The sequence below is a fragment of the Notamacropus eugenii genome, chromosome 5 (assembly GCF_028372415.1).
Source record: "Notamacropus eugenii isolate mMacEug1 chromosome 5, mMacEug1.pri_v2, whole genome shotgun sequence".
Taxonomy (NCBI): Eukaryota; Metazoa; Chordata; class Mammalia; order Diprotodontia; family Macropodidae; genus Notamacropus; species Notamacropus eugenii.
The window spans coordinates 377,608,529-377,680,617 of record NC_092876.1 but is presented as its reverse complement, the minus strand read 5'-3'; the positions used below and the strand labels follow the sequence as shown (position 1 = coordinate 377,680,617).

Below are 72,089 nucleotides of genomic sequence, written 5' to 3'. Positions count from 1 at the left end.
ATCAAACCAGAACAGCTAAAGCAGGAGGATAACTTGAAGCAGATAGAAGAGGTAGATCAAACCATCACCATTACCTCAACTGCCATCTCCCCTCAGGCCTCAGTGGAGATGGCTTAGAATCTTGAAACCAAGAGTTTTTGGAATAGCAGTGCCCCTCACCCCCAGACCATGAGCCTTGCTTCCCATTCAGGTATCAGTGACAAGGGCAATCATTGTGAAATAAGAAAGCCACCTTCCTCACCACCACCACCAACTGCTGATCAGCTGCCACCGAAAGAAGGTAGGCTCAAGAACCCTGGAAATGGCAGCACCCTTTTCAAGAACCCCCCAGATGTCTGGTCCTTTCAACCCAGGTGCCATCATACTTGGAAGTAACTCTTGTGGAGATGGACCCTGGCAACTGATTCTAAAGCTATTTCAGCCGCAGCTATTGAAGACCCAGAAAAGAATGTACTTGGCCCTGTTAAGTGGTTTAACAAAAGAGATGAATATGATTTTTATCAGTGGAAATATTAAAGAATGAGACAACATATAAAAGGTTTCAACTGCAAATCAGATGGGAAGTCCTATAGTACCCTGGCAAAACACACATGTTGTCTCATTTGAATGTGAGCCTGGTTTTGATCATAATGCTTTGCACACACATACACATATGTATATGCATATATATACATGTATGTATGTACCTATTTTAACTTCACCTTGGAGAATATTCATTTTTTCATGAATTCCTAAGAAACTATTTTGTGGAAAATAAAGTAAACTATTATGTGGAAAATAAAGTAAAGTTTTTATCAGGAAAATAAAGTAAACAATTAGTGCTATAAAAGGTAGATAGTGATGTTTCTTGACTTGAGATTCAGACATGCCCATGGAGAGCTGAAACTCATGTTCTTAAGCTCTATATATTCTCAGATCTTGGCTCTCAGTCAACTCATGTGGAAATCATCAACAAACTTCTTCTAATTGGCAATCAGGCTTGTGATATCATCAACATCATTCCTAATAGACCAGTAAAACAATTTTCCCAAGAGTAAAGACTCTGCTTTGAACATTCTGTATAGAATAAGGTAGAACTTGGCAAGCTCTCCAGCGTAGCATGCCAAGTTGGTGACCTCAGTTCATATGACATACTCAGGGGCATGTGTATAGGAGAGATAGAGGAGAGAGTGGAGATGCGGAAATGGCAGGGGTGAGTGACCACATTGATAATCTTGACAAGAGGAGTGGCAATGAACCATGATCCTTGTGAACATCAGGGCAGCCAAAGACAATTCTTGCAATTGGCAGGATGGGACCACGGTCTAGCTGGCAAGTTGCCCAGTCTACTGAAAATCAGCATTCCAGACATCTTTTGCACACATGCAAAGGTTGCTAATTCCTAGAACAGACCTGATTTAAAGAAGTGAATCAGTTGCAAGCAAAACAGGAGGGAAGAATAATTTACTGATACACCTAAGGATAACTTCAAAAGATGCTGCATAGTTCTGGTTGATTCAATAAATATTTATTAAGCACAAGCTATGGACAAGTCTTTGTGCCAAGTGCAAGGGTTACAGAGATGATATAAGATATACTCCTTTCCCTGAAAGACCTTATAGTCTTAACAGGAAGACACCATTTTGGGATATGATATAAATGATATGAATATGGTGTCCCAAAAGTATTAGTGAAGTTTTAAGCTATTAGGAGATTTAATTTACACTATTAAAAGTTTTAAACTGTACTAAGATTTTTGGGATACCCTGTATGTATAGGAGAGTATCCCAGTACATTGTATCTCTCTAATGTATTTTCCATCCTCTCTTTTGTATTATTACTCAAAATAATATTTGGAAAATATTGTGGTCATTGTTAAAAAAAGAAAAAAGACAACAGGACAAATATCAGTAAGTACCAAGCCATATATTTAACTTCGCACCTTTACAAAATTTTTATATGAATAATCTATACACATTCAAGGTCATCCATGATGAAAGTATGAATAAGAAACAAGATATTCTTTTGCAAAGAATATTCTAGAACAGATCACATCTTCACAGTCATATAAATGACTAAAAGGTTGCATGGAGTCTACAATCCTTTTCGATGACTAAAAACAGCCTTCAATTTGTTAGAACAAAATGCTGACAAAGTTTTTCTTTGAACAAGGTATATCCTATATATATATATATATATATATATACATATATATATATTAATGCTATGCAAGAGTTCTTGAAAGGTCCAACAAATCCTCTGTTTATTAATTTCAAGGTCAGCTCCTTTGAAGAACTGGAAGGTCTCTGGGTGTATAACATGGAATATATTTTTCAGAATTTTTCTTTTCTTCCTCTTTTTCACTTTTTTCTTCAAAATAATTTTCTTTGAAAGGTAATCAGAACCAGCTGGTGGAACAGTGGCTAGAGCTTTTGGCCCAGAATCAGGAAAACCTGAATTCAAATCCTGCCCCAGATACTTTCTAGCTAAGTCATCATGTGGAAGTCAGTGAAGTGTAAAGTGAAAAATGTAAGTTTAAAATGAAGACTATAATGGAACTTACCTCCTGGGTTATAGAGAAGCTCAAAAGAGATTATATTTATTTGTAAAGAACTCAGTACAATGCCTAAAATACTTGTTTCCTTCTTTTGTTACACAGGATAGCTCTCTCAGAGGGGAATGAATACTGGGAGAAATTTTGTTTTCGTAAAAACAAAAGCGATCCATGGAATTTTTTTAAAATTCCAAATGAGGGATAAAACAAGGAAATATGTTCTTCAAAGGTATTTGACACCATCATGGAGGATGTTCAGATAAGAATCTGATTGTAAAGACAGAGTTCCTATAAAGGGTGAGGTCTTTCAGATGTCCCTCTTTGTAAATGATGTAATCAGATTAGACTAAGAATGTAGAACTTCTTAAAAGAAATCCAAAATCACAGTCTAATCTAACTTGCTATCCAGAGAAAACCAAGTAGATGAAGAACTCCTGACGCCCAAAGTGTAATAGGCAATTGGATGGAGAGACTATAGAGTTAATGTGTGTGTGTGTGTGTGTGTATGTGTGCATGTGCATCTTGAACAGACACTTCCAGGGAATGATAAACTGGATCCAGCATTGGATAGCAGGAATATAGCAGGTTCAATTGCATTTAGGAAAATGTGCAATGCTACTGATGACTACAAGCAACTCCCTGAAAAAAAAAGTTCATCTTTTTTTGGTTTTTGTTTTGCAGTATGGGTTAAATGATTTGCCAAGGGTCATACGGGTAGTACGTCTGTGAGACTGGATTTGAACTCAGGTATTCTTGTTTCCTGGGCTCTATCCACTGTGTCATCTAGCTACCCTTAAAAAAAAACTCATTTTCTTCATAGGTAGCTAGGTGATACAGTAGCAAGAGTGCTGGACTTGAAATCAGACTCATCTTCCTGAGTTTGAATCTGGCCTCAGATACTTTCTAGCTGTATGACCTTTGGGCAAGTCATTTAACCCTGTTTGCCTCAGTTTCCTTATCTGTAAAGTGACCTGGAGAAGAAAATGGCAAACCACTCCACTACCTTTGCCAAGAAAACCCCCAGTGGGGTCACGTGGAGCTGGACAAGACTGAAACGACTCAATGACAACCAGCAGGCATAAAAGTGGGTTTCCTAAACAAAGTTAGCCAAATAAATGCAAATTCCCTTCGTGCCAGGACACTGAAACTGGAGTTTCCTAGGAGACTCAGACTCTAGGACTCTCTTCCCTGTTATCTTTCCAAAGACATCTAAAAAGTACCATTTCTCTACAGGGCACCAAACTCCTCCTAGAACTCTGCATTCTAGAGTACACTCATTGCTTTTCATCTCATTTTGGCAAATTGTTTACTCCATCTTATGTTGACTGTCCCCCCTAAAAAAAGACTTTTTATTCTTCTCACCTTCCACATTCATATTAAGTGTTTCCTTCATGTCTTCTTCAGGCCAGCACTGTGCAGCCCATTAACTAGCCCATGATTAACCTCAAATAGCAGCTTCTCATCACTGTCACTCATCATCTATTACCCCCCACTGTTGCCACCCATCCTCCCCTTATTCCTTTTCTCTCCCTCCCTCCTGAATGCAGACAGTGAAATAAAAATAAGTCCTCTATAAAAGCTCCCTTTGTGACTGTTCACAAAACCTGCCATTTTGGTGGAAAACAAACAAACAGGAAAGAGAGGAAAAAAGATCCATTCATTTAAAAAGCCAGATGGGTTGGCATGTGTGGAGCCAAAGGGGAGAAAAGGACTCTTAACCTTGAGTTTTTTTCTCTCCTATGGTGGTAGGGCTGTTGAAGGCAAGAAGTAGTCAGGTAGGTCAGAAAGTTCAGAGAGGCTGAACAATTGGAGAAAGGGATAACGGCAGGATTGTGGGAGGCAATTAGGGTGATTAGTTCCACCTGAGCCAGGCTTTAAAACCAATCCATCCAGAGGTTTCAGGTATTATGTGAATGATGGGCCATTTAAACACATGTAAGTGATCTAGATGGCCCTCTGTACAAAGAATCCTATTCCTTTTCAGCAGGGGGGTGGCCCTCTGCTCAACAGAGGGTCTGTGTCTTGTAGGGAAGGTCCCTTGCAGTGCTGATGGTCTTTGCTACTGCAAAGACTGAACACTTCAGATACGGACAATCGCCTATTATCAGTTATGTACAAGAATACAAACAGTATCCACAATCTGAAACCATCCTGAAGTTTCTACACCCAGCCCCCTTCTCTCATTTCCTGTTCCTTCTAAAAGGAACTTTAAAAGACAGTACTGTGTATACCATTGTGTATCTCTATGACGTAACCCTAAACCTGTAGCTAATTCCATGAAAGACAACATACTCATTGTCTGGAGCACTTTAAAGGGGGGATGGGATGAAGATAACCATGAAAATATCTTCTGGGCTTATTTTGACTGGTACCAAGGATCAGAAGACCATTCAGTGCAAAGGTCAGAACACCAGAGACGAAATTCTGTGAGTTTTCAGTAGGCATCACTAGAGTTGGTGCAATTTTGTAACCCAGATGTACAGCTCTTGTCCACATCTAAGAATGGGAACATAAAAACCACATATCTGCCTGATGTTAAGATATGTTTGTACCATATCTTGGTCCATGAATTATACCAGATGACATTTTTTGTTGAGAAATGGGTAGAGGGCTTAGTAGCAAAAGCTGGCAGGTAGAAGACAATTCCTTCCATCCATGAGTTTGAACACTGTAAATACTATTTTTTGTAAATGTAATATTATGATATGTACAAATTGTTATTTACATGATGATGAGACATTTATATGTGGCAATGTGGAAAGCCACTGGACATGGAGTCAAGAAGAACTAAAAATGTACTTTGCTCTAGACTTATGTAACCATGGTCAAATCACTTAATCCCCTTTGGACTCAGTTTCTTCATCTGTAAATGGGGATAATAACAGCTCCTGCCTCACAGGATTGTTGTGAGGATCAAAGAATATACAAAAGTAAAGTGCTTTGCCAACTTTGAAGAAATATATAAATGGTAGATATTATGATTAGAGTTTTATCATCTAGACCTATGATTTCATCTGTATATGTGGAATGACCAGTGAGAAACTTCCTCTACCAGAGGGTACCAGGATCACATAGGATGTATAAGAAGGACTTGAACTCAGAGCAAACTTATCATATCAAAGTCACCTGATCATATTCTCTCTTGGGCACTTTTCTAGCACTTTGCCATTTGCAAAGCATTTTACATTTCATTTGGTCCTCATGGCAACTTCATAATAACTGAGAGTGGTATTATAGGAATTATTATCCCCAATCTATAAAGAGGAAACTGAGGCTCAGAGATGAATAGTGCCTTGTCCTTGGTCACATAGGTTGTAGATATTAGAGGCAGGAGGCCTCCTATGACAAACATAGAAATATGAATGCAATCAATGACTGCTGTCCAAGTCTTTGGGGACTATGTGGCCAGTCCCTACTACAGCTACTGCTACTACCACTACAAGTACTAATACTTTTGCTGCTGCTGCTACTATTACTACTACTTCAGTTACTACTACTACTGCTACTACTCCTCATTGAAAACATTTGACAACATGGCTGAAAACATCATGCTAAAAAGCATGGGAGCAAGCACACAACTTCACTCCATTGGTGACTGGGAAGGCATGAGAACATTGTCCATTATCCAGAACCTGGACAAACATGCCATCATGAAATTTGAAATTGCTGTACAATATTAATGAACTTCTCCAGGCAACCCAATTTTGACATAATTTTCCATCAAATCTCACAACTAACAGTGTCAAAGGCCTTGGTCAGATCTACAAACGTTGTGTACAGACCTCTCTTCTGGACCTGGCATTTTTCCTGGAGCTTTCAGGCAGCAAACACCATCTAGACTGTTCCTTGGCCCTTTCTGAAGCCACACTGACTCTCAGGTAGATGACCATCTTCCAGGTGAAGGATCAACCTATTAAGGAGAACTCTAGCAAGAATTTTGCCAGCAATGACTAAGAGAGAGACCCCCTTGTGATTGTCGCAGGACATTTATTCCCTTTACCTTTATAGAGATGGACAATGGAGGCATCCTTGAACTCCTGGGGGATAACTTCCTCTTACCATATAACCTGGAAAATTTCAGTCAACTTTTGTATGAGTAATGGTCCCCCTAACTTCTAAATCTCAGCTGGAATAGAATCAGCACCAGGTTCTTTGCCACATAAAAGGAACCTAATGGCCCTCAAAACCTCTTCTTCAGTTGGAAGTTCAGCTAAGGAAGGACTGACTTCAACCTGAGGTAAATGATGAATAGCCTCAGCATTGATTGATGATGGTCTGTTGAGAACACTATGGAAGTGTTCAGCCCATTTCTTAGGATCATGTCCTTATCACTAATCAATGAGGCTCCATCAGCACTGTGTAGTTGTGATACACCATAGGTTTTTGGTTCATAAATAGCTTTCAGGGAATCACAAAAGTGCTTTGGATTGTTACTATCAGTATAAAACTGAATTTCATCTGCTTTCTTAATGAGCCAGGCATGCTGCATCTCTCTAAACTTTTGTACTTTTCTTTTGATGGAATTAAATGCTGCCTTCATAGAAATGGAGAATTATGCTGTTGGTATGTCCTGTGAAGTTCTCATTTTTTGTTTAGTGGCTTCTGAATTTCCCCATCATTTTTGTCAAACCAGTCTTGGTGTTTGCAAGTGTTCTGACCCAGATGAGCAAATGCAATGTTGTACACTAAATCTCTGAAAGCTGCCCACTCCTTTTCTGTTCCACTGTTGCCAACTATGTGTTGGTTCAACTTTCCCTCCAACTTAACAACAAACTGTTCACGCTCAGAGAACAGCTCTAATTTGTTGACATTAATTCTTCTAGTAGTCATTTTGCCTTGGGGGTGGCACTTTTGATGAATGTGAATATTTAGCTTGGGAAAGATAAATCTATGATCAATCCAGGACTCCGCACCACACATTGCCTTTGTCATTCTGACATCTTGTCTGTCTCTTCTCCTTACAATCATAATCTATTAGATGCCAACATTTAAGGTCAACTACTCTACTGATAGTAAGTTCTTCAATTTGAAAAGGCTACAAGCCAAGACCAAAGTAGAGGGAGTGTTGGTGCATGAAGTTTTGAATGCTGTGAATAAGTTCACTTACCTTAATAGTGTATTTTCCAGGAATGTGCACATCTACAATGAGGTTGATGCACACATTGCCAGAGCTAGCTCAGTGTTTGTGAGGCTCCAAAGAAAATTTTGGGAGCATAGAGGTATTAGACTGACTACCAGACTGAAGGTCTACAGAGCCATTGTGCTGACCTCATTGTTGTATGTCTGTGGAACGTGGACAGTCTATTGGCACCATGCCAGGAAACTGAATCACTTCCATTTGAACTGTCTTAGGAAGATTCTGAGGATCACCTGGCAGGATAAGGTACCAGACACTGAAGTCCTTGCTCTAGCTGAACTGCCTAGCATTCAAACTATGCTTCAGAGATGTACCTCCAATGGACTGGCCACATTGTTTGAATGCAAAATCTGTGTTTGCTTAAAAGACTATTTTATGGAAAACTCACATAGGGCAGGTGATCACATGGTGGTCAGAAGAAGTACTACAAGGACACTCTCAAGGTCTCTTCAAAAACTTTGAATTTGACTGTGCAACATGGGAAACACTGGCACAGGACTGTTCAGCATGGTGTACCCACATCAGGAAGGGTGCTGTGCTCTATGAGAAAAGCAGAATTGGGACAGCACAAAGTAAAGGTAGGGTGCACAAATTTGAAGTATCCACCCCAAATATTCACACAGACTGTCTGTGCCCAACCTATGGTAGAGCATTCTGAGCTTGCACTGGACTGATCAGCCACAGTTAGACACACTGAAATTTCACTTTATCATGGTGATGTCATTTTGGTCCTTTTCGAGAATGAAGGACAACAACCAACCCACTAACAAACTGCTACTATTACTACTACCACTACAAGTACCAGCACTTCTGCTGCTTCTACTACAACTGCTATTACTACTACTTATACTACTATTATTACTACTACTACTTCTACTACTATTCCTACTACTTCTACCACTATTCCAACTACTACTACCAATGCTAGTGCTACTACTGCTATTACTACTAATAATAATAATGATAACAATAATAACATTTAGATAAGGCTTTTAGGTTTTCAAAGCACTTGGCAAATATCACACTTGATTCTTACAACAATGTAAAGTAGGTACGCTTATCCTCATTTTACAAATGGGGAAACTGAGGCAAAGGGAGGTTAAGTGACTTGCCCAAGGTTACACAGTTACTAAGTGTCTGATGTTGGATTTGAACTAAGGTCTTCCTGACTATACATCAAGTACTTTGTGTACTGTACCATTTATTTTGTGGGGGGGGGGGGGCTAAAATTATTATTTACATTGTAATAAATAATAAAAGGCCTCAGGTTTTTTGAGGGGAAAGCAGGTAGACTCTAGTGAAGTTGTTTCAATGAAAGATTTTAAGTCCCTATTGACTGAAACAGAAATCATGGAAGTTGATGGGGGATAAGAGAGAGAAAATAGAGCAAAGACAATTTTTTTTTCCAAAAGGCAATATAGGTCCAGCAAAAAAGCAGAGAGGAAGGGATCATAGTGAAGAAGGCAGGGAAGAGAAAGGAAAGGCCAGAAGGGGGGGTGGGGCTATATAAAAATTTATATCTTATATTCTATGTATTTCCTCTCCATATATTCTATATTCTATATATATATATTCTATATTCTGAATGTATTCTATATTATATGTAAATTTTATTTTCAGAGAAAATTCGCCACATATCCTGCAACACTTACAGTTTCTCATGAGGCCACTGGGTAATGCAGTAGTGAGGAAGACCTGAATTCAAACTTGGCCTTAGATACTAGCTACCTGTATGATCTTGGGCAAGTCACTTAAGCTCTGCCTACCTTGGTTTCCTCATCTGTAAAATAAGGAAAATAAAAACACCTTCCTCAAAGGGTTGTTAGGAAAATCAAATGAAATGTTTATTGTAAAGCTCTTAGCACAGTGCCTGGCACATAGTAAGTGCTATGTATAAATGTTAGCTATCATTATTATTTTGGGGTAGCTAGGTGGCACATAGAGTGCTGGGCCTGGAGTCAGGAAGACCTGAGTTCAAATTCAGCCTCAGACACTTACTAGCTGTGTACTATTGGGCAAGTCATTTAACCTTGTTTACCTCAATTTCCTCATCTGTAAAATGAGCTGCAGAGGGAAAAAGGCAGACCATTCCAGTATCTTTGCCAAAAAAACCCCAAGTGGAATCACAAAGAGTTGGACACAATTGAACAAGAACAAAATTATTATTATTATATAACAGTGATGTAAGTACAATGCAATATTTTAACAATTATAATGCTGTAATAATTATGTTATAATAATGTTATTATAACATCATCATCATCATAATGCTCCATCTCTTGACTCTGAGCTTTGCACAGTCAGTCACCTGCTCCCGGAATGCTTTTCCCCACTCCATACCCTTCACCTCTCCCTATATATCTTTGGCTTCCCTTAAGAATCACTCAAATCCTACCTCCTATAGGAGGCCTTGCCCAGTGCCCTGGCTGCTAGTCCCTTCCAGCTTTCCAATGACCTTCCATCTACTCTGCTTTATCTTATATCTACCTAGTTGTTTACAGAAGTCTCCACCATTAGAATGTAATCTCTTTGAGAATAGGGACTATACTCATTTGTTCGTATCCTCTACACTTAGCACAGCGCCTAATACATAGCAAACCCTTAATAAATCCTTGTTTACTTGACTTGATATCCATAAAAAAAAAGATGATTGCTTCCGAACACTGGATTATACCCATATGTAGATCCCATTCAATGGATGAGCTGGCCTGGATGGGAAAAGGTCCACATGCCCTAAACTGTATTCTCTACTATCTACTTCCTTGTTTTCATTGAGATTTTCACCTCCTCCATTAGAGTCCATGCTGTAGGTTAGAAAATATATGTGAGGGTTATTTTCTGTAGAAAATCAGAATTAAATTGTATTACCTAGAGAGCAATCAAAGGCCTTGGATTTGCCGTTCCCCCTTTAACAGGATGATACAATGGAAAGATTGGATTTTGAGTCAGGGGACCTGAGATTGAATCTCAACTATGCTACTTTGCACCTGTATTATTTTGGACAAATCCAACCCATGCTTCAAATGCAATGTTTTTGTGAAGCATTTCCAGATGCCTTTTCTTTCTTTGCCTCTCTCCCCACACCAAATTCCTAGGGTTCCTCTAGCTCAGGAGGATTCCACTCAAACGAACACTCAGAGTTATAGTTGTACTAAGTACATTTTTACTGAGCTCATCAAAGATTATAGGAAAATGAGTAAATCAAGAAATCATGATAAAAGTCAGTTTCCCTGGCAGTTGGATGCTACTCTCAATCTCTCTCTTAGTCATTCATAGAAGCTCAGCATTGGTTTTGATGGCAACAGCCCATGTGAATGGTGTACATCTAGCCAGGTTAGTAGCACCAGGTCCCATTCCTCAAATATGCTTTTATCTCACAAATGCTGGATCCCTTATTAGTCCAAAGATTGCTCAGGGTGCAAAGCATGGTCTGTGTGTCTTGGGGATGAATGGTTCTGGACTTCCCTTCTCTTCTATTTTACAATTTTATATTTCACATAGTTAAATTTCCACTGTGCTGCCATTCCTCTCCTGATTCTGTGTAATACCACCCTTTCCCCCAAAGTTAGCAATGATCTTTGCTTTCTTAGAGTGCACAGAGGATTTTGAACCTCTTTGAAACATATATATTTTAATTTATATGGGAGGGGAAGGAAGGAAGGAAGGAAGGAAGGAAGGAAGGAAGGAAGGAAGGAAGGAAGGAAGGAAGGAAGGAGGGAAGGAAGGAAGGAAATTAGGAAGGAAGGAAGGAGGGAAGGAGGGAAGGAAGGAAGGAAAGAAGGAAGGAAGGAAATTAGGAAGGAAGGAAGGAAGGAAGGAAGGAAGGAAGGAAGGAAAGAAGGAAGGAAGGAAGGAAGGAAGGAAGGAAGGAAGGAAGGAAGGAAGAAAACTAGGAAAGAAGGAAGGAAGGAAATTAAGAAGGAAGGAAGGAAGGAAGGAAGGAAGGAAGGAAGGAAGGAAGGAAGGAAGGAAGGAAGGAAGGAAGAACAAGACAGATTGGAGAAAATTGAATGGGGATAGAAAGGAATATATCTTTTTCTAAGTGGTACATGGCACCTACACAAAGACTGACTGTGCATTAGGACATAAAAATCTCAGTCAAATGCAGAAAGGAAGAAATATTAAATCCATCCTTTTCAAATTATGATGCAATAAAAATTAGGTGTAATAAAGGGCCATGGAAAGATAGATTAAAAATTATTCAGAAAGTAAAAAATCTAAACCTAAAGAATACGTGGGTCAAACAACAAATCATGGAAACAATCAATAATTTCATCAAAGAGAATGACAATAATGAGACAACATACCAGAATTTATGGGATGTAGTCAAAGCAGCACTTAGGCAAAATTTTATGTCTCTAAATGCTTACATGAATAGCATAGAGAAACAGGAGATCAATGAATTGGGCATGTGATTTAAAAAGCTAAAAAAAAACAAATTAAAAATCCTCAATTAAATACCAAATTAGAAATTCTGAAACTCAAAGGAGAGATTAACAAAATTGAAAGTAAGAAAACTATTGGACTACTAAATAAAATTAGAGGTGGTTTCATTTTTAAAAAGCAATAAAATAGATAAATCTTTGGTTAATTTGACATTTTAAAAAAGAGAGAAGAAAACCAAATTATCAGTATCAAAAATGAAAAGGGTGAATTCCATACTAATGAAGAGGAAATTAAAGCAATAAGGAGGAGCTATTTTGTCCAGCTGTATGCCAGTAAATCTGACAATCTAATGGAAATAGATGAATATTTACAAAAATATAAATTGCCCATATTAATAGAAGAGGAAATAAAATACTTAAATAATTCAATTTTTAAAAAAGAAGTTGAACAAGCCATCAATGAACCCCCTAAGAAAAAAATCTCCAGGGAGCCAGATTGATTTATAAGTGAATTCCACCAAATATTTAAAGAAAAATTAATTCCAAAACTATGTAAACAACTTGGAGAAATGGGTAGAGTCCTATCAAATTCCTTTTATGATGCAAATTTGGTGTTGATAGCTAAATCAGGAAGAGCCAAAACAGAGAAAGAAAATTATAGATCAATTTCTTTAAAGAATATTGATGCAAAAATTGTAAGTAAAATATTAGCAAAAAGATTAGAGCAATTTATCACAAGAATATTACACTACAGTCAAGTGGAATATATGCCAGGAATGCAGCATTGGTTCAAAATTAGCAAAACTATTAGCATAATTGACCATATCAATAACAAAACCAATAGAAATCACATGATTATCTCAATAGAGGCAGAAAATGCTTCTTGACAAAATATGGCACCCATTCTTATTAAAAGCACTAGAGAGCATAGGAATAAATGGAGCTTTCCTTAAAATGATAAATAAGCAGTATCTATCTATAGTCACTGGCAAGCATTATATGCAAAACTAGAAACTATTCCAATAAGATCAGGGTGAAGCAAGAATACCCCTTATCACCACTATTATTCAATATTGTAGTAGAAATTTTAGGTTGATCTTTAAGCAACACAACCTGTGAGTGAGTAACATCTCTTCTCCTTTCTCCTCCTCTCCTCTTCTCTCCTCTCCTCTCCTTTGGTGTTCTGCAGGTAAACTGCATGGTCAAAAGCTGCCTTTTTTTCCTTTGTGTTTGCTGACTACATTTCTTGCTCAAAGATCAAGTCTTAAGTCCAATTTACTCTGGAGTCAATGGATTGGATAAGTCCCCACCCACCTAGCACAGGGGGAATGTAATAACTAAATAGTCGTTGTTTCTCTTTTACCTAGGAACCCTGAGGTTCTTCACTGCCCTCAATTTTGAACTAATCCAACCATTCTGGAGAGCAATTTGGAACTATGCCTAAAGGGCAATCAAACTGTGCACACCCTTTGATCAAGCATTACCACTACTAGGTCTGTATCTGAAAGAGATCATTACAAAAGGGAAAAGGACCCACATGTATGAAAATATTTAAAGCACCTCTTTTTGTGGTGGTCAAGAATTGGAAATTTAGGGAATGTCCATCAGTTGGGGAATGGGTGAACCAGTTGTGATACAGAAATGTAAGGGAATGCTATTGTGCTGTAAGAAACGATGGGCATGTGGATTTCAGAAGAACCTGAAAAAATTTGCATGAATTGATGCTGAGTGATGGGAGCAGAACCAAGAGAGAATATTGTACACACAATAATAGCAACACTGCGGATGGTCAACTATAATAGACTTAGCTCTTCTCAGCAATACAACAATCCAAGACAATTCCAAAAGACTCATGATGGAAAATGCCAGCCACCTTCAGAGAAAGAACTGTAGAGTCTGAATGCAGATTGAAGCATATCATTTTCACTTTTTTTTTGTTCTGTGTGACTTTTCCCTCTTGCTCTGTCTCTTTCACTACGTGACTAATATGGAAATATGTTGCCATGATTGTACGTGTTGCTTGCTGTCCCAATCAGGGGAGGGAAGGGAAGGAGGGAAGAAATTTGGAACTCAAATTTTTATAAAAATGAATTGTGAAAACTATCTTTACATGTAATTGAGAAAAATAAAATACTACTTATCAGAGAAAAAGAGAGAGAGAGAGACAGAGACAGAGACAGAGACAGAGAGACAGAGAGAGAGAGAAAGAGAGACAGTATCTGAGACTATATTTGAACCCATTCTTCCTGATTCCTGGCACTCTATCTGCAACAACACCTAGCTACCCTTTTTTTGAATCATAGTATACCATATTACCAATCAAAATCAATCTAAAAGATGTATGAATAAATAAATGAAAAATCACTTAATAAAATGCTCACTGTGTGCTAAGGACTGAGGATAGAAACAGGAAGGCATTCTCTGATCCCAAGGAGTTCACATTCTAATGAATGAGAAAATACATTGGGAGGTTTCAGCTGAAAGTCAAATAGAAAGTTCTTATTGTCTTTGAGGTGCACCATTTCCACCAATAAAATCATATTTGTCTTTAATATTCAAGCTTTTGATAATTCCAAGGACTTTGGTGACTAGGACTTTCTATCAGGTCTTTAGTAGCTAGGCGGAAGGATTTATCAGGTCAGATCCCCACAGGGGTTGTTTATTGGGTAGACGCCTTTAGGAGCTGTGCTGAAAGCAGGACTAGTGTTCTGGAGAATGATGCTCTTGAGTTTGCCTACTTGTAGGTGGTGATCTGACAGTTGTGATGAGGTAGGTGGGCTCCTTCTCCAAAAACATTCCTCAGTGTGGGCAATAGGGACTAGGCTGGAAGAAGGGCTGGTGCTCTGAGGATGGGGAGTGCATTTCAGTTCTCCTGGTTCAGATTCTTGAGGTGTCTTCTTCAGGTTTTTAGGAAATGTGGTTGTGGGAATGATGCTGCTGGTTGGACTCACCTAGTACATGTCTCTTCCTGTGTCTCCCTCAAGGTACCTTGCTGTTTTAGCTATGCTGGCTTGCCTGCCTACATGTGAGAGTAACAGCACTAGGCTTACAAATTAAAAAATGAAACAGTTCCTCAAGGCACTTACATTCTATTAGAGAAGACAACATATACAATTATACATAGAATATAAATATTACATTTACACAAACAATTGTGCATAATGTACACACACATATATATACATGAGTGTATATATACACACATATAATTAGTATATATAATAGCTATGTAACATGAATATACATATATTAAGACACAGAGAGCTTGTATGCACATATATTAACACATATACATACATACAGAACACACTGAGTGGACCCACTACAGTAGATTTCTGGGATCAACATAAACAAGAATCCTAATGGAGGAAATTAATTATGTGGATGGCCATCTCTTCCAAGGGAGACAATACCAAAATCTATGAGATCACAGATCTACTGAAGTATTTGTTCCATGTTTCCAGGGATACCTAGCTTCAGGGCATCAGCCTAGTTCTTAATATTCAATGAAAAGGACAATGGCCTCTTTTTATTTCTTACAGAGATGTCTTTCTCTAGACTTTTTTTTTTATTCCTGTCTACCTTATCCTCATTGCTTAGTGTAAGGAAAGTATTTCTTTAATCTATTTTCAAAGAGCCTTGATTTTTATCAGTGTGGCTATGCTGAGACAGACAACCATTTGTTTACTCCATAGCACTAAGTTGTTGACTTATAACTTTATAATTTGTTAACAACTTTATAAGTTGTTAAGACCAAAAATTAAAAATTGTTACCTAGTGGCCAACCTTCTAACAATGAACCTCTCTGAATTTACCTAAACTGGTACTCTGACAACAACAACAATGATCAGTATTGATTAAGTACTTACTATTTGCCAGGCACCATGCTAAGTACTTGGGATACAAAGAAAGGCCAAAAACATGGTCCTTGCCTTCAAGAAGTTTACATTCTAATGACAGCAACAGCCTACAAGCAATTATGTATAGATATATAGATATAGATAGATATACACACATATATACATATATGTATATATACATACACACATGCATATACATGTATATGTATATGTGCGTATGCATGTATATATATGTGTAATATATACAAGGTAAATGAGAGATAATCTCAAAGCAAAAACATTATCAGACTTGGTAGGGTGGAGGCAAGTGGTAGCCTCCTACAGAAGATAGCATTTGAGAGTCTTGAGGAAAGAAGCTAGAGAATCCAGGAGGTAGGAGTGAGAAAGGGGAGCATTTCAAAATTGAGGGACAACCAGTGAGAATAACCCAGAGTTGGAAGATTGGAGATGGAGTGTCATGTTTGAGGAACAGCAACAAAGTCAATTGTTGGCTCATAGAATGTAAGAAGGAGAAGCAAAGGGTGGAAAGGTAGGAAGGAACCAGGTTCTGAAGGGCTTTATGCTTTTCTTTTTTCTCTGCCATCTTGGCTTTCCCCACTCCCAACCCTGGCTGAAGGGCTTTAAAAGTCAATTGAGGAATTTATATTTGATTCTGAAGGTAATAGAGAGGACAACTAAGATCCTAGAAGCCTTTCCAGCTTGGCAGAAGCTATGAGAGTCTGCTCTATAGGCATAGCAGGAGTGTTCTGCCTGAAATATACCAGAGTGAACTAGTTGGGGGAACAGAAGCTAAATGAGAGGGTATTTTATTTTTATTGATTTCTTATCTTATAAACCTCCTAAAGTGGGACAGTCACGGGCAGATCTCCTCCCTTAGGAGATGCTGTTTTGCTGAGTAATGCTGAATGCTGTTGAGTGAGGTTCTACTCTACTATTGGCCCACTCCTCCCCTCTACCTTGCAATGTGCAGAGGTAAAATTGAGAGCGACTACTAAAAAGTAGATGCCACCTGATGGAAAGACAAAAGTCAAAGTTGATGATATTCATATTCCAAGGGTAAGGGCCAGAAGAGGGAGTGAGTGCTCCTCCTTTCCTTTAGTAGTCTAGTACGTGAAATTTTCTACCTTATAAAAGCACCCATCACAGAATCTACCTCAAGCATCATCTTTTCTCCAACTTGTTTAAAGAAATATGTTTTATAAAATATTGCTTCGTTTATCAGATCACTCAGATACCAGCTGGTGGACTTTGAGGAATTCTGTTTGCCTTGCTTTCCTCTACTGTAACATGAGAAGAATAAGAGTATCTACATTTCAGGGTTGTTGTGATAATATTTACAAAGCACTTAGTGCAGTACCTGGAACTATAATTTACTGTGACTGTATCATAAATGACATTAGGAAATTCTATTCCTTAAAAACTTACATTTATATTTAAAACTTTAGGCACAGACAGATATTGAGGATCCCAGTCAAAGCTGCTACCAGGAGAAGACAAAGTAAGAAACTGCATAGATATGCATCTAAGGTATTACTTTTTCACATGTAAAAAAAATTCTAATCTCTATAACCTGCACCCATTTGTTTTACGATTATGTGAGCCTCTTCTGCACAGTAACAACAAATCTCACTGGAGTGAATCAGTGACTGAACCCAACTCTCATTCTAATCTACGGATTATTAAATAACTTGGATTGAGTAGTAGTAGTAGTAGTAGTAGTGGCAGTAGTAGTAGTTGTTGTTGTTGTGTAGATTGTATAACCTTGGTGAATATTTGAACAAGATCACCTGGACTTTCTAAACCAAATTGAAACCAAGTTAAATGTATAAATGAGATCCTCCTTTGTGTTGAGAGAGAGAGAGACAAAGAAAGAGCCAGAGAGAAATAGACAGACAGAAACAGAGGTGAACAGAGAGAAAACTTTGGATATAGGTTCATGCTTAAGACTAAGGTAATTGACATGAGTTCATTTTCCTTCTTCCCAGTTTACATGATCCATGCTTTGATGACAAACACACTCAGAATACAGTGAAAATCAGCTTTTCTTTACCTGGAAACAAAACTGAGAGAAAGAAACTTCTAAGGTAAACAATGCCAGTTCACCAGGCATGGGGATGAAGTTGGAGGAAGGAGGAACTAGAGATTCCAGGAGCATCAAGAATTAGGAAAACTGTAAAATTCCCTGCAGGGAGATCACTGCTTAAGTGGATTAGTAAACCAAGCAAGGCTCCAATTTCTTATGATTACTCTCAGCATCATTCTCAGGGTAGAAGCACCCTTTACTTGCAGTCAACATGGTTCTGAACCTCCTAGGAGCCTTCTCCTCTCCCCAGAAGTCAAAAGTTCCAGCATTTCCATTTGTCTTGAACCATCTTTTCCCTTCCGTGATTCTTCAGTTTCTTTTTTCATCTGGGAAAAAAAATAACAAATAACAAAGCATACATACTATATATATATATATATATATATATATACACACACACACACACATACACACATACATACATATATATCACACATATGTGATAAATATAAATAACAGATATATAAAATAAATAAATGATATATCACACATGTGATATATCTAATATATAAATAAAATAAAAATAACCAATAACAAAATATATGTGTGTGTATATATACATACATACATACATATGTGTATATACATACATATCACACCATCCTCCTTGCTAACAAGGGGCTATACCCGATGCCTAGGAAGGTTGGTGACACAGTGGATAGAATGCTGGGCCTGTTTCCAGGAGGACCTGAATTTAAATTCAGCCTTAAACATTTCCTAACTGTCTGACCCTAGGCAAGTCACTTAGCCTCTGTTTTCCTCAGCTTCCTCATCTGTAAAATGGAGGTAATACTAGCCTCCTAGAGTTGTTATGAGGATCAAATGAAATATTTGTCAAGTGCTTAGCACAGTGCCTGGCACACAGTAGGCATTTAATAAATGCTTCTTTCCTTCCCCCTAGCTGATAAGGTGCTATACAAATATTCCTCAAATATTATAAAAATATGAAATTCTCAGGAGATCAATTCTATTTCACACCTCCAACTCACAAACAAGTCATCACCCCATGATGTCACTGGTCCCCTTCAAAAACAAAGAATGAACAACATATGTATAGTAAGATGCTATAGTGTGATAGCATTAGTTGTGATGGGAAAAGTTAATTTGTCTTATTAGGAAGATTATACGTTATATGTGTACAAATGTAATACAAATGTAAATAGATAAAAATCTGCATGAATATATATATGTATGTATGTGGGCTCATAAAATCCTAGATTTAGAGGTGGAAAGGCCCTTGGAAGGCATCTACATGCTCCACAGCAGATTACAATGGCCTCGGGAAAGCAACTTCTCCTTGTCCCCTAGTTTCTTCATCTCTAACATGAATGGATGGAGCCATGTGATCCCGAAGGTCCCTACCAATTTTGACATTCTGTGAACTCTGTAAACTCTAAAGCTGTCCCAAGGTTAGCCACTTTAATCTTTTCTCTTATCATAGTTCTATTGACAACAGAAGTGGAAATAGTCTGTGAGGGACTGTGAATCTGGTCCTAGGGGGGCAGTATCAGATCCTTCCTTCCCAAATACTTCCTTGTTCTTTGTCCACTCTACAATCCTCCCCAAACAAAGAGCTATTCTGATTTCATGCTAGACTGAGCTCCCCATTATGTGGCAGCCGCAGGACTCCAGCATTGCCTCAGAAATTCCATGTTCAGGAGGGGAGAATGGAAAGAGGTAATTAGGAGACAGGGCCTGGAGATAGTCAGGGAAGAATACTCTTGTTGTGTGAAGCAGATTTTCCTTCTTTTTTAAAAATTTTTCTTCTCTACCCCGATCCTCCCTGCCCCCCACTGGACTTCTACCATCCATCCCCCTTTTATGATTGTAAATAAATAGCCATGGAGGAACATGAGTGTGGGGTTTGGGTTTGGAATTATTAAGCTGGCATTTCTTTTTCATTATGAAAGCAGAGCCCTAGGAATACCTGTTTCAAGAAGAGGTATCTAGTGGTTTCCATAGATATGTTTCCTGTTCCAAGAGCACGCCCTCTGCTTCATAGCAGACATTCCAGAGACTATACAGCTGAGCTCACCATTTCACATTTGTGTGAAAAGCAGCTGCCAAACAATATATCTATGCAAGTCTTTCCCTTTTGGAATCAAGCACCTTTAAATTTATACCCTATCTTCTTATAAATAATGTGTTTTTGCTTGCATATGCTGCAACATGTTAATAGCAACTAGAAAATGAGGCAGGCCAGACGTGCAGCAACTGCAAGGGATAATTGATGGACACAGCCTGACTGCCGCACTGGCATTAGTGGAATGTTAAGAAAACCTAGAGGAAAGTCTACACACATATTGAGTAAAGAGCCTGCAGAGGATTTATGGGTGAGCATGGACAAGAGTTACACAAGATGAGTTTTCCTCTGCACCAAAGGAGGGAGCACCCACACTGATGAAATCACAGATCTACTGAAGAATTATATAAGTTGTTCATGCATACTCTAGTATTTTAGTTAAAAAAAATCTTAATGAGTACTAGTAATCTTTTTAAAATTTATTTGTATTGAATAGCTTTTGTTTTTATATTACCTAATATATCCCTTCCTCTCCCCTAAGTTTCTTAGAACACAAACATTCATGGTTGCAGATATTCCCTAAGAGACAGATACATGAAAATACCTTTTCAGATACGTAGCAAAAACTGGCTCCTCTATATGTCCCTGATTTCTATCTTGCCTCCCCAGAGACTTTAGAAAAAAAGAACTTCTTAGATGCCAGCCAGTTCATCCTTTTGGTTCTGCTGTGATTCCGTCTTGTTCTCATCTAAAGAGTTCATTCACTTGTGTATATTCTTATGTATTTTAATATGTCTAATTTCTCCCATTTCTAATTACTATTATGCTTGGATATATGGTTTTACCTGCCATTCATTATTTGCAATGGTCTTTTGTGTAACTACTGTTTTGTGGGAAGGAGTTAAGCCAATACATGTAAACTTGGGACTATCTTCCCCCTTAAAAAAGACCAAGAAGGTGACTTTCTTTCTGAATTCCTAAAAATCCCACCCCTAGACAAGTAATATTTAATCAAACAGACTGATGTGATTCTAATCTAGTACTTGTATCAAAGACTAGAGAAAAGGGTGTGTTTCTGGAGCCTACCTGCCCCTTCCATTAATATTCTCCCTGTGTAGAATGCTGGTAGTAATATAGACTCTCCTCCTTTCTGGAGAGAGAGATCAAATCTCACACCACATCTATCCATGCCTCTCAGTTGCCACATCTATAAACTCAGACAACCTGGGTAGACATGCATATCTTACATGGACACACATATCTTATATAGCATAAATATGTCATCACATTCATGGTGTAGGCAACTGTGCAAAATAAGCAATAGTAAACCCCAAAATTTCCACCAATTTCCATTTCCCTCTTAATGTAGAGAATTCCAATAGGGAAATTAATGGAATAGTCTCCTGTACTTTGTAGCAATACCAGTTTTCCATAGTATTTGAAGGTATAAGGCTAGATTAGAACCCTAAAAGTATCTCTTCCACAATGCAAACCTATGAAACTCTTAAATTACTTTGTCTGATATATGCCAAGTTCATGACTTGAGGCTTTATTTTGTATAGCCAAATGATATCAAAACATGCAGATATCTATCTCTTTTACTTTAAAGAGTGGAAGACATTGTCCATGATTTGACATGAGTTGAGATGTCAGAAGAAGACTTTACAAGAGTAGAATATATATAAGAGTATACTATACTTTCACCCAAGCTAAGATTCAGTGTAGGCAGCAGGTAGGGAACCTGTAGCCTTGAGGACACATGTGACCTTCTTAGTTCTCAAATAAAATAAATCCCAAAGAAAGGATTTTCTCTGTGAAGTTTGGATTCTGTCAAAGGGCTGCACTTGAAGAGCAAGAGGGCTACAAGTGCCCCCAAAGCCTGCAGTTTCCCCACCCCTGCTCTAGACAAATTAATTTTTCTCATTAAAAAGGAGAATCTATATGTTTTGTTGTTGAGTCATTTCAGTTGTGTCCAAGTCTTAGTAACTCCATTTGGAGTTTTCTTGATAGAGATACTGGAGTGGTTTGTCATTTTATTCTCCTGCTCATTTTACAGATGAGGGAACTAAGGCAAGCAGAATTAAGTAATTTCCTCAAAGCCACATAGCTAGTAAGTGTATGAGGCCAGATTTAAATGCAGAAAGATTAATCTGACTTGCATTATCTAGCTGCCCCATGTAAAAATACACTACGATTTATTACCCATAGACCCAACTTCTACATTAAGACCTAGAGTTAATACAGAATAAGAGCATGGGCAGGATAAGTCTAATGAAGGAAGTGTTCCAATTCAACCTCTCCTTGACTAGCTTCCCATGGAATGGATAATTAGGGGCTGCCTCACCTAGAGCTTTCACCTCCTCCTTAATCCCTTTCATTCCTTTATCTCTATTACTGTAAGATTGACATCTGTGTTTAAGCATTTGAAGGACTATCATATGAAACAGGTATTTAACCTTTTTTGCCAGTAGAATTTCATAACTTCTTTGAGGACAGACACTTTCAATTTTCTCTTAGAATCTATCACAGTGCTTTCTCCAAGCAGTTGCTCAGTGATTGCTTGTCAAAAGTTGTGGTATATGAATGTAATAAAATACTATAGTTCCATAACAAATGATGAGCAGGCAGATTTCAGAGAAACCTGGAAAGACTTACACGAACTGATGCTGAGTGGAGTGACCAGAACCAGGAGAACATTGTATACAATAACAGTCACATTGTGCAATGACTAACTTTGATAGACTTAACCCTTCTCAGCAATACAATGATCTAAAACAATGCCAAAAACTCATGATGGAAAATGCTATCCACATCCAGAGAAAGAACTATGAAGTCTGAATGCTGAGCTAAGCATATTATTTTTTCTTTTTTTTCATTCTCATGGGTTTTTTTTCCCTTTGTTCTGATTCTTGTTTCATAACATAATCATGTGGATCTACATGGCTCAGGAAGAGAAAGTAAGGCTGGTGACCTTGCACACCAAGTACAAAGTCAGGTCATCATTTCTCTGATGTCATGATCCTCTTTGAAAATGAAGGATAAACACAACACATGTGGAAAGATATTTAATATGATTGTACGTACATAGCCTATATCAGATTGCATGCTGTCTTGAGGAGTGGGGATGGGGCCGGTGACACAGCAAGAAAAAAAATTTGGAACTCAAAATTTTATAAAAGTGAATGTTTAAAACAATCTTTGCATATAATTGAAAAAAATAAAATACTATTTAGTGGGGAATAAAAAAATGCTTGTCAAATTTAATTGACAATTAAATTTGGCTTCAGAGAGCAGATAGAAGAACAGTGGGTAAAAGTTACAGAGAAGAAGATTTAGTCTCAATGTAAGGAAAACTAGATACGAATTACATATGTCCAGAATGGGTTACCTCAATACAGAGTTCTCCTTTAGAGTATGTAGGTCTTTAAGCAAAGGCAGGAAGGCCACTTGATGGACTCATTATGGAGGGAATATGGAAGGAATTTGACTAGATGGCCCCAAAATGCTTTTTAACTATGATATTCTATGTATTGTTGCCTAGATGATCTCTGAGGTTCGACTCCATCATCAACTCTTGATCAGAAGATTGATTCTTCCAACTTTAATATTCTACAAGTCTGCATCACATTTAGATGGGGAAATATAAAGTCAGAGAAAAAGAACTACACATAGACTATAAACAATAAGCTCTACAAGGGTGAGGCAAATTCATTGTCTCCATTAAGTTTAAATTCAAGAGTCACAGGGTTATCTAGTTTGAATTATTAGAAGAGGACTCGAACTCTGGAGAAGACATCTGAATTGGAACCAAAAACCATGGAATTCTCCACATTGGTATCACAATGAGAGTACATGGTATGAATAAGGCTCTCTCTGAAAAAGTCTATGAGCAACAGAGATGTGTGAGGCATGGTCTTTGACTTGTGGAGGTTTCATTGTAGTTAGGAAGAAAGACAAATATAAGTAACAATTTGAAACAGAATGTGTTGAACTGATAAAATGTGAAATGAGCAGAACTGGAGAACACTGTATACAGTAATAGCAATATTGTATGATGTTCAACTATAAATAACCTAGCTGTTCTCAGTAATGCAATGATCCAAGACAATTTTGAAGGAATTTTGATGGGAAAAGCTATCCATTTCCAGTGAAATAACTGGTGGAGTTTGAATGCAGATCAAAGCATATTTTTTCTTTATTTTTTATTTTTCTTGTTTTTATTTGCCTATTTTTTTTACAACATGACATATATTTGGCATAAGTGCACTTGTGTATTGCTTGCCTTCTCAATGAAGCAAGGAGAGAAAGGAATAAAGGAGAGAATTGAAACTCAAGATTTGAAAAAAAATGTTAAAATTCTTTTTACATGTAATCAGAGAAAAATAAAATACAAAATTCATTTTTAAAAGGCTAAAAAAGAAATAGTATGTGTGAAGTGCCAAGTGAATACCATAGAGTCAAAGTGCTATAAAGGTACAGAGGAGAGTAAGGATGAAGTCAATGAATATGGAGGCAATTAAGGAAAGGAAAAGTAAGAGAAATGGTTTTTTGAGTTAGCTGAGGGGCGGGGACACTGTAGTCTTGAGGCTACATGTGACCTTCTACGTTCTCAAGTGCAGTGCTTTGACTGAATCCAATTTGGGCCACACTTGAGGTTGCAAGTTCCCCACCCCTGAGCTAGGTCTTCTAAGGAAAATGTGTGTTCTTCATTGCCGAAGAAGACCATGCCATCAGAGAAATAATTAGAAGACTTGCACTTGATTTTGTTTTGTGTGAGGGAGGGATGTGCAGGTCACCAGCTTCACTTCTCCTCCAGAGCCATCTGAATCCAGCAACCAGATATTCATCAGGATGACTGGAGATGACCCAGGATGAGGCAATTGGAGTTGAGACTTGCCCAAGGTCACACAGCTAGTGAGAGTCAAGTGTCTGAGGTGAGATTTGAACTCAGGTCCTCCTGACTCCTGCACTGGTGCTCTATCTACTGCACCACCTCGCTACCCCCCCTAAGAAAAATAGCATTTAAACGAAGCAGTTCAGAAGCTATCTATCCAACCCCTTCATTTTTCAAATGAAGAAACATAGGGAACCAGGCTAAGAATGAAATAAAGAGTTTAGTAAGCCCCAACACTCATGTATACTTCAAAGAATATTCTAACTTCAATTCAGCAAGCACATATTAAGAGGTTGTAAATTAAACATAATGCAATATCTAAACACATGTAACAGTAGAGGGCTGGCCAAGAGGCTACCTAGGAATTTAGGAAGACTTAGTTTCAAATGCCCCGTCTGACACATACAGATTTTGTGATCCTAAAAAAGTAACAGTCTTGGGGGCGGAGCCAAGATGGTGGAGTAGAAAGACGCACATACACATAGCTCCGAACCCACAACCCACAGAACGGCTAGAGGGGACCAACCCACGGTGAATTCTGTACCCAGAGGCCACGGAATATTGGAGCAAGGGAGATTTCTGTTCCGGAGAGACCTGCAAACCTCTCGCGGGGGGTCCTTCGCGCTGTGGACTGGCCGCCGGGACTGGGAGCTGAGTGCACCCCTGCAGCGGCGGCGACACCGTGAGGAAAAGATCCCAGCGGGCTACGGAGACGGGATATCCTGCGGCCACGCGGGTCCCTCCACCCACAGAGGGACCTGCAAACCTCTCGCAAAAGGTCTGTCGCGCTGCAGACACGGAGCCCAGCCCAGACCTGCGGCGGCTGCGGCTCCGAGAGGTACAGATCCGAGCAGGCTTCAGAGACGGGATCTCCAGCGGCGGCACAAGCCCCTCCACCCACAGGTGACGAGAGTCAGTGAGAGAGTCTCTTTGGTGGGTCTAGAGGGGAGTGGGGTGCCCCCATGGCTCGGGCCCCCCCGGGAGATAGAAGCTGAGAGGTGGCTGCAGACAGGGGCTCCCCAAGTGGGCGGGAGCCTGGATCCATTGTGGAAGGTCTGTGCATAAACCCCCTGAGGGAACTGTGCCTGAGAGGCAGCCCTGCCCCGACCTGACCATCTGAACTTAATTCTCACACTGAATAGCAGCCCTGCCCCCACCAAAAGCCCTAAGGCAGGAAGCAGCATTTGAATCTCAGTCCCCAAACGCTGGCTGGGAGGACCAGGAGGCGAGGTGGGTGTGAGGAGAATATTCAGAGGTCAAGCCACTGGCTGGGGAGAATGCCCAGAAAAGGGAAAAGAAATAAAACTATTGAAGGGTACTTTCTCGGAGAAAAGACACTTCCTCCCTTCCTTTCTGATGAGGAAGAACAATGCTTACCATCAGGCAAAGACACAGAAATCAAGGATTCTGTGTCCCAGCCCAACCAATGGGCTCAGGCCATGGAAGAGCTCAAAAAGAATTTTGAAAATCAAGTTAGAGAGGTGGAGGAAAAACTGGGAAGAGAAATGAGAGGGATGAAAGAGAAGCATGAAAAGCAGATCAGCTCCCTGCTAAAGGAGAACCAAAAAAATGTTGAAGAAATTAACACCTTGAAAACTAGCCGAACTCAATTGGCAAAAGAGGTTCAAAAGGCCAATGAGGAGAAGAATGCTTTCAAAAACAGAATTAGCCAAATGGAAAAGGAGATTCAAAAGCTCACTGAAGAAAATAGATCTTTCAAAACTGGAATGGCACAGATGGACGCTAAGGACTTTATGAGAAAGACAGATATCACAGAACATAGCGAGAAGATTCAAAAAATGGAAGATAATGTGAAATATCTTATTGGAAAAACAACTGACCTGGAAAATAGAATCAGGAGAGACAACGTAAAAATTCTGGGACTACCTGAAAACTATGATCAAAAGGAGAGCCTAGACATCATCTTCCATGAAATTATCAAGGAAAACTGCCCTGAGATTCTAGAACCAGAGGGCAAAATAAATATTCAAGGAATCCGCAGAACACCGCATGAAAGAGATCCCAAAAGAGAAACTCCTAGGAACATTGTGGCCAAATTCCAGAGTTCCCAGGTGAAAGAGAAAATATTGCAAGCAGCTAGAAAGAAACAATTCAAGTATTGTGGAAATACAATCAGGATAACACAAGATCTAGCACCCTCTACATTGAGGGATCGAAGGGAATGGAATAGGATATTCCAGAAGTCAAAGAAACTAGGACTAAAACCAAGAATCACCTACCCAGCAAAACTGAGTATAATACTTCAGGAGAAAAAATGGTCTTTCAATGAAATAGAGGATTTTCAAATTTTCTTGATGAAAAGACCAGAGCTGGAAAGAAAATTTGACTTTCTAACACAAGAATGAAGAGAACCATGAAAAGGTGAACAACAAAGAGAAGTCATAAGGGACTTACTAAAGTTGAACTGTTTACATTCCTACATGGAAAGACAATATTTGTAACTCTTGAAACATTTCAGTATCTGGGTACTGGGTGGGAGTACACACACACACACATGCACGCACACACACACACATGCACGCACGCACACATACATAGAGACAGAGTGCACAGAGTCAATTGAAGAGGATGGGATCATATCTTAAAAAAAAAATGAAATCAAGCAGTGAGAGAGAAATATTGGGAGGAGAAAGGGAGAAGTTGAATGGGGCAAATTATCTCTCATAAAAGAGGCAAGCAAAAGACTTATTAGTGGAGAGATAAAGAGGGGAGGCAAGAGAAAAACATGAGGTCTATCTCATCACATTCCACTAAAGGAAAGAATAAAATGCACACTTATTTTGATAGGAAAACCTATCTCATAATACAGGAGAGTGGGGGACAGGGGCACAAGCAGGGTGGGGCGAGGATGGAGGGGAGGGCATGGGGAGGAGAATGCAATCCGAGGTCGACACTCATGGGGAGGGAAAGGATCATAAGAGAATAGAAGTAATGGGGGACAGGATAGGATGGAGGGAAATATAGTTAGTCCTATACAACACAACTAGTATGGAAATCATTTGCAAAACTACACAGATTTGGCCTATATTGAATTGCTTGTCTTCCAAGGGGAAGGGATGGAGAGGGAGGGAGCTAAAGAAGTTGGAACTCAAAGTGTTAGGATCAAATGTAATGTTCTTACCACTGGGAAATAAGAAATACAGGTTAAGGGGTCAAGAAAGCTATCGGGCCCTACAGGACAAAAGAGAAGACGGAGACAAGGGCAGGGAGGGAGAATAGAGGAGAGAGCAGATTGGTCACAGGGGCAATAAGAATGCTTGGGTTTGGGGGGGAGGAGGGGATAAAAGGGGAGAAAATTTGTAACCCAAAATTTTGTGAAAATAAATGTTAAAAGTTAAATAAAAAAAAAAAGTAACAGTCTTATAAATTGCAAAACAATTGGTTCATTCACTCTGGTAGAGGGACCTTCTACATTGGGAGTTTCCCATACTCATGATATAATAGGTTACAAAAAAAAAGATACTAATAGAAATAAATGATGTTTCAAAAGTACTTTAAGATTTATGAATTCCTTTCCTTATCATGTCAGTATTATGGAATAGTGCAAGGACTATCGTACCCACTTTATAGATGAGGAGACTGATGCTCAGTAAGGCTAAGTTTGCTCAAAATCATATAGCTAGTAAGTGTCAGAGACAGGATATAAACTCAAATCTACTTATTCTTGATCCAGTGTACTTCCCACTGTACCACATTGCCTCTCACTTATCTTTAACCTTGCAAACTTAAACTATAATCAGTGGGCTTGGGGAGCAAAAAGACAGGTAATCTGTGCTCAACATTCCTTTCTCCATAAACTAAACTTTCATCCAAGGTAGCTCAGTCAAACTGTTGGACAATGGTAATAGAAACTTTACAGATAAAAAGCTTTTTTAAGAGATATTTTTTTCCTTAACAGAACTGTGCCTCCATAAGAAACAGCTGTAATCCATGGTAACAAGATTCACAGGAGTTAACCAAGAAAGGATTTTTTTTTTTCACAAATGTTGGATTCTCCTGTAACCCTCAGGCCCTCCTTTCATTGAAGTCCTGGAAAGACCATTCCCAAGGGCTCCAGATTTTACCAAGAACTTAACAAAAATAAAACAACAATGACAAAAAAAACCTCTCTAAAATGTTGACTGCACACCAACTGAAGCATTAATTAGTTCAAGCTATGTAAACCATTCACAGTTTGAAATGGGAACCAGATGCCCCTATCTATCATTTGCTTGGGTGGTGCTTAAGAGGCAAACACAGCTCTGAGCAATAACAATTTCTTATGTCCTATGGCAATTGGCCAAGTTGAAATGGAATATAAAAATAACATAGATGAGTTCATTGTTCTGAACATGCCGCCAAATAAGTTGCCGATTCTTTCCATTTTGCTTAAATGTTTTATGACCATGATACAACACATTTTTTAAAGGAGAAAATAACAACAGTAACTAATGTAATAAAAATTACTTTAAAAAAACTTGGAGATGTTACAAAACTGTGGCATAGTTAGTAATGTGGCAATTTTTGTGTCAGAAGCATGACTTAATCAATATGGTATACTCCTGTCCTGAAATTCCCTCCATCAAAACAAATAGACCACTTTCCATAACTTATGTTCTTAGAGAGTCACCTGGGGGCACTGAGAGGTTGAGTTATTGGCCCTTGATCATACAGTCACTATGTGTCTGAGGTAGACTTGCAATTAAGTATTCCAAAAAAGGAAGATCTTCTATCCATTATGACATTCTTACATGCCATAATGATGATAATAGTCTATATTGACATATTGCTTTACAGAACTTTCATGGAGGTTATTTAATTTCATCCTTTCAACATTTCTGTATGGTAAACAGAAAACAGTAATAACAGTAATAACTTTAGTTATTACTAAAGTGATAATAATTATTATTTTTAAAACAAAGTAATTGATGACTTCCATTTGATGTCACCCCTGTCTTAATAGTGCAAAAAGGACTGGGGGGAGGGCAGGGGAAGGGAATTTTTAACCTCTTTCCACTCATTGCTTCCAGCCAGACAATCTGAGCACTTCTTATCTGACACAACTTAGTATATTGTCAATTCCCCTTGCAAGCATGTAGGTCACAAGGTTCAAAAAATGAACAGGTTTCTTTTATTTTTTTGATATGTCAATCAAAATAAATAGAATCTCTGTTAGAGTCCTTTTGATTCATGCATGAATTGGATTTAAGTGAGGCAGAGCTTCCTGAAGTTGTCAGCCTCACTCTCTCCTCCAGAGTCATCACAGTCCAGTGGCAGAACAGAATTAAGATGACTGGTGATGGCTCAGGATGCAGTGGATGACTGGAATCTTCGATGTCTAACTGAGCTCTAAGTGTTCCGCATTGCCTGTTTCGGCTGTCTTCATGGTTGTTGGAACAAATTATGCTTATCCACTCATGGTACCAGGGGATGGCTTCACACACGTGGGGTAGACACCCCCCTAACTCACCAACGGGTTTGAGACCCCTTGAGCTTATAATGCCTTTCATTGAACATTTCTTCCTGAAGAGACCTATATAATCTCACCTATTTACATACCCCTAACTGCTATTCTCCAGAGCAACTCCTCAGAACACACCTCCCATTTAGGGTCTCAAGATCTCTTCTCAGGAAATGTTTCAGTACTCCAAACCTTTGCATTTTCAGTTGGTCATCTTTAGTTTTCAGCAGATGACATTATTCGTCTGCTGTTCTGCAAAGAGTTGAATCCTTTAACTTCTCTATACTTCTCCAGAGGGTACTCCTACATTCCTTTCTGCCACTCTTCCTCACCATACACTTCCAAGGCTCTCTGATGATGATAATGTCCAAGTCAGACCACTCCTCCAGCAAAACATTCCTTCTCAACTATAGGGAACATTCTCATTTCCTTCTTCTTGGCCAGAAACTTATAGTGTCCTTATGTCCATCTCTGATGCTATACCAAACAAAAGATCTCAATGAGGAACTTTTCCTTTCCCTATTTGGAAGTCTTTCATCTAAAAAAGTGCCTAGCCATCAGCAGCACTCCTGTTTTATGTCTTGGGATTTATGCATCTCTTCTGAGCCAAATTATAAGCTTCTTTCTGAAATCTCACACACCATTCTTGGGGTAGAAGATAGAGCAAGAGAGACAGTACAATCTCAGTTGGTGATTTCCTGTTAGTTAGTCCAGCCTGAGATGGGTCTAGTAACTGGAGAAGGTAGCTAACAGTCTTGGGTGATTTAATTTTCCCCATGAAAGTACTTAAGAAGAGTAAATTGGGAATCTATTATGAGCCCTTGTCAGTTCCCAGAGGGGACTGTTCCCTTGAGTAACATTTGTTTGTTCTTGATTTGATCTAACAGAATATTAGAATCTTTGGTCACCTGAAAGTGTAGGCTCTCTACTCAAGACTTCATTGTGGTTTGATAAAAGAATATTAGACTTCCATGAGATTGTCAGGTATGGAAGGTTTGTCACTCCTCAAAGGAGACACTGATCCTTGAATTGGGAAAAACTGCAATTAAAGGCTATCCCAGATTTCATGAAAAGTGATTGTGGCCCATGAGCTGTAGCAGGGGAGAGTTATAACCCCAGGAAGACCAGGATAGCAATCCTTTAAGTTCATCTCTGGACCCTCCTGGCTTCAGAGTGAATATCAATAATAACAGTTGCTGTTTCCCTCCCAGTCTGATGTCTTTCTTTTCTTTTCCTCATTAAAGGGGCCATGACTACTTCTTAAACAGGCCTATTCCATGAATGGGCATTACCTCACCCTAAGTGAGTACCTGCATACAGTACTTGGTCTAAAAGGGCCAAGGTCTCCCAGTGCATCCTGGGTCATCTCCAGTCATCCTGGGGAATATCAGGTCACTGGATTCAGATGGCTCTGGAGGACAAGTGAGACTGGTGACCTTGCACAGCCCTCCCTCACTCAAACAAAGTGAAGTGCAAGTCATTTCATCATTTCTGTGATGGCATGGTCTTCTTTGGCAATGAAGGACAAACACAACAACAACCAGTTAAGTGTACTTCTGAGAACAGAGGGCCTTCTAATGGCTACGAGAGGAAGTCATCTGTCCTCCCTTCTGGAAGAGGACTATTATGTAGCAAGAGGTGTTGCCATGTCATGAGAGGGAATTGAATTTAAGTGAGGGAGGGTAGTGTAAAGTCACCAGCCTCACTTTCTCCTCCAAAGTCATTTGGGTCCAGTGGTGAGATAATGATCAGGATGACTAGAGACAACCCAGGATGCAGTGGGGCATCTATGAAAGGATATTACCTTAAAAGGCAAACTACCATGAAAATGAAAAATGTGGCACTTTGTGGGAATTAAGGGACATTTTAATTCACTTGCTGAATAGTCCCTTTTTGAAAAAAAAACCTATTATGACTATGCAAGTAGAAAGCATTCTGGTTTCTGGAATGAGTCTCAAGTCAAGAAAACTACAAACCTTTGGGCCAAAGGGGACTCAGGAAAGTCATTGTAATAGATTAGGAAGACTACTGAATTTGAAGTGATCTCCCAAATTTTAATTCTGAGTCTTACAGTTTATGTGATCTAAGGCAAGCTATCAAACGTCTCTGGGTCTCAGTTTTCTCATATGTAAATGAAGATCTTGTACAAAATGACATTTGAGGTTCCTTCTAGCTTTAAAACTAGTCAATGAACACTTCTGGACCAAGAGTTGTATATTTAATATTAAAATTACTCAAAAAGATAAATACCAGAATTAAGCATTATTAATCTGGCTTTTTCTTTGGATCACAGCATTAGAGACAGAAGAGATCTTAGATGTAATCTAGTTCAGCTCCCTCAAATTACAGATAAGGAAACTGAGGTTAGCAACATTTGGACAACTTACTTAAAAATACACAACTGGTAAATATCAGAAGCAGTATTCTAACCAGAGACTTCTGGTGGTAAACCCAGCATGCTTTTCGATGTGCCAGGTGTTTTGTTTTGTTTTGTTTTTGCTTAAATTCATTCAAGATGACACCTTCAGGTAAAGTGCATCATTTACTTTTGGCAGAAAAAAAATCTTAGAAGCAAATCTTGGAAATTAGAGAGAAAATGTAGTAGATATATAAATCTACATATGCCTAAAATGAAATTGCTTAAGTCATCTGCAGTTGATTCAAATCAAATCAATCCCAGTTTTTTTCTCACTTACTTCATTATTTTCTAACAAGAGAGCCAGATTAGATGATCACATGTGAATTTAGAATTGTGCTTGGTAACTCAAATTTGCCACTGGTGCAGCTTCTGGAAGAGGGTGGATATAGGGGGGAAAATGTGCTTTGGGATTTTTTTCAAAATCATTTTTATATGATCCCATACCTCTTCCTTCAAACATCAAGTGTCCGGTTCCTTCAGTCTCTACTTTTAGTATCTTGTCACAAATCTACAAATGTACAATCATAGTGGAAGTAGTCTCAAGGCATCTGTCAGACACATGAAAAAGGGCCATAATACCTTACATTGCCTGCCTAAGGGACAAAACAGTGACTCATATGGGTTTGGTCTTCTTGAGGCTAAAACATTCCTTGGATTGCAATGTTGGACTAATGCAATTTATTGCTTTTTGTTCTAAATGACCAGGACAGTTTAAAATCCTTGATTTAAAGCTTGATCTCTTTCCCATCTTTGCAGAGTTGGATGTCTCTGGGTATGGAAACTTACATGTACTTGACTGATGTGGCTAGTTATGCTAAACTAATCTTGGTTTCTACTTTGCTTTTAATTCTATGCTTTATTTTTTTGAATCATTATTGAATTTTATTTTTAATTGATGGAATAAAACAATCATTTCCATAACATAGCACAATAAAAAAAGATGATTGCATATGAAACTGAAAATTTACTATGTACAACTTGCTAATCCTTTCAAATACACAAATAATGTAAATTTGTTTTTTCTTCCTCCTCTACCTAGAAATACAAATGAGTGTATGAATATATATATATGGTATGTATATATGTGTGTGTGAGTGTATATATGCATATGTATGTATCTGTATATATGTATATATACAGATATATACATATACGTGTGCATATATAATTATTGTATACATCTATTTATTCTTCATCATAAGGAATGGTTTACTGGGTATGATGTAATGGAATCATCTGCCAATACAGTATAGTTTCAGGCATATGAGGAAAGTCCCTCCCCTACTCCCTTGGGAATTTTCCAACACAATTCAGTGATACGCAAAATTCCTTTCACAAAGCTTTCATTATAAAGTGAAGGATAAAGGCTTAAATAATGATACACAACATGTTTATAGCTTTAACTCTTGAAAATTCAATTTACTTCAACAAGTGTTTATTAAGCCCCTAGTGTGTGCTAGTCACTGTGCTAAACTCTGGAGAACAACGATCACAGTCTTTGCCTTCAAGGAACTTGCAGTCTACTGGAGACATCTTTCTTTACAACTGTATGCCTTAGGTGGTAGAAGTATTATTAAACGTTTTTCTAATTGAGACAACAAGTGTTATAAAGGCAACAAGACTTGAAAATACTAGAGCAGGACTCAAACCATGCTTGTTTCAAGGTCAAGACCAATGTTTTTTCCAGTGTGCCATCTAGCCTACCATCTGAGTCAATGTAATAAGCCAGAGATGACCTGATTTGTTCGTGGGCTCATGTCTAAGCCAAAACCAAAATGAGACACTTGTAGTCCATCTAATAGTTAAGAAAATGAGGCTATGAGGAGCCTATTTTGCCTGTTGAGAGGTAAAGTTCCTTAAGATGAACCTGGGCAAAATAAAAAAGAGACATGGACAGAGGGAAGGAAAGAAGGAAGAAAGAAAGGAAGGAAGGTCAGAAAGGAAAAAAAGGAAGGGAAGGAAGAAAGGAAGGAAGGAAGGAAGGAACACAAGTCTCCAGCCTGTGGCCTGCACCTCAGTGGTGGCTAGCCAACATGTGAGACTTAAATGTTTACCACTTGTTTCCTTTGATATAACACAAGCCCATAAGAGGCAAGGACTGTCTTCATTTCTATTTTTATATCCCAGCACCAAACACAGTACTCTGAACATTGTAAGATCTTAATTAATGCTTGCTGATTGATTTATGCATAATTATTACTTTTTTTGAGGTAGAAGTTTTAGTGATTAATAAAATGGTTGTTGAATGATTGATTTATTAAGCATAGATCTTCCCTAGTGCTCTAGTAGCTTTCAGATAATAATTCAGACATTTATTTTGAATGTACATTAACTCTTTCAGACCTAAGGTGCATATTAGTGTCATATCAGCACTGTGGTCCATTAAGTGAAAATCTAGCCACCTACGTACAGTGCACAAAGTAATCATCGAATGACCAAGAAGAGTAAATAAGTTTTCTGAGGCGCCTGATTTACTGCCCAGGAGGAATTTAGGAAGCTCACACAATAGAGTGCAAAATTTGTTGTTTGTTCTGGCCCCACATAAAATTAAATAGTGTTACCAAAAGAATTAGTAACTAGGAGAAATAAGAACAGTTTTTTGTTTTTTTTTTAAGTAGCATTCATATGAAATATTCACAAGTAAATATACTGCCAGTTCTAGAAGGGGATTTTTTTGATGAAAACAAATATATTTACATTTTCAATCTAGAAGCTGCTTTTTTTGTTTAATAGTTTTCTCCCATTTCCCTTTCAGCTTTCTTTTTCTTTCTTTTCTCTTTCCTTTCTTTTTTCCCCTCCTTCTTTCTCCTTTCTCATTCACTCACTTCTCCTTTTTCTTTCTCTTCCTTTTCTCTTTGTCTCTTTTCTTTCTCCTTTGGTCTATATTTGCTCTTTTTCGTTCCTTTCTTCCTTCCTCCCTCCTTCTCCCCCGCTTTTCTTTCCCTCCCTCCCTCCTTCATGGTCACTGATGGAAACTGCTCCATGAAGACAGACAGCTATACATTCTCGTTTTGTACCTGAGGTTGTACATAGCAAGCTACTGTGTCATGCTTGACTTTTAGCACATTCACAAAGTGCCTAAGGCACCCCTATCACGCCTGAACAAAGACACAGGGAGAGGCTTTGGCCACGCCCATTGTTCTGTTCTGACACCACCCCCTCCTTCACAAAGGCCTTCCTGATCAATAATGATGAATGCACTTTCTTCCCAGGGTGACTCCCAGACAGATGGAGAGTCAGCCCAACAGAACAATAGCCAGCGGCTGGGGGAGCTGGCACTCGCTGTATTTGTGTCTGCCTATAAACAGAGAAAGATGATTTTTCTTTCCTTTGGTACAGGGCCTTGTGAATAACACTGAAATTCAGTTCTTACATGATGAGAAAGAGTTGGACCTTTGGTATATTCCTATTGTTTCCATCAGAACACAAGTATTAGGAAGATGTATTATAAAGAGGCATCATGGTATTCTGGACCTAGAGTCAGGAAATTGGTTTAAATCATGTCTCAGATATCACTGGCCATGTGACCCTAGGCAAGTCCTATAAACTCTTTAGGCCACAAGTTCCTTATCCATAAAATGATTCTATGGTAGCCATGCAAATATCCTTTCTATCTCCATAGATTTCCTTTCCTGCTAAACTTACAGCACAGTAGTTCATCATTACTCTGAACCTCAGTTACATCTTTCCATTTTACCCATCTGTGCCCCAAATATGTATAAGCTAAGGAGACTACTAATGGTCTAAGAGAATAGATGGGACAGCTAGGTGATGCAGCAAGTAGAGCACTTCAGTCTCAGTAATTTATGTTCCCCTACATACTGCATGGGGCAACAAGGTGGTGTCATGGACAGAATGCCAGGTCCAGAGTCAGGAAGATTCATCTTTCTGAGTTCAAATCTGACCTCACACTTACTAGTTCTGTGACTCTGGGCAAGTCCCTTTACCTCATTTGCCTCCATTTCCTCATCTGTAAAATGAGCTGTGGAAGGAAATGGCAAACCATTCCAGTATCTTTGCCAAGAAAACCCCAAATGGGATCACAAAGACTTGGACATAATTGAAAGATGACTGAACAACAAAAAGAGCATGGATGTTTTAGGAATTACTAAAAGCATCACTTAAGGAGGACTAAAAACTAGGGTCAGTGACTGATATCTTTGGAGGATTTGATTAATCCTACCTACCTGCTTGAGAAGAATAAATTTGGGAAAAATTGGGATGCTTTGCCACCCCTTGACCAATAGCGAATATTCCTTCTGGATGAGTGTCTATACTCAATATCAAAGTAGAAAGGACACTTTTTTCCCAAAGATTACCCCTCTTAAACATGAGGCTTTCGTAGAACTAGACGAGGGAAACAAGAACTCCAAGAAGGAAGCATAGACCATTATTTAAATGCCATGATACTCCTTTTGGTTGAACTGAAGTTCTGTTGGTGTGTTCTATTGGTAGAGATTGGTAGAATAGCTAAACATGGGAGTCCAAAAGAAAAAATCACCATAGCACAGAGGGCCTAAGGCCTGGAAAATATCCATATTGAGGAAGTAAGGGATTCCTGATGATCCAATAAAGGAGGCTAAGTAAAAGCAGTTAGACAGGAGAATATATAGTGTCGTGAGGTCAAGAATCTTAAGAAAATAGATTCTTGGAGAGAAAGGAGGGATAGGAAAGAGGGACCCAAAGCTAGGGAGTAGGGGGGGAATGCATGGGGAGGGAGCAAACAGCTAGCTATGTGTGTTAAGGAAGAAGATGGGGAGCAATCTTGGGATTCAATGGAGAGGAGGCCCAGAGCTGGTGACAGGAAGATGCATGGGCATCACCCCCACAGCTTGGGGTAAGGAGAGGCACAGGGAGGAATCCAAGAGGTAGAAAAAAAAATTTTTAATTTATAAAAGAAATAAAAATGAAAACAGAAAGAAAATAAGATTCTTTCAAGATATTATCCATCACTGACACCAGACAGAGGCTAAGCCTGTTTTCAGGCAGTTTAACAGTATCTCCAAGCTAGCTGTTTTATTCTACCTGGTATTCAGGTTCAAAAAAAAAATCTCTTAAATGAGTTAAATTTATTTTTCTAGGTGGTCAGCTTAGGTCATATTCCTTAAGTTGCTCTATCCAGCTCTGACTCACTCAATCTAACCCTTTCCCCTTCTCAGTTAATTCAAGTTCTTCCTTTCAGACTTAGAATTTTAGAGATGGAAGGGATTTTACAGTCCAATCCCCTTAGTTTTACAGGTAAGGAATCCCAGGTCCAGTGAGCTTAATTAACTCACTAGCAGAATTGAAATTCAAGCTCAGGTCTTCTGACCCTACTGCCTCTTCCTTCATCCTTTGCTTTTCTTAGCCTCAGGATTTTGCTTCTACTCTCGTCTTGCCTCCTATCATGTATTTTCAAGTCCCTCACAAAATTAGGATTCGAGAGTTAAAGTTCTTGACTCCAGAAAAAAAAAGCATATATAATAACCAAAGCACAAATGTAATTTGGGAGAGACATTATCAGAAAAGGTTAAATTTTCTAGAAGACAGTGATTCATTTTCTGGAGCTGTTTATATTTAAGACTTATGTAATGTTGACATAAGATAAACTTCACATTCTTTCCATGTCTCTTACTTCAAATGGGGGTGTAAGGAAAACACTATAATTTATTTTAAAATTTTTGATTTTATTTAAACGTGATTAAAATGTTCAGAGGGAGAGACATGTGTTGGGGGAAGCAAGCAGGAGCTTGGTCCCCTTTAAGACCTGCAGGGCTCAACAAAAAGTTGAGGGGAGAGGAAAGATTAATGACTAGCGGGAGAAATAAGAGATTGAGATTTAAATAAGTGAGCTTATTTACTAAAAATCATTTTTTACCTTGCCATAGGATCATATTTTTATCTTACCCACAAAATTCCTACTCCAATGTTACATTGCAAAGGAGGAAGGGAAGGGATTAAGCATTTACGTAGTGCCTACTACATACCAGGCACTGTTGTAAAGCACTTAAAAGAAATTAACTTACTTGATCTTAACAACAATTTTTATTTCCAAATCTGACCTCAGGCACTTACTACTTTTGTAATCCTGAACAAGTCCCTTCATATCTGATTGTCTCAGATTGTTCTGATTGCCTAAGGTCAAATTTGAACTCAGGTCTATCCTGATTCCTAACCTAACTCCCTATTCACAACACCATCAATGACTGGTATAGAGGTAGCCCTTGATTCTCAAAGACTATGTTGGTGCAGCACAGAGTTCTTGAAGGGTCTACTAGCCTAGATAGCAAGGGTTTCCTGATGATCTAGCAAAAGAGACTAAGAAAAAGCAGTTAGATAGGTAGGAGAAGTTAGGATCATGAAGTTAAGGACTTTAAAAAAAATAGATCCTTGGAGAGAATGGAGGGATGGGAAGAAGGGACCTAGAGACAGGGGATGAGGAGAATGCATAGGGAGGGAACCCACAGTTGTGGTCTGTGGTACACTAAGTGCCTGGGTACATTTCAGTGGATTGTAAGTTTCTTGAGAGCAAGGACTCACTTTTGTATTTATATCTCTGGTGCCCAGTAGAGTGCACACTTAATAAGTCTGTAATAAATACTTATTGATGGATGGATGGATGGATGGATGGATGGATGGATGGATGGATGGATGGATGGACACAGTTGCAGGAAGGTGACTCTCTCAGCACTAGCAGAGTTATGTACCACAAGGCTCACCACTAGCAGGCTGGTTCCAAGATGATGCATTCTTTGGTTACAGCAAACTATGGAGTTGAATACAAAATGTCTTTAATTCTGTGCACATCCCTTTGGCTTCCACAGTGAGCATGACCCAGAAAAGAGTTACAGAAGGTGTCAAGAATTATCCAAGAGTGGAGTTTCACTAGGCTTGAAGCTCCTCAAGAGCAGGGGATGTGTTCTACCTTCCTTTGCATCTCCAGTGTCACTGTCTGGCATATAGTTGGCACACAATAAATGTTTATGGACAGACTGGTTGATATCACATGCACTTTACCTTACACAAATTCAACTAGAGTCCTTTGGGCTTCTTTTGAAGGGGAAACAAACAAGCATTGCACTCAATCATTATATGCCCAGAAGCAAATAAGGGACAGGAGGCATTAATATTCCCCTAGCTCCAATTATACACCTTCCAGTGAACACTCCTACTGCCCATCCCCTGTCTCTGATATTTCTTAAGAGGAAAGGGGTGGGAGGAGGGGCAAGGAGAGTGGGGGAAAGCTGGGGAAGAGAAACACCAGCATGAAGGGAGTCTTACTCAGACCTAGCTTACACTCAGCCCTGCTTTTCATCCAACAGTCCCACTGATGCAACCCTTTTCCCAAAGTTACATCTGACGATTTCTTTTATCAACTACATTCCTTGAGCACACTACAGGCTTTTCAATTTAGAGATCTGCTGTAGAGATGATCATTTTGACTGACTGTAATTTGCCTTATTCAATGACATAAGCAGCTACACCACATTTCCCTGCCTCCCAATAAGACTCCCCTTTCTAGATCTAGGATCCTTTTGTGTATAACATCTGAGAAGTTCTCAAAAGATTGGCCCAGCTTTGAGACATTCTGTGGGTCAGAACACACTCAAAATCATAGCTCACAGGCCCCCATCGGTGTATTTACCTTTTCTAGCCAGCCAGAGGACACATAGTTCAAAGCAAAAGACATTGAATTAAACAAGCTTGCAAATGAAATGACAAGACCTTTAGGTGCACAAACAGGAGACATTCTCCTACAAGTTATTGTACCATCAGTGAAGTGTGTCACACATTCGGAAGAAAAATGTGGCCATGGAACACTCATGAAGGCCACACATGAAAAGAACATATGTGCCCAGGGAATAGGGATGAAGGGGTATACGCTAAGAATCCATATGGCCGAAGTATATGTATGGAACATACATATAGGAATATGAGTAACTAGGAAACATGTACGACTAGGGAAATACCAACATGAAGATCTGTCAGTGTTTTTCCATGACATCATCTTGCTGCTCTCCTTCTGAGTTCAAATCCTGCATCACACAACCTCTGTCTACCTCCATTTCTTCAACAGTAAAATGGGAATAATAAAGGCACCTACCTCACAGGATCATTGTGAGGATCCAGTGAGGTAATGTTTATAACCACTTAGCACATAATGAGTACTACATAGATGCTTATTCCCTTCTTTCTTTGTGCTGGGCATCAGTCACCCATCTTTGTTCTCCTTCATGTTATCTGCTTGGGCATTTCCATTGGTCTCATCATTGCTAGACTGTTATCAGCCAATGAACTTCACCTGCCTTGCTTCTTTGGAGGCCAGTTTCTTCTCTTTGCTATCAGAAGGATACAGGAGCTCCAAAAGCCTTAACTCTCTGAGTGCATAGCTGAGGAATGTGATGCCCAACCAGGCACCCAACAACAACTGGCAGATGGCTAAAAATAGCTAAAAATAACTGTATATTTTGACTTCTCTTCTCCTAGTGTCAGACTGAAAACCTTCTTCTCAGACAACTGTTTGATTTGATATTAGAAAATTCATTTAATTCCAGTTAAATCCCCCAAAATTATGGCTGTGCATTCTCCAAATCCATTTCAAGGACTTGCCCCCCAAACTCCCTCTGACCTTGTCCATATTCCTGCCTTTATAATGCATACCCGCCAGTAACTTGTGCTATATTTTAGCCAAAACAAAACTTATTTCTGAGGACATCACAGTGGACTAAGAGGAAAGATGAAAGGTAGAGGAAATTACAAAAATTCAGTAATAACAAATGCTTATTCAGTTGTATTATTGGAAGGTGGTTTGTGGCCTTCCCTGAGGTTTAGAGAGGTGCTGTTACTGAATTTGTGTTTTCTTAGTTCTTTGAACTCCTCAATTCCTGTGACATCCATCTCCATTTCATACTATTCACTCACTATGGGTGACCACACCTTAGACTTCACCATCACTTGGAACTCTTCTACCTTCAAGACCCTAAAAACTGACATTTTCTTCTCCTGGCTATAACTTTTCATTTTCTACCTCTTCCACAACCTTACCCCTCTCAAATCTCTTCTTTGACATTACTGACCCTCCCAGTCCATCATCCCTCTTTGGGCCTTACTTGTCTTCCTGTCTATGTCTTCCCTTCTTACCAACCATTTCAACAATGTATTCTCCTCCACTTTTAAATCCCATGCCCCTATAAAACATTTGCCATTAACACAGCAAACTAATCTATATCTTCTCTTTTCATAATCCTGAATTCCTTCTAGAAAGCATAAAATAATAGTGAATGGTGAATAAAATACCTTCTCACCAGACTGAATAATCTTTCTTCAGTCTTAAGTCTTCTAGACTTTTACGTGGTATTTGCCACCATTAATACGCCTCTTTTTTGATGTTTTCTCATCTCTTTACTTTCTTTTTTTAATTTTTAAATTTATTCTATTTTCAATTTATAGAATAAAACAAGAATTTCCATAACATAGCACAATAAAAATAAAATTGCATATGAAACTGCAAATCTGTATATACAACTTGCTATTTTTAAAATATGTAATAAAGTCCTGTGAATTTCCTTTTTTTCCCCTCTCACCACACTAGAGATGGCCATCAATAGACAAGATATGTATGTATATATATTTTACATATATATGTGCAAAATTATTCTACCCATGCTTCTACTTATCAGTTCTTTCTCTGGAGGCAGATAGAGCCTTCCTTCATATGTCCTTTGTAGTTAATTTGGGTATTTATAATAAGCAAAATGATTTATTCAAAGTTGTTCTTAAAACAATTTCACTATTACTATATACAACACTGTCTTGGTTCTCTCATTTCACTCTTCATTATTTCACGCAAATCCATCCATATTTTTCTAAGATCTTCACTTACAGCTCCTCAAAGTTCCAGCCCTGAGATTCCAACTGTCTCTTGAATATCTCCACCTGACTTGGACAGTTCAGCGTGTCTAAATCTGAACTCAACATCTTCACCCCAGCTTGTTCTACTTTTTCTATACCTAGTAAGGGCACTACCACCCTCTAGGTTGCCTAAGTCTGAAACCTCGAGGACATCTTTGACCCTTTCCCCTCCTTCTTGCCTTAGCAAATATATTGGTCTACTACCTAAAGAGCCCTTTCAGCTGTCTATTTCTTTTCATTTCCATCACAATTACAGAAATTCAGGTCTTCATCATCTCTTAGCTGGACAGCTGAAACTGCATCATAATTAATCTATGCCACTAGTCATTTTTCATTCCACTCCAGCCTTCATAGCAATACTTGTGGAATCTTCCTAACACATTCCTAATCCTATTTTTCTGCTAAAAACCTCCAGACTCCTTATTGCCTACTGAATCAAGTATAAATTCCTGAGTTAGTTATTTAAGGCCCTTCACATTCTGAAAGAATTATCTCCTATCCTCTCTCATCTCTATACTTTAGCTTACCTTGTCTTCATCTCTGAATATGTGTTCCCTCCTAACTTCATCCATTTTTGCCTACTGAAATCTCTTCCTTCTTTCAAGATTTAATTCATGTGACTTCTTCTCCATGAAGCCTTCCCTAAGCTCCCAAACTGGAAGTGATATCTTCTTCAGATCTTAAATTCTGCCTTCTATAATTATTTTCATGTAGAACATTCTTCCAGTGGGATGTATTTCCTAGAAGACTTACTGTGATTTACTTCAATTTTGTATCCTCTGAACTTTGTACATAGTAGGTGCCTAATAAGTGGTTTTGAATTAATTTGTTATATTAATTAAAGTCAAAACAGTTGTCAGCTTTGCCTAAAGAAATAATCCTCGCATCCTCTTGGAGAACACCCAGCTCCCTGGGACACTTCCTTGAATTGTTTTATAAATTGTTCCTGCAGTGACCCTCTCCCTTGCCCACTAGCCTGAGGGAATTACTTTGAAGTGTTTGTGACAATTTCCTTTAGTAACACTTTATCTGTATTCTGAATTGTGCATGCAGTTATACATTCACCCAATAGTATCTGAGGTGGGGGTGGAGGACAAAGAACCCAACAGCAGAACTCCTAATTGCTTGTAATGGAGAAATCTGATGCTTTATTGGTCCTACGAGAAAGATCAAACTCAGTCTCCACATATCTGATGCACATCATAGGCTGGTTAAAAGGACTTCAATACAAATATAGGAAAACTGGCATTTTGTAAAGTAATAGAATTTTAGGGTTGGAAAGGACCTTGGAAATCAGGTAGTCTGACCTTTCATTCAATGAGAAATTCTTTTTTATAGCTTCCCTGGCAGATCTCTGCTCCTCCACTTAAATACCACTGGTGAAAGAAAGGTAATTCAACTAAACAGATATTTGCAAATTTGTAACTTTCACTTTCTTATTTCCTTCCTTCCTCCTTTTCTTAATAATTCAGACTACAGGAATAATGAAGAATATTTTTCCTATTATATGTGACAGCTTTTCAAATAGCTTAAGAGTACAATCATATTTCCCTTATGTCTTTTGTATTCCATGATTTAAATTTAAATTTAAATCTCTTAGTTTCTTTGGTTCCTTATAGTCAGAGGTATAACCAGTAGGAAGAAGATTATATTTCCCATGAAGTGCTAAGCCTGAAGAATGAAGGGTTTTCAACTGCCCTGAATATGGGCTTAAGCACAGTAGTACCAGAGTAGGAAAAAGAGGAAGATGGTATCTGGGAACTGGGGGTTCATATTTAAAAATAAGTGGAAAATATACCAGGGTAGCTTGATAAGGACTATAATCAAAGAAAGTAGTGCTGGAAATCAGACAAGTCAAGAACTGTATGAGAAAAAAATGACAGTGAACAAAAGAGGTAGTAGGAGTCTTGAAAAGTAACAGAAAGAGTCTGTGGGTCCAACTTAACCCTAACCCCGATACTAAATCGTGTAAGTCTTACAGGAGGTTGTTTGTGTTTTGACATCAAAAACAGAATTTTGTACACATTCAGGAATGTACGAATTTTCCTCTTTTATCTTTGTTTCAGTTCCAGTGAAATATTTTAGTTTTTCAATTGAGTGCCTCTCGATTGATCTACAGAATGACATTGACCTAGGAGGTTCTCAGGAAGTCAGGGTGAATGAGCCATATGAAATAAATTTACCCAAATATCAGACTCTCTTAAAAGAAGAATAGATCAAAATGAAATTCAATGACTGAGACAATGAGAAAAATAAAAACAAAATCAAAAGATCGACAAAATAGAAGAAAATATAAGATGTCTAATATTTATTTTAAAAATCTAGCCTGGAAAATAGGTCAAGGAGAGATGATTTAATGATAATAATACAATATAATAATGATAATAATAGCATAATAATAATGAGCCAAGCACTATACTAAGCATTTTACAAATATTATCTCTTTTGATCTTCACAACATCCCTGAGAGGTAGATGTTATTATTATCATTCCCATTTTTTAACTGAGGAAATTGAGGCAAACTGAGGTTAAGCAACTTGGCTGGAGTCATGAAGCAAGTGTTTAAGGTTGGATTTGAACTTAAGTCTTCCTAACTCCAAGTCCAGTATTCTATCCACCCAGTTTTCAATGCCAAGCATTATTGGATTTCCTGGGGGAAAAAATCCTGAAAACCGTATTTCAAGAAATCATGAATGAAAACTGCTCAGGTCTTTTAGAACTAGGGGACAACGTAAAGATAGATAGAATGCACTGATCACCTCCTGAAAAAAAAAAAGCCCAAAAAGAAAAAAATTTCAAAAACATCACAGCAAAGTCTAAGGCTTTCATATAAAAGAAAAAATAGAACAGAGATCCAACAAGAAGTAGTTCAAGTACCACAGAACCTGGTAGCTTCTATTATTAAGGCAGCTACATGGTGCAATGGTGTGGCAAGCCTGGAGTCAGGAAAAGCTGAAATCAAATCTGACCTTAGACATTAATAGCTGTATAACCCTAGGCAAATCACTTCACCTCAGTTTCCTTCAGTTTCCTCAATTGTAAAATAGGGACAATAATAATAAAAACAACTATTTCCCATGGTTTCATATGCAGTCTCCTTGTTATATATGTGGAAATACTCCTTTTGGTTTTTAAGTTCAGAATAATTTTAAACTATAAATTTTGATTAAATTAAATTAATCTTAAATTTCATTTTTTAAAAATTCATCATCAAGTTAATTAATTTAAATTTTAAAAAACATTAAGGAATATATATAGAACTATACTCCTGACTTAATAAGATGACAACAAATACCAGATAGGACATATCTGACTACACAGTAATTATATGAAAAAAAATTGGAGTATTTTAGCTAACTAAACACAATGTGAATGAATCATGTAAGGTTGATGTCAGAAAAGGTTAATGTGATTTTTAGATTGCATTAATGGAATCAGTAACCAAAAAAAGAGAGACAATCAAACCAAGGTATGCCTATAGTGTATACATACAAGATTATATGAGCACCATCTTTTAGAAGGGACATTTCAATTTCAATTTCACCTGGAGCTCTGCTCAGTAACCATGATGCTGATAGAATTCAAACTCATGTCATAGGAAGAATGATTGAAGAAAACTTGAAAAATTTACCCTGAGAAAGAAAACTTCAGAGGGACATATAAGAACTCCCTTCATGTATTTAAAAGGTTATTATGGCAGAAAAAATAGACTTATGCTGTATGGCTAGCAGAACTAGATAGATAGCAGAACTAGAACAAAGGGTGGAAATGATGGCAGATTACAGTTCAAAGAAGAGAAAGTTTTCCTAACAGCCAGAGATGCCTAAAAATAGAGTGTGGCTCCTTATGGTCAAGCAGAGAAAAAAATGACTATTTGTTAGGGATGTTCTTGAGATAATTAATGACGGAAGAAAATAAGATACCATATCAAGCACCATCATTTCATTATTGTTTCTTCTATGCATTAATCATTTTTTCTCTACAGGAGCTCTTGAACATTTGATGACAACTATCAAATCTACTTTTAAACAAAACGATGATAGCATTCTAAAATATGTCATAAACTTTAGTTCCCTCTACCAACTATTTCCAACTAGTATCCAGATTAAAATTGTCAACTTTTTTTTTACATGGTTAACTATATAACTATATAACTAGTGCTTCATGCTCATTGTTAATGACATAGCTAAGAGTTAGAGAAGCTTCCAAAATCAAAAGCAGGAAGGTTTGTAGGGTACAGTTGTGACCTTGTGAAAAGGTTTATCTGTTGGTCTGGGGAGTAACATAAAGATCAGTTTTCTGTAATCAGGCAGTTATACACAAAAGGAAGAAAACTAGACAGTATTTGAGGGGTAAGGGAAATGTCCCGTTCTGCTCTTGAAATATCACCACCACAATGCCTAGAATAGCTACATTTTTTTAGCTTTTGCAGAAGGATATATACTTCAGAAGTATAAGTATTTCCCCTCAACATCTGGGGAAACATTCCCCTTTATACCACTTCAGTCACTAGAAAGAGCGGGTTCCAAGTTAATAAATTTCTTATGCAGCATTTGCACCACCAAGTTGACTTCCAAAAATCTTCATCTCTACTACTGCTAGGCTAGATCAAACAAAACTGGGTAACCTCAACAAGACTGGTCAACGCAATGCAATTTGCATTTGGAAACATTTAGTTCATGTGAGTCATAAAGATTCCTATAAACTAAATGAAGCTAGGAAAGGACTTTATTCCTTACCATCTGGTTTCTACTAAATCCTAATGTGGATTCTAGCTTCTGGATCTTCCTGGCTCAATTTCCTGACATTTTTAAGCTCCCAAGGTTATAGCCATCTCCAATCTACTTCATTTAAAACAAGAAAGAACAAAGTCAGAAAGATAACTAGAGAAGTCCACATTCATGGGCCACATGTTGGCCTCAGACAGCCTCTTCTGTCCTTTCAGCATTGTCTTTCTCAACAGAACCAGCCAGGCAGGAAAGAGCCAGATTGAGAGATGAGATATTAATGTGAGATTTGATCTCTAAGGTCCCTTCCACTGCTACATTCTATGTTTTATGCTGATCCATGTTTGGTCATTAACAACTATTTATTGAGTTTTGAATGTTTTGGCAGTTATTGTTGTTTTTCAGTCATGTCTGTCTCTTCATGACATTGGGGGTTTTCTTGTCAAAGATACTGGACTGGCTTGCCATTTCCTTCTCCAATTCATTTTACAGATGAGAAAACTGAGGCAAACCAGGTTAAGTGACTTTCTTAGGGTCACATAACTACTAAGTGTCTGAGGGCAGATCTGAACTCAGGAAGTCTTCCTGATTCTAGGCCCAGCACTTCATTCAATGAGCCACCTAACAAGAATTAAATAGTTAATTATGTGTCTATCTGTAATTTTTTTTTGAAAGAGGAACACAGGAGCAGGACAAAAGGGGCTTTTAGCTAGAAATAGCAGGCTAATAGAAGCTATAGGAGGATCAGAAAACTATTCAAAAAGTAGACAACTAAGGAGAAGGGCCATTCAGAACCAACTTCTCTGACAGAAAGTATCTCTGCTTCCTATGTCTCTGCTTGGGCTGTCAATCATAACTGGGGTATTTGCGCTCCTTGTCTCTTAAAATCTCTTGCTTTCTTCAAGGCTAGCTCCCATATTACTACCTACATGCAACCCTTCCTGATCTCTCCCAAATAGTAGACCTCCCTCAAAAATCATGTAAGTACTTATCTGTTTGCAAGCTATAACACCTCTTGACTCCTCAAAACATAACCTCCTCCAGAGTGGGAACTATTTTTTGTTTGGTGCCCAGTGCTCAGAACAATAGACCTTTAATAAATACTGATGAATTCTGTTGGCCTCGAGCCTCCTTCCCAGATTTTATTTTATCTCCTCTGAGAGGTAATCCATCATTTTTGCCCAGACTGTGTTTGGTTTGTAAGTTTTGAGTAGTGTTTAGCTATTACTTACCAAAATGCCTTGCTACCCTATAATTTTGGTATTTTACCTGCCAGTTTCATGGTATGGAAGGCACTGAAAGCAGGAAACATTCCGAAGTCTCTATCAAGGTGGTGCTAAATGAACACATTTTTTCCCCTTTAAACAAACAAATAAATAAGACTTTGGCCTTCCTCTGTAGAAAGCTCCATAGTAATTTAGAAGTTCATCACTATAACTAAACTAAGTCAATTCACTCAATCTTTTCTTTAATAGGGGTAAGGGACAGAAGAAGGGAGCCATCAAAGTCCTCTCCTCTTTAGTCAAGAATCAGGTTATGTGGAATACCTAAAATATATCATGAAATCTCTCAAAAGGAAGGCATTCACCATTTCTGCTTCCAGACCATGAAATCCATTTCAGTGATTGATCCAAAGCTCCCTTCTCTCTCTGAATTTAAATGTGAAGTAGTACAGTTTTCTGGAGCATTTTAAAACATTTAACTAAGATTAGTCACAAAGAATCTTAGGGTCTAAGTAAAACTATGAAATTAGATGATTATTATTCATTTCCAGGATATGTGTAATAATTACCAATATGGTCCTTCATCATCGAACTGTAAGAAGGGGTACACAAGTGAGCCACTGACCTTGTGCAGACAAAACTAAGAGGGTCATAAAAATATAGAAAATATTCAATCACACTGCCTTCATTACGACAAAGGACACAATTTCATTTTCTTGCCTCAGGCACAAAAATCAGCTAGGTTTTTATCTGGTTATATTTATAGTCACATATTTGCATTCATTTCACAAAATGCCTCCCACAATCCTCTCTTCAAATACCGATCCAAATCCTTGTTTTTGTTCTTTTTTTAAAAGATGTTTTATTGATGCTCTTTTATTTATTTGGATATTGATATGGATTATAGAGCTATGGATGATAAATATAGATAACAGTGATATAGATAGTGATTTGCTAATATAACTGTGCTAATTTTGGTCTAATAATTAACACCAAGAAAACACAGGTGCTCCATCAGCTACCACCACACCATCCATATGTGGAACCATTGGTTACAACAAATGGAGAAGTTTTGAATGCTGTGGATAAGTTCACTTACCTTGGTAGTGTACTTTCCAGGGATGTACGCATTGCAATGAGGTTGATGCATGCATTGCCAGAGCTAGCTCAGTGTTTAGAAGGCTCCAAAGAAAGGTTTGGGAGAGAAGAGGTATTTGACTACCAAACTGAAGGGCTATAGAGTTGTTGTGCTGAACTCATTGTTGTATGCTTGTGGAACATGGACAGTCTACTAGCACCATGGCAGGAAACTGAATCGCTTCCTTTTGAACTGTCTTCGGAAGATTCTGAAGATTATCTGGCAGGATAAGGTACCAGACACTGAAGTCCTTGCTTGAGTTGAACTGCCAAGTATTCAAACTATGCTTCAGAGAGCACAATTCCAATGGGCTAGTCACATTTTTCAAATGCAAAATGTACACTTGCCAAAAAGACTATTTTATGGAGAACTTGCACGGGGCAGGTGATCACATGGTGGCCAGAAGAAATGATACAAGGACACTCTCAAGGTATCTCTCAAAAACTTTGGATTTGACTGTGCAATGTGGAAGACACTGGCACAAGACTGCTCAGCATGGTGTGCCCACATCAGAAAAAGTGCTGTGCTCTTTGAGCAAAGCAGAATTGAGACAGCACAAAGTAAATGCAGGATGCACAAATTTGGGATAACCACCCCAAATATTCACATGGACTATCTGGGACTATCTGTACCCAACCTGTTGTAGAGCATTCCGAGCTCATATTGGTCTGATCAGCCACAGTTGGACACACTGAAATTTCACTTTACAATGGTGATGTCATTTTGGTCCTCTTCAAAGACAACAACCAACCAACTAACTCCCCTTCACTTTGCCCAAACAGAATTCTTTCCTGTAGCGAATAAGTATAAGTCAAAAGATGTGTCCATCATTCCACGTCTCCATATCCACCACCTCTGTGCCCAGGGGTGAGAAGCAGTATTGTCTACACTACAGCCTGGAACAACATAATACATTTTCTGGGACAAACAGCTCCACCCTCAGTATCCTTAGTTCAAGGGCTCTTGATGGGGACCTGGAAGATGGAAAGTCCTGGAGGTAAAGAGGAGGAGAAGGATAAGAATTCTCTCTGGACCTTAGTTTCCTCATCCGAAAAATGGGGTTAGGGTGTCCAATGAACTCTTCCAAATCTAGGTCTCTGATGCTATGACTTTTTTTAAACTTCTAGATGTCTAGAATCTTTGGTGGCAAAATATTTTGTGGACTGGTCAAAATTTGCCACATAGATTCCATAGATCAGCAGTTGGGGACCCTTAGTCTAAAAGCTCAGTTCTGACACTAACCTGAGACCATCTACAAAGCAGAAATCTATTGACCATCTGGAGAGCGTGAAAGCCAAAGCTGTGAAGCCATACTACCCCAGCTCTAAGCCCTGACATTCAATCCCACATTCTCTTGGGAGCACCAGCTGTCATGGTGTTTCACAGGAGGAGAGACTGCCAGCATTGCCTCCTGCTGATGGTTGTGTTCTTCGTTCCCTTTAAAAGGCAAAAATCCATCTTATTTACCAAACATGATTCTTCTCCTCCTTACTGATGACTAAAATGCACTGGGTTTCTTTGGGGGTTGGGAGGGTATTTGGTTTTATTTTTTACCAAGTTATATAAGCAATGATTTCTCTTCAGCAAATCATTTGCTTCTTGCATTGTCCTAAGAATAAGCATGTGTAAACGTGCGCACACACACACACACACACGCACATACACTCTCACACATTAAAGTCCTTTTGCCTGAGGGCATGTGGCTTTTTCCCTGTGTCAGGAAAGACAAATGACTACAGATGGAGCCACAGAATGGTGACAGACTTTGACCTTCTAGGCCTCAAATTAAGCTCTCATAAATCTCATGTGAAATCAACAGGTTACCCAGCTTTGAAGTGGGTACCTAAGAGAGAACAGTGATCTTCCATGTCTGGGGACCAGATTCATTAAAAGGGGCCCCATCACTTTCTGGGACTAGGATAAGAAAGGTTTACATTAAGCCTACTTGCTAAATTGAAGAGGGAAATTCTTCAGTCTTTTTTTTTTAATAAAAAAGGCTTTATTGCTACCTTTTATTTTTATATCATTTCATTTCCTCCCATAATCCTCCTTTTCTCCCTCTCAGAAAGTTGTGCCTTATAAGAAAGAATTTTTAAAAATAATAAAAGAAAAAAGTTCATGAAGACCCACCCATACAGTGAAAAAAGAAGTCTGACATCATATGCAATGTTTCAGCTCTCCCTCACTCAAATCAAAGCCAACTGCAAATCATGTCATCATTTTCCCAATGTTAGAGTCCCCTTCAAAAAGGAAGGACAAAATTCAACAATTTCTATGTTGACAAAGAAATTTTCTATGACAAAAAACACCCATTTCTATGTAGTCTTTCATAACGTTGTTCCTGACCAGATAGAGGTCATCAGAAAGAGTCTCTTTCTTGGGGAGGTTTACTCTCTGTGCTTCTCCTGTCCTGGACCATGCTCCAATTTAGGACTGATGGGATGTCTGGATGTCTCAGTCACAGTTTGCATTGGTAGTGGTCCTGATTTTCTGCTCCTCTCTATTCTCTTTACCCCTAGCCCTTTGTCAGTCAGTCACTAAGTCATTGAACATTTAATAAGCACCAGGAACTGTTCAAAGAAATGGGGATACACAGAAAGGTAAAAAGACAGTCCTTGTGCTTGACGCGCTTTTAGTTTAATGGAAGAGGCAACATGCAAACTACTATGTACTACATGCAGGATGAATTAGAAAACATCAGCAGAGGAAAGCATTAGAATTAAGAAAAATTGGAAGAGGTTTACTTAGAAGGTGGGATTTTTAACTGAGACTTGAAGACAGTTGGGGAAGCCATGATGCAGAAATGAGAAGGGAGAGCATTCCATGTATAAGGAATAGCCAGAGAAAAGAACCAGAATTCAAGAGAGAAAGTGGACTGCCTTTGTAAATGTGAAGTAGCCATTATCAGAATGAATACTCTCAGGGTCAGCCTTAGGAGAAAGCAGACAAAGCAGCCACTTTCACGGTTTGATTTACTCTGACATATCTGCCTCCTTTTCCACCCTGTCTCCCATCTACTAGTAAATGTTTAATAAATACTCTATCAATCTATCTCTCTATCTCTCTCCCTATCTATCTATCTATCTATCTATCTATCTATCTATCTATCTATCTATCTAATCTATCTGTCTGTCTGTCTACCTAATACTACCCCTACCACCTCCAATTAAATAGTTATAGCCCATCATGAGGCTTGAAATTATTCCATTAGATATCGAGTTCTTTGTATTTTAATGGTTTCATTGGTCCAAACTTCAAAACTTTTTTTTTTGCCACTGGCTAATTTGGAAAGGAAATATATTTTGTGTGATATCACATGTTGTTGCACTGTTTCCTTTCTCAGGGGGTGCAGGAGAGGCAGAAAAGGAGAAAACTTGAAACTCAAAATTTTAAAAAATGCATACAGTTTTTTTGAAGAGAAAATTTACTGCTTTGTATTTGAATCCTCTCATGTTCTGCTGTGTACATGACATGCTTTTTTTCTTACTTTGTATTTAAGTTTATGATATGTTTCTTTTTCTTTTCTCTATTCTATAGTTGAGTTCTGGTGTTTGAATCTAAAAGAAAAAATGAATTAATTTTTTTTACATGTAATTGGGAAATAGTTAATGAAATTAATAAAATATATATATGTATACATATTTTAAAATTCATGAGTTGATGATTCCTTTGGCATCATAACCAACCAGCTCCTTCCTGGTTCTCATCTCCTGCCTTCATTTTCTTAACACTCATGCATACTTTTAACCCCATTAATCCATCTTCCATATTTACAGCTCAGCTGAAACTACAGTCTCAAAAGGTACTCAACAAATCTTTTAATCTACAAATACAACGGCCTTTTTGGTGTTGTCATCCTGGATTTCTCTGCAGTAATTGACACCATTGACCAGCCTCTCTTTCTTGAACTTCTTAATTCCCATGACCTAATAACATACTATTTTAGTCTTCTTTCTCCCTGACAATCCCTCCATCATTTTCATTGGCTTTCCATCCCCATGCTATACCTCTACCATAGTATTCCTCCAAAGCTAAGCCCTTGGTTTTCTGCTTATCTCTCTTCTTATTCTCCCTCTGAGAATTCACCTATTCTCACTACAACCTCCAAGATAGAGATTGTCCATAGCTGTATGAACAGAATGGTGAAGTAACTGGATCCCAAATCTATATTCATGGTTTAGTAAAAGATATTCAACTACTTTTCTTGATACTTTTATTTGGATAACTTGCTGTCACATTAAACTTTATGTAAGTTAGAATCATTCCCCACCCTTATTTGACCTCTTCAGACTTCCTAATATATGTTGATCTAACATCATTTCCCCAATCATCTAGGCAAAAAGTTTCAGTCATCTTTAAATCCTTCCTCTCTTCTTTGCTTCCCCCTCCCCCACACACACTCAATCAGTTGACAAAGCCTATTAATTTATTTTTAGAAATTTTTCCCATTCCTTCCTTTTTATTTCCAATGAAAGACTTGTAGGAAGGTTTTAGTCATAGAATCTCTTATTTGAAAGGAACCCCAGAATTCATCTAGTTCAATCTTCAGATCATGAAGTTCATCTACACCATCTCCAATAAAACTAGGTTTATCCATTCTCCACTTAAAAACCTCCTAGGATGGGATACTCGCTACTCCCCAAAAAACCCATTCTATTTTTAGACCCTTGTTGTTTAAAAATTTTTTTCTCTTTCTCCCTTCTTTTCTTTCTTTTTTTTTTTATTTTGTAGGCAATCAGAGGAAATCTCATTTTAAAGAGGTTTTCTCCTACCCTGAGATGGGATATGCTTTTCTCAAACTTCTAGTTGTTGTTTTTAACACTGCCCTCTGGGGCTAAGCAGAACACATCCAAGCTCTTTTCTGCATGACTGCCTCTCAGATACTTAAAGACTGATATCATATCCCCAACTAAGTCTTCTTTGCTGCAGACATCTAGTCTAGTATTTGGTTTGGGGTTTTGTTTTGGTTTGTTTTTCTGGTTTGTTTGTTTAGGTGGTTTTTCTTTTGAGTTCATGAATCATCATTTACTACCAGAAACCTTTACTTCCTAAAATCTTTTGATAGAGCCATGATTTCATATATATACTATGTATATATACATAGTGTGTGTATATATATATGCATATATATATGTATATATATATATAAAATGATCCAGTTAAACTGATCAATCCACCAGGCATTGTGTCCCCCATCCCTAGAATGTACTCCCTCCTTATCTCTGATTCTCAGAATCTCTATCTGCTTTCAAGGATCAGCTCAGATGCTCCCGTCTTTTGGGGAGCTTTTCTTGCTCCCCATAATTGATAGTCTTCTCTCCTTTGTAAAATTAACTTTTACCTACTTAATCTGAATCCATGTTACATACCTCCTATGGAATGTAAGTTCCTTGAAGACAAAAATTGTTTCATTTTTGTCTTTTTATTCCTAGCACCTTGCCTACTTCATACACAGTAGGTAATTAATAAATGTCTATGGAATCAAATTAAATAAGTTAAAAAAGAGCAATTTTAATTTTAATGGGTTTACATAATGATTTCCTTGTGGTAAAATGGGATTTTCTAAATTTTAGTTTTTCTACTCTATCAAATTGGTCTCCTGGCCCCCATATTTTCTGCCTGTTGCTTTCCTACTGTTCACACACATACTGGTGTCTATTCCATCCTCAAAAACTCTTATTTGATCCATCTATCACCACTACACATCTTCCCATATCTCTCCAGTTCTGTGGCTAAACTTCTTGAGAAAGCTACCTACAATATGTGCCTCCATTTCTTTTCCTCTCATTCCCTTAACTTTCTACAGTCTGGCCCCTAACCTCATCATTCAACCAAAACTTCTCTCTTTAAAGTTATTAACAACCTCTAAGTTGCCAGATCTAAAGGCTTTTCTTCAGTCTTCATCCTTCTTGACCTCTCTGTGGCCTTTGACACTGTTATTCACCTTCTTTTCCTTGACACCCTGTTCTCTAGGTTTTCACTCCATTCTATCAAGGTACCTAACACATCACTCCTTCTCATTCTCCTTTGCTGAATCTTCATCCAAGTCACATCCCTAACTGTGGGTGTCCCACAGGGCTGTCTTCTGAGCTGAGTCCTCTTTCTTGTCTCCTTTTATACTACTCCATTTGGTGATCTCATCAGTTCCCACAGAATTCGTTATCATGCTGATGGTTCTCAGATCTACCAACCCTTACCTCTCTGCTGACCTCCAGTCAACATAAAGAAATGTGATTATTTTCTTCTAGAAAAATATCAATCCATCTTGGTATCTTGGTATCTTGGTTTACAAATAGAACCTATACACATAACAAAAACCCTTCTAATGATAGTGAAGTAGTTATGAAAGAATGTTACATATATATTCTGAATCATGTGCTAATTCTTATCCACCCTACCACTCATATTCATCTGACATCTCACATATAGCCCCTTATTTTTATTTAGTCACTCAATTACTTCAGGTCCTTATCACCTCTTGCCTAAAAATCATCATATAGCCTCTGATTTGGTTTCCCTGTTTCCCAGAGATACACTTACTAAGCCATCCTCTACACGGTTACCAAAGTAATCTTTGTACAATGCAGTACTAACCACACTTATTCCCTCACTCAAAGTCTATCAGTTGTTCCCTATTGCTTCTAGAACAAAACAAAGCTTCTCAGGTTCACCCTTCAAATCCTTCTCAAGTTAGCTCTAATTTACTTTCATTTCACTTCACTTTATTTTTTTCATGCAACTTATATTTCAAACTGTCCTATCTTCTACTTCTTGAACTTGGCATTCCATATTTTATTTCTACGTCTTTTTAATGGACTGCCTCCCATGTGTCTCTTTTCCTATGGGCATCTTAGATCCTTGATGTTTCTTTAAAGCTCATATTAGGTACCAATTCCTTTATGAAATCTTTTGAGACTTTCATAATTGTTAATGTTTTCTTCCCTCTCAAATTACCTTCTTTTTACATTTATGTGTATATGTTGTATTCTCTTAATAAAGGTGAGCTCCTTAAGGGTAAAGAATGCTATTAGTGTTACTATTAGTCTTTGTATACCAAGAAATTAGCAGTGGTGCCTACTGTAGTGGCAAGCAAAGTAGCTTCTTTTACTGTTTTTGTTTTAGTATAATCAAGAAGTCTAATGATGCTATTTGTTCCAGGATCCATGGCCATTTAGATTATAAGGTCAAGGATCCTAGAAGGGTGGAGTGTGATGACAAGCAAAGTAGGATCTTTTGCTGTTTTAGTATAATCAAGTGCCTCTGATTGAATAATATGATTAAAGAAGATCTTCCCCACTCATTCATAGGCATGGGAAGATCTGTAGGAAGGCCCACACCTTTTATTAATGAGTCACTGGTCCTCAAAGGTTGTGATGCCCTCTGGTTCTAAAAAGTGTATAAAGATTCTGAAATGTAGTTTTACTTTGGGGTTTCATTTTTGGAAGAAGCTGTGTGTGCCAGAAGAGACTCTAGGAAGCCGCTAAGCGGCTCCTTGGCTTTGAAAACCCAGATGTTAGTGCTTACCTCTCTGGTAACTATGCATGTGTACAGTCAGGCAGTTTCATCTGTCTGTTGATTTGTGATGCATATATTGCTTACTGTCAGACAGTTTGGAAGCACTGTCTGTTGATTTAGATTTCCTCTGTATTTTCTCTGAAGTTCATGGTGCTGACTTTTTCCCTAAACTAAGTGAATGATACATATGCTTTATAAAAGTGATTGTTGACCCCTCAAATTGCTTTCCTTTTGGAAAAGCATATCAAAGAACCTGTGGTAACAGGTCTCCACCTGTGTATTTTGGGGTACTTACTGTTATATCTACTTTTTAAATCCTTCTTGGATTGAATGGACTAGAAAAAGGGGGACATGTTGAATTTCAGTAAAACAACATAATGTTTATAGTTTTCATTACTAGTGTGTGCTTATGAAGATGACTATTTGAAGAAGAAAAACTCAAGTCGTTGGGTCATCACTGAAATGATTCATTTTATCATCATTGATGCAATGATCATTCAGGATTCCAAAGACCAATGCTGAAAAATACTTCCTACTTCTTAGAAGCCAGGCAATGGACTGTTGCATAGAATGAAATGTACCTTTTCAGATACAACCAATGTATGCATTCATTTTACTTGACTATGTTTACTCAGAGAGGCAGATAGGTGGCACAATGGATAGAGTGCTGGACCTAAAGTAAGCAAGACCTGAATTCAATTCTAGTTTCAAGTACTTACTATGTGTGGGACCTGGACAAGTCACTTAACCTGTCTCACTTTCCTCACCTGTAAAAGGGGGATAACAATAACACCTACCTCTCAGGATTATTATGATGATCAAATAAGATTATATTTTTAAGTGCTTAGCACAGTGCCCAGGACATAGTTGTAGTCAATATGTGAATGCTAGTTGTTTTTACCATCATCACTATTACTTACAAGGGAAGACTTCTATTTAGGAGAGAGTGAATTGTAGAAGTGAGTGGAGAGATAATAATAGAGTGCAAAAGAGAAAAGGAAAAAGAGCCAATGACACATTTTTAAAATGCAAAGAAGTAAACCAAAGAAAATTCAGAAAGGATACAGACAAACAATGTTGTTTTGATAATACTTTGTTAAATTTAATATATGTTTAAAAAAAACTCTCCATAATACAGATTCATGGTTTCATATAAAATCTGACTTTTCTGCTCTTTGCATATAGAGGTACTCATTTTTTTATATTTATCAACTTCATAATAAAATAAAGCATTTAAAAATTAAATTATTTTGAGTGACTGAATAACTGAGAATTATAATTCCCAATGAGTTTGAATTCCAAACACTATTTATAGCTATTTGAATTCATGCAAAATGGTGGTGGTGGTGGGTGGCCTACATACACAAGTGATGAGGTCCTTTGGTATAATGTTGTATGCCTACATTAGGGTTCTTCTGTCATATGATAGCTTCAGCAGGAATTAGAGTAGAGTGAGACCTCAATGGAGTAGGAGGCAAAGAGGTTAGCAACAAACTTGCTGCATCATTTGGAGCAAACCCCTGACCCTCTTTGGGCCTCATTTTTTTTAATCTGCAAAATGAGGAAGATAGGCATCATGTCCTTTAAGGTGTTTTTCATTTGTAAATTCTATGTTCCTGAATGTGTGTGTGTGTGTGTGTGTGTGTGAGAGAGAGAGAGAGAGAGAGAGAGAGAGAGAGAGAGAGAGAGAGAGAGAGAGAGAGAGAGAGACAGAAAGAGAGAGAGAGACAGAGAGAGAGAGAGAGAGAAAGCAGGGGGAAGGGGAGAGGAGAGAGGGAGGAGGGATAGAGGGACACAGAGACAGAGACAAAAAGGGAGGGAGACAGGAAGGAGAGAGAAAAAAAAGAGAGAAAGTGAGAAAGAAAGAGAAACAGAGACAGAGAGAGAGAGACAGAGAAACAGTGAGAGAGATCATAAAGTCAAAAGCAAGTAACATGGATTGTGTCGTGGGTGTACTTTTGAATACATGGTATTTTAAAAGCTTGGAGAATTACCAAGGTAAAAGAGCTGTTTCTGAAGGCAAATTTGATGATTACTAAAGAATGAGTGATGCCAGCCACAAGGTCTTTGAATAGGTTGTATTCATTTGGAAATGTAATCTTAGAGGAGGGTTCTACAGATACCTTGCAGCTAGATTTTAAAAGGGGATTGTGTGTGTGTGTGTGTGTGTGTGTGTGTGTGTGTGTGTTTAAAAAGAAACCTAGGTTCTTAGCATGGAAACTATATTTAATATTTCTGTTAATAAAGAGCAAGCAAACAGATTTGTATTAACCCACTCATTAACGTTCCGGGGGGCTGTTGAATTTTCCTTTATTTTTACAAGTCTTGAAATTCAGAAAGGTTTACTTTCAGTTCCGAGTATGTAGCCTGCATGACAAAAAAATTCAGAGATGGTCCATGAGGCCAGAATCATTTCTAGGATGTGGTAAATTGAGGCAGTTGCCCTGGATCCTGTACTTTGGAGGAAACTCAGGATGTAGCTAAGTGGGGAGACACAGAAGAAGCCAGTAGGAGAGTTGACTCCTGATCACTAGATAAAAGAGACTTGAGATCCCTATAGAAGCAACTGGTTCATAAGTAGCCTGCCATCATTATCCGCATCATCACCATGACCACCATATGCTTATCCAGCACTAAAACCATAACAATCATCACCATCATTATCATCACCACTACCATTACTATTAAATCACCACCATTACCACTACCATCACCATTGCTTTCACCCAAGCAAAACAAATGGATTTCTCATTCATTTTTACCCCCTATTCAGCTTCACCTTGTCTGCTAGTGAGTCTTTTCTCCTTTGAAGTTACCCTTGCTGTTTAGTATAACCTGATTTAATCTAAATGATTTGCTCTATTTCCATTTCTCCCTCCCATTAGATATAAAAACCAGCACTGCTATGACAATTAAGTCATTTTCAGTTGTATCTGACTCTTCGTGTATTTTGAGGTTTTCTTGGCAAAGATATAAGTGGTTCACCATTTCCTTCTCCAGATCATTTTACAGATGGGGAAACTGAGGCAAACAGGGTTAAGTGACTTGCCCATGGTCACCGAGTGTCTGAAGCCAGATTTGAACTCAGAAAGAGGAGTCTTCCTGACTCCAAGCCTGGCAATCTATCTACTGTGCCAGCTAGTTAATTTGGAAAGGAAAATACTTCCTCTCAGCCTCTCATTCATGGAAATGAAGAGGAGTCATATTTCAATGGCCAAAATAATATTGCCTTTCAAATACAAAGCAAACAAGATGATTTCCTCCTTTGCTGGTAACTAAAGAAAGCCTTGTAGGTTGGGGTAGCCACTGACACCACAAGGCTACCAAAGCATATTGGGAAATAGATTTGAAGTGGGCTGAAAGATTCCAATCCCTTGAGAAGAAATCTCTTGAAAGCTTTCCTCTAGCCTAGTGTCACATAAACACTGGGAATTAACCAAAGTCCTATTGGCGATTAATCTCCTAAAGAGTGTATTAGCTGAATGAACTACAATGCTTTGAACATATGTCGTTATCTCAACCTTTGCTAGATGATTTCTTCTCAACCCAGACTAGTTCTCTCATCTTGTCCCTTAATAGGAGAAAATGTATTAGAACCCTTGGCCCGTGGGCCAAGAATTTCCAAAGCCAAACTGTACTCTCAGCCATTCTGAAAGAGTGGGCAAACTAGAGAACTGAGAGATCAAAGTGGGTAACAATTTGCTGATTTTTTTTTTTTAAACACAGGAAGAAAATTGGTTTTAAAAAATTCAGCCCGTTTCAGGAAAGTGCTAGTGGAAAAGTACAAACAAAAATGTTAAGAATAAAGCATAGGGGAGAGGGAGGGGCAGAATGTAAGAATTCAGTTCAAGTTAACTCCCAGGCAATGCCTTTAGATAACGAGAGTAGGCACATGGAAAAAATCGGGTAAGATAAATAGCAGTAATTTTCTCTGTGCCAAAATAAGTTAAATCATCAACTAACTTTTGTCATGAGTTGGTATTTATTAAGAAACTAAATGGGGCACAGAACAGCACTGTGCTAGGCACGGTGGATATTTATTTCTGATAAGTGAACATGAAAATGGTTCCTGTGACCTTTACGAAATGCCATGATTTGTCCCCCCATAGATAATCTGATATACTCCAGCCTCCATCTAATTTGCATCTCTCAATAAAAATAGGTAATATAAGTCAGGCCTTGGCTTCGATTCTTAGCCTTATAGATTGTTCCTTGGCCTGAATTGTGATATTGGTTATATCCAAGGCATTTAGATATTTTCTGGCAATTACCCTGAGATATTCTTTTCCCATCTCTCTGTTTCATCTTTAAAAAAGCAGCATTACATAATAGACAGTGTGCTGGATTTAGAGTCAGGAAGACCTGGGTTCAAATGGCAACTTAATAGCTATTTGACCCTCGATAAGTCACTGACCCTCTGTGAGCCTCAGTTTGCTCATCCATGAGGTCAATATCTTTTCAGTCATGTGCCACTCTTTGTGGCCCCATTTTGTGGTTTTTTTTGACAAAGATACATTTCTTCCTTTGGATCATTTTGACAGATGAGGAACTGAGGCAAAAAGGGTTAAATGACTTGCCCAGGTCACATGGCTAGTAAATATCTAAGGTAACATTTGAACTCAGGAAGATGAGTTTTCCTGATTCCAAGCCCAGTGCTCTATCCACTGCACCCTCTAACTGCCCCTTCACAAAGGACTGTAGTAAGGATCAAATAAAGTGAGGTATGGGAAGTTTATTATAAACTTTAAAGCACAACACAAATATTGACATTATTATTATTATTTAGATGTTCTATAATAAAACCTCGTGATTGAATGGATGTATAGTTTGTGGAGCTGTGCATGGCAGAAACATACTGAAGCAGACCTTCCACAGAGGTTACCTAAGGCTGGATAGCTACTTCTGTAACCCAATGAATAGTAACACATGCGGGGTAGGTGCTTGGTATGGAATAAGCACAAGTCAAAGGTATCTAAGTGGAAAGAGCACTAGACTTGGAACCAGAAGGCATAAGTTGTCAGTTATCAGTTGTGTGATCAAAGCAAATTATTTTACTGAGTCTCAGTTACCTCATCTATAAAATGGACATAATATCATTGCCACTCCCTGCCTCACACAGAGATATCACTGTACTTGTTTAATAGCAAACAACAATAATACCTAGCATATATAGTGCTTTAAGATTCGCAAAACTTCTGTGGGAAATAGGAATTATTATTATCTCCAATTCACAGATGTTGAAACTAAAGCTGGAAGGTTCAGGCAACTATCCAGATTCACACAGCTAGTAAGTGCCTAAGGCAGGATTTGAACTCAGAGTGTTGTCTCCAGCTCTCTATCCACTTAGCTAAAGTAATGTATGCAAATATAAGTTACTGAGTGACTAAGTTCTCCAATGAGATATTTCACATTATCTTTATTTCTTTTTCATTCTTTTGGTTTTGTTTTACAATTTCTTGGTTTATCATGAAGTCATTAGCTTCCCTCAGCTCCACTCTCAATTTTAAAGAACTATTTCCTTCACTGAGCTTTTGAACCTCCTTTTCCATTTGGCTAATTCTGATTTTTAAAGCCTTCTTCTCCTCATTGGCTTTTTGGACCTCTTTTTCCAATTGAGTTAGCCTCTTTTTAAAGGTGTTATTTTCTTCAGCATTTTTTGGGTCTCCTTTAGCAAGCTGTTCACTCACTTTTCAAGCTCTTCCTGTGTACCCTTTATTCAATAGAAAAGGAAATAAACTTTATAGCTTATGAACACTTAGAATAAATAAAATGAAATCAATTAATTTTTCATAAAGAAAAACTACCATTTTAGTATTATAAAGACTTCTACCTGTGAGTTTTTAATTATCACTACTATATTTGGAACATTTTGATAGGTTAATACAGTCATTTAACAATTATTGCCTTTGACAAGTTTATTATACCAACTGGGATGGTACACACAAAAGCTTGGGAACCCCTATTTACCTTAACTCCCATTCACATGGAATTCTTCTCATTGATGGAGATTGATAATTCAATCCTCCATACCTACATGAGGGCTGGATTGGTTAGTGCTTCAGAAAAGAGAAATATTTTTCTTCTTTTAACTCTGAGAGAGAAGAGACACCTTCCAGTTTCTCTTCAGGTACCTATAGGTAGAAAAAAGACTCTAAGAAGAGGTCAAGATGTCAACTCCTCTATATGCTATGTACATTACATCTATAAAGAGCTAAAATTCAGCATTCACCAGAGCAACTGTCCAACATAAATTAAAATTTCTTATCATAGTTATCGTAGAATTTAGAAGGAACCTTACAGATCATCTCCTACAATTCCTTCATTTTTTAAAATTAGAAAACTGAGGCCCAGAGTGGGTAAGTGACTTGTCTAGAGTCAAACATATATTAACTGACACAATCAGGACTTGAGTTCAAGTTTTCTAGTAATAACTTTAATGTTCCTTTTTATTGTTATTAAGGTATGGATGTACTGCATCTTTTGTGGCAGCCTGGTTCAATGGTTCTCACCTAGGCAAGATAGAGGTTAATGTCAGACAATGAATTCCTGGTGATCATTAGCTACACTTGATACACGTGTTTATCATAAATTAATTAATTTATTTTTAGTTTTCAACATTCATTTCCACAAGTTTTAAATTTTTTCCAGCTCTCTCCTCTTCCCCCTCCTCAACACAGAGTGCAATCTGATATAGGTTCTACATATGTATACATATATTTTCTTATTAGACATATTTTCACCTTAGTCATGTTGTATAGAAGAATTAGAATGAATAGGAGGAATCATAAGAAAGAAAAAAAAAAACAAAACAAAAAAGAGAACAAATAGTCATCTTTGATCTGCATTCAGACTCCATATTTCTTTCTTTGGATGTGGATGGTACCATGAGTCTTTTAGAGTAGGTGGAGGTCCCTGCATTGCTGAGAAGAGCTAAGTCTATCAAAGCTAGTCACTGCACAATGGCTGTTACTATATACAGTATTTTCCTGGTTCTGTTCACTTTATTCAGCATCATCAGTTCATGTAACTCTTTCTAGGTTTTCCTGAAGCCCACCTGCTCATCATTTCTTATAGCACAGTAGTATTCCAATACATTCATATCCAACACTTGTTCAGTCATTCCCCAATTACTATGTGTTTATTGTGTAATCATTTGAGGTAGGCTTAACACCACACTGAATTTTCAGGGAGAGTAGAAAAATCACTGGTAAAAACACATGGGAAAATTGCCCAAAGAGTAATGTCTTTGGCATAAGATATTTTCCAATACAAACCACATTCCAATTCCAAATCTAGTAAAATAACTAAACTAAATATATTCCAAATCCATACCAAACCTGGTAAAAGAGATGAACTAATAGGTTCCAAATCCATGCCAAACCTTGTAAAATAACTAAGGTCCATCACTCAGAATTCTGTTTTTTTATGGCCTCCATGCACTGAGGAACTCTAGAGCCCTATGAATCAAGAACCAGTGGGATGGAAGAAACAATCTGCTGACCAAAGATCAGTAATCTGTAAGGACTTTTCACTGGAACACAGATTTAAAGCTAGAGGAAACCTCAAATGCTATCTAGTTCACTCCTCTGTTGTATAGCTGATGAAATCAAAGCCCAGGGAGGGTAAATTGCTTGTTCAAGGTCTCACACTGATAGTAAATTACAGAGTGGAGATTCAAACTCAGATTTTCTACTTTTAGATCACACACCCTTTCCCACTGGCCCACCATGCCATTTTATTAATAGAAGTTACATACCTAATTTAAAAAATTGCCACAGATTGTTTCTTGTACAGGGAGCTATTTGGTAAAGACACAGGTAGAGTCTATTTAATTGGTAGTTTACCACATCTATTCAACACTTTCAACCTCTGTGAAAAAAAGTAGCCTTGAATTCAACAGAATCTCCAGAGGTCTCTACATCTCCCACATTACCCTATGAGATCAAGGACACATGTAGTCTGCATGGCCCTAAACAGTTAGTTCAGTTTCCAAAAGTGTTTAACTCCTATCTGAGGAGTAGCTCAGGTACAGTGAGAATAGACACAAAATCATCAGGCTCAGATCCTTCTAGTACTAACCCACTTACGACTCAGGCTACGGCTTCTAAGGCTTCTTTCTTCCAGCTCTGAACCTATGAGCCCCATGAGGAATCATATTTTAGGAGCATGAGAAAGTCATGCCTACAAAGTACTTTGTAATACATTTACAATGCATAGTACACAATGCTAGGGTCCTTCTCTATAAATCATTGGGTCCCAGGTGCATAAATTTTGAACCTGAAGTAACTTTAGAAGTCTAATCCAATCCCTTCCTCCTTAACATGTGAGGAAACTGTGTCACAAGGAAATTGTTTGCCCAAGATCACACAGGGAGTAAGTGACCAAGCCAGGATTCACATACTACTTCTTTTATAAACTTTAATTCATAAAACAGTCATATACTTCACCAGCTCTGGCCCACTTCTTATTTTAGCAAAAAAATTTTACTTAAAATTCCTAAATCTGATTATCTTCCTGTCTGCTCTGAGCCTTCTTCCAAACTATAGCAGATGTGTCTGAAATAGCTGGCTTCCCTCTTATCTGCTGCTTCTCTCCTTTATTCAAACATTCCTGAAATCCCACCTCCTGTGTAAAGTCTTCTCAAACTGAGCAGAGAATAACTCACTTGATCCCATCTTGAGCCAGAGAAAATAATTTTGCTTTTGGCTTGCAGAGCGGAATAATGGTGGTAGGCAAGAATAAGTGCCTCACCAAAGGTGGCAAAAAAGGAGCCAAGAAGAAAGTGGTTGATCCATTTTCAAAGAAGGATTGGTATGATGTAAAAGTACCAGCTATGTTCAACATTCACAATATTGGCAAGACACTGATTACAAGGACTCAAGGAACAAAAATTGCCTCTGATGGTCTCAAGGGTCATGTTTTTGAAGTGAGCCTTGCTGATCTGCAGAATGATGAGGTTGCTTTTCCTAAGTTCAAGTTAATTACTGAAGATGTTCAGGGTAAAAATTCTTTGACTAATTTCCATGGAATGGACTTTACCCAGGACAAGATGTGCTACATGGTCAAAAAGTGGCAGACCATGATTGAAGCCCATGTAGATGTCAAAACTACTGATGGGTACTTGCTCCACCTCTTTTGTGTTGGTTTTACCAAAAAGCGCAACAACCAGATCGGTAAGACCTCTTATGCCCAGCACTAACAGGTCCATCAAATTCATAAGAAAATGATGGAAATCATGACCTGAGAGGTGCAGACAAATGACTTGAAAGAGGCTGTCAATAAACTAATTCCAGACAGCATTGGAAAAGACATAGAAAAGGCATGCCAGTTCATTTACCCTCTCCATGATGTATTTGTTTGAAAAGTCAAAATGCTCAAGAAGCCCAAATTTGAACAGGGAAAGCTAATGGAACTACATGGTGAAGGTGGTGGCTCTGGAAAACCTTCAGGAGATAAAACGGGCACAAAAGTAGAAAGGGCTGATGGCTACGAACCACCAGTTCAAGTCTAAAATAAGAACTTTTAAAGATTGAAAAATAAAAATTTATCATTGTGAAAAAAAAGAAAGAAAATAATTTCTCCAAACTTCACAAATTTGTTCTGTGAAGTTTGGATTCAGTTAAAGGGCCACACTTGAGGACCTAGAGGGCCACATGTGGCTTCAAGGAGGCAGGTTCCCCACCTGTGGTCCAACCCATTCCACTAATTGTGCTTTCATCTTTTTTCCTAATACCAAAAACCACTTAGCCCTTACATGCTCTGTTTCTTACTATCTATGTGATCTTAGGCAAGTCACTTTCTAAGACTCAGTTTTTTCCCCTGTAAAGTGAAGATCTCCGAAGTCTAATTCCCACTCAAAAAATCCTGTGATCTGATGACTGTGACTATTTCTTCGTTTTTATTTTGTTACTTATTTTTTTTTCCATGTGTCTCTAGCTCAAGGTCATAAGCCTCAAGAAAGCAAGAAACACACCTGGTTAATCTTCTTTGCACAATGCCTGTCATGATGTCACTAACAATTCAGTCTTTGATAAATGCTTTGATGATGATGAGAATGAAAACTGTTGACATGAGTTATTTATAATCAAAGCTGGTGAATTTGACTCATTCCCAAAGCTGTAAAATATCTCAACAATATAAGACTAATAACTTAACCACACACAAAAAAATAATAACCCTTGTCTTAATAAAGAAGATTCAAAGGAAATCCTTGGTCTAATACTCTAATGACAATCAGACAGTGTCCTAATATAAATTAGACATAAAAGAAATTGAATGAGCCTTGCCTTTTTGTTTTCTTTTCCTTCATGAGAATTTAGATCTGTGATGGAAATCTGAGGGTATTTGTTGCAAGCAGATGTTTTGACTTCCTTACCCTATTGATGCAGGGAATCACTGGAGAAGGCAGGTAGAAGATGAGTAAGTGACCATTCACACATGTGGTCAGGACAACTGCAAACTGGAATGAACAAGCACAACTTATGTAAGTTGAAAGACTATTTTCATGCAACTGGCTCAGTGCTGCTACAACTTAAGCAGCCTGAGTGTGCAGAAGCCAAAGTAGAAGTTATATCAAAGATGACATTCAATCCACAGTTGTTGGTACTTCTCGTACTTACTTACAAGTAAAACCATTATTTATTCATTCATTCATTCATTCATTCATTCATTCATTCATTCATCTATCTATCTCTTAATGCACTTATTTATTTGCTTGTTTGTTTATTTATTTGTTTGTTTGTTTTGCCTAGGGGGAAAACAAATGGGAGACAAGGATGACTGATACTGTCTCATCCTGGATATACATGTACCATGGAAAGGTCATGGTGCAACTCTTTCTTGTGGGAAAACAATAATGATAGCTAATATTTATGCTATTAGATAACTAAATGGATAGAGTGCTGAGCTTGGAGTCAGGAAGACCTGAGTTCAAATCAAGCCTCAGACACATACTGTGTGATTCTGGGTAATTCATTTAACCTGTATGCCTTAATCCATTGGAGAAGTAAATGGCAAACCACTCCAGTATCTTTGCCAAGAAAATCCCATGGATAGACTTGGTGTGCTAGGCTCCATAGGATCACAAAGAGTCAGACACAACTGAACAGCAACGTGTTAGCTTACTATGCGCCGGGCACTTAACCTCATTTTTATTTGCCTCATTTGATCTTTACAACAACCCTGGGAAATAGGTTGAAAATGAAGGTGAAAAAAGACAATCCCAAAGGACTCATGATGAAAGATGCTATCTGCCTCCAGAGAAAGAGCTGATGTTATCTGAATACAAGGTGAAACACAGTATTTTTCATTTTCTTTCTTTTTTATTTTGGTTCAAATTTCCTTCCACAAAATAATTAATATGAAAATAAGTTTTACATGTTTATACATGTATATCCTATTGCTCACAGTCTCAGAGAGGGGAGAGGGAGGGATAGAATTTAGAACTCAGAGCTTAAAATGTTAAAAATTATTTTACACATAATTGGGGGAAAATATTATTTAAAAAAGAAAGGAAAAGAAATACCCTCCTGGATACCAGCATCCATGAACAAAACTTTGTCACCCTGTTCTGGTTATGGTTCTAACTACAGATGCATCAATGCTACATATTCGACTGCCCTAGCATACATAACTCAGCTGTTGTGTTGAGCATGGACGCTAGCCATTTATGAGGAAGTCTTCACTATAAATACCAGTGGTTCTTACACATCACATTCTAACTCTCCAGTACATCATACTATTTCCTGTGTGGGTTCAGTGATTCTCAGACTAACTAGAGCAGAGCGACTTTCTTAGAGAACATCTGTTTTAAGCTGGCCCCCATCTTTGCAGTGGTGTGATGCTTTACTTTCAATTTAACCCTCTTATTCTTTTTAGTTTTTGTGGTTTGTCTTGGGTCAAAGGCCAATCAATATCCAGGAGAGAGTTGTCCAGCTGTTACAGGGAGAGAGAAGGTTGCCACTAGGGAGCCCTGCTTGTTAGCTGCTAAAAGAGGAAAGTTAGGTCATGGCAAGATGGAGGATATTTTCATTGGCAGACATAAACCTGCACTGGTTAATTATCAGGGATGAAGCTTGTTTCATGGACTGTGTGTGATGTAAAGATCACCTACAACCTTACCTCACTTAGTACCAAGTAAAATTAACAAGGAAGGCACTGCTAGGCTTTCCTTAAGAAGCCTCAACAGTTTTTTCCTATGAATTTTGCTGTTTTTCAGTTATTTCAGTAGTATGCAACTCTTCATGACCCCATTTGGTGTATTCTTGGAAAAGATACTGGAACAGTTTGTCATTTCCTTCCCTTCTCATTTTACACATGAGGAAACTGAGGCAAACAGGGTTCAGTGACTTGCTCAGGATCATACAGCTTGTAAGTGTCTGAGGCCAGATTTGGACTCAGGAAAATAAGTCTTCTTAACTTCAGGCCCAGGACTTTATACATTGCACCACCTAGCTGCCATTTTCTATCACTAATGAAAAAAAAAATTGGTTTTCTTTAGGGTAAACTTTATCCCCTCTAGTCAGTGCATTGGACTTATTCCCTCAATCTATTATTAGAAATATGGATCTATCTAGCATATAATGGCTACCTTACATGTGACAGAGAGAGAGAGAAAGAGAGAGAGAGAGAGAGAGAGAGAGAGAGAGAGAGAGAGAGAGAGAGAGAGAGAGAGAGAGAGAGAGAGATCTTATCTGGAATATGGAGACTGTGAAGAATAGGAGAAGGCCTGTACATATACTCCTATTAGAAGAATAATAGTCAGGATATAGCCCAGTTGAGACTGGGAGTTCAATCTTTTGCTCTCCTATGTCCAAGACTGATATTAGACTAGAATTATATCTATATACTGGTAGTCAAAGGACATGATGCTGTTTTAGATTAGAATATAAGTCACATTTCCTAGCTGCTCTTAGGATGAGGGAAATGCTTAGCTTACTTTGGGCAACTTGGCTCTCTTCCACTAAACATTATTTACAAAAAAAAAATCACCAATAGCTAGTATACCTTTTTTTAATCAAAGAAAGCAGTAAACAGAAATCTGAAAAGTTGTACAGATTAGGGTAGGTGAGTGAATACGTAAGAGTAAATGTGCTCTTCAAGAGTGAGAGAAGATCTCATCTCCTAAGAAGAAAGAAAGATCTCCAGTAGGGGGTTTGGTGTTTAGTAGTCTCTTGGGTGGAAGTTAAGGGACATGTTCAGGGTTAGCTTTTCCATATGTCTAGAAAGACCCCCAAAGAGATTCCCCCTTCTGCCATTCAAAAGTCCACACTTGCCTCTTGCCTCTCTCTCTCTCTCCCTCTCTCTCTCATTCTCATTCTCTCTCTCTCTCATTCTCTCTCTCTCTCTCCCTCTCTCTCTCATTCTCATTCTCTCTCTCTCTTCTGCCTCTCTCCCAGAAATCCCTCAGAATCCAAATGAGTACCTTTATAAGCCTGCATTTGCAGATCAGGAGTCCTATCTCCCTCTCTCCCCTACCTAGTAGCACTCAGAGCCGCAAGGCTGTTCCTCAGAAAACCCTCAGACTTGGGATTATATAACAATAATAAAGACCACCAGCAGGGAAATGGGGAATTAGTTTAGCCAGATGGGTTACATACAAATATAATTGTAACAGTCCGGGCTAAACTTTACTCTCTAGGAGGACTTTGAAATACATTTCTTAAACTTACAATTAACAGCTAAGAAACATGCTTCTTGGCCTTATTGAAGAAAGCTGGATTTAGGGAAGTAGTTGCCTTCTACTCCAAAAACAATACAGAAGGACAGATTCACATGGTTCCAAATATACTTGCACTTCCTTTGATCTTCCTTTCCATGACATGAGAGATTTTGTGGGTTAAGGAATATGGTAAAATACCGAAAATGTCAGTTCTGCTTACAGTAGAATGGCAATTATCTGAACCACTTGGGAATTCAGTGATTTGGCCCATCACTCATTCTTAGTAATCAATTACACATTGTCAGGACCTGTGTGGTCATACTGGAATTTTGAGACTGAAGAGGAGGATTTGGATCAAGTAGTAAAATAAATAGAGGTCCAATCAGCAGGAATCTGCTTAGAGTCTAGAAGAATGCAAGATTTATGTAAGGGAGGGCTGGCGAGAGTAATAGGCAAAAGTAATGGGGACAGAAGAGACAGAAGAAAGAGGACTCTCCTCAGAGTCAGGAAAAAATGGATTCATGTCCATTCATGATGCACACAGGCTTCAAACTCAAACTTTCAGTATCCTAGACACTCTTTAAGACTTTAAATTGCAGAACGGTTGAGCACCTATATTGGTAGAAGGAGTTTCCTCTTGAGAATTCTCTAAACCAATTAAATCATAGGCCTGGACCAAATAATAATAATAATAATGGGGAAAGGTCAAAGTGAAATAGTTATTTCTATGATACTTTTTATTTGTCCTTTTATGAGTCTTTCTCCCTGTTGGTTTCCCTCTTTCTGTAGGTACCTAGTCATCTGTTGTTTAATTCAATTCACCAAATGTTTATTAAATCCTAATATGTCCAAGGCACTGTACAAAAAGCTGGTGAAGTCACCTATAGGAATTTCTTACTTATATCATCTTAGCAGTAATTATAGTCTAAAGAAATATTTAGGTACCTTTTTTTGGAGGAGGGCAATGATGTTACCAAGAAATGTATTAAAGATCTGAATGAGTTTGAGACTGCCAGGAAACACTAAAGACCACCAAAAAAGAGCTTTAAAAATTATATTGGGAAAAAATATAGGATTACAGAAGGGAAAAGATGACTGAGTGAGGTGGACAGAATAATGATAATGGTAGAAATTGAAGAA

General features: G+C 38.1%; 1 protein-coding gene and 1 long non-coding RNA gene across 2 annotated transcripts; one reads left to right on the top strand and one right to left on the bottom strand.

Annotated features, from left to right (window-relative positions):
- Positions 1 to 17,862: 17,862 nt before the first annotated feature.
- LOC140506789 (uncharacterized) lies at positions 17,863 to 43,415 on the bottom strand. Its single transcript, XR_011968090.1, has 2 exons — positions 43,214 to 43,415; positions 17,863 to 18,324 (listed from the first exon to the last, which is right to left on the bottom strand). It is a non-coding gene; the product is annotated as an uncharacterized lncRNA (long non-coding RNA).
- Positions 43,416 to 66,011: 22,596 nt separating this feature from the next.
- Positions 66,012 to 66,494, top strand: LOC140503038 (small ribosomal subunit protein eS1-like). Its single transcript, XM_072606935.1, has one exon. The coding sequence runs from the start codon at positions 66,012 to 66,014 to the stop codon at positions 66,486 to 66,488; it is 477 nt and encodes a 158-aa protein (XP_072463036.1). The 3' UTR covers positions 66,489 to 66,494.
- Positions 66,495 to 72,089: the final 5,595 nt, after the last annotated feature.

Coding starts and splice junctions, on each gene's coding strand:
- LOC140503038 (XM_072606935.1), top strand. CDS start 66,012: ATGGTGGTAGGCAAGAATAAGTGCCTCACCAAAGGTGGCAAAAAAGGA.